Raw genomic sequence first — 72,089 nt, 5'->3', positions numbered from 1 at the left:
AAAAAATTAGAAAAATTAGAAACAACCAGATGTCCATCAATAGGGAATTAGATAAATAATGGTGCCTTTTTTCCATAGAAAGAATACGTAATAGTTACAAATGATGAGATGTATATCTATTACTGACCTGAAAAGCTCTTATGAATACAAAGCAAAATGTTTAAGAGAAAGCTTGCTAAGATAAATATATATGAATGTGTATATGCAGGTCAGGAAGCAACAGTTAGAATTGGACATGGAACAACAGACTGGTTCCAAATAGGAAAAGGAGTACGTCAAGGCTGTATATTGTCACCCTGTTTATTTAACTTATATGCAGAGTACATCATGAGAAATGCTGGACTGGAAGAATCACAAACTGGAATCAAGATTGCTGGGAGAAATATCAATAACCTCAAATATGCAGATGACACCACCCTTATGGCAGAAAGTGAAGAGGAACTAAAAAGCCTCTTGATGAAAGTGAAAGACGAGAGTGAAAAAGTTGGCTTAAAGCTCAACATTCAGAAAACGAAGATCATGGCATCTGGTCCCATCAGTTTATGGGAAATAGATGGGGAAACAGTGGAAAGTGTCAGATTTTATTTTTTTGGGCTCCAAAATCACTGCAGATGGTGATTGCAGCCATGAAATTAAAAGACGCTTACTCCTTGGAAGAAAAGGACCAACCTAGATAGCATATTGAAAAGCAGAGACATTACTTTGCCAACAAAGGTCCATCTAGTCAAGGCTATGGTTTTCCCAGTGGTCAGGTATGGATGTGAGAGTTGGACTGTGAAGAAGGCTGAGCGCCGAAGAATTGGTGCTTTTGAACTGTGGTGTTGGAGAAGACTCTTGAGAGTCCCTTGGACTGCAAAGAGATCCAACCAGTCCATTCTGAAGGAGATCAGCCCTGGGATTTCTTTGGAAGGAATGATGCTGAAGCTGAAACTCCAGTACTTTGGCCACCTCATACAAAGAGTTGACTCATTGGAAAAGACTCTGATGCTGGGAGGGATTGGGGGCAGGAGGAGAAGGGGACGACAGAGGATGAGATGGCTGGATGGCATCACTGACTCAATGGACGTGAGTCTGAGTGAACTCCAGGAGTTGGTGATGGATAGGGAGGCCTGGCGTGCTGCGATTCATGGGCTCGCAAAGAGTCGGATACGACTGAGCAACTGAACTGAACTGGATACTGGTGAAGGGCTAGACAACAAGACAGCTAGCATATGATCGAGAATCCAGAAATACAGCCACACATGGGTATACACTTGACTTATGAAGGAGGCACTGAAGAGTATCTTTTCATGAATGGAGCTATTCACATGGAAAAATAAAACTGGATTTCTACCACACACCATATGCAAAACTTAACTCCTGATGAATTACAAACTTACATGTGAAAACCAAAAGCTATTAGTTTTGAGAAAATAATATAGACTATCTTTGTCTTCTTAAGATAGAAAAATATTTCTTCAATAACAAACAGAAAGAAAGCACTAACCATAAAAGAAAATAGTAAACTGTGTTAAAATAAAAGGACATCATAGAAAAAAAAGACAAATAACAAAATGGTAAATTATATTTGAAATTCACAAAATGAACAAAACACTCAGATTAAGAGTACATAAATATCCCAAGAAATCAGCAAGAAAAGCAGGCAGAGCCAGGAGTTGAGGGGAATGGGCATCCATGAAAAAGAATTGAATAAACATTTCACAAAAGAGAAGGAAATCTAAATGACCAATAAACATGAAAAAAATACTGGATTTCATTAATAATCAGAAAAATTCAAATTGAATCACAATGGGAAACCATTGCACACCAATAGATTACAAAAATTAGAATTCTGAGGATACTATTAAGGGTTTAAAAAATATTTAGAAATATAAAATTGTGCTCTAGTATGAATATGTGTGTGTGTTAATCACTCAGTCGTGTCCAACTCTTCACGATCCCATGGACTGTAACCCATCAGTCTACTTTTGCCCATGAAATTTTCCAGGCAAGAATATTGGAGTGGGTTGCCATTTCCTTCTCCAGGGGATCCCCCTGACTCAGGGATTGAACTTTGGTCTTGTGCACTGCAGGCAGATTCTTTACCATATGATCCACCAGGCAAGTAGAAATATAAATTGGTGCAGTCAATTTGGGAAACAATTTGTTATCATCTTTGATGTATAGGTAAAGATACAGCAGGGTAACTCGGGTTAACAAGACTGTGTTATATATTTGAAGTTGTTATGACGATAGATTTTAAAAGTTGTCACTACAGAAATCATAACTATGTATGTTAACTATCATTATTGTGGTAATCATTTTGTAATAAAAACATCTATCAAATCATTGTGTTGGACACCTTAAACAGTGTTATGTGTCCATTATATCTCAATAAAGCTGGAAAAAATAAATAATACTTGTCAAGAGGATGAAAGAATAGAAAGAAAGACAGACACATGAATAGTAAGTGGAGGAGACAAAACCCAAAGCCAAGACTTTCTGTCTCTACATTATTTACTCTTAATATGTAAACTCAAATTTTAAAAATAAACTCACCACTAAGGAAAAGGACACATGGGTATTGCATGAGGCAGTGGTTTATTTTGAGGGCAGTAGCCAAATGTACTTTGTTTCCTGTAACTTTGCTATGGATGATGTTCACCAAAATACACAATTTTTTCTGTATAAAATTCAAAAGGAAATTTTCTCTCCTATTTTCATGCCAAGAAGCTGTGATATCTTCATTTAGGAAAGGAAGAACCTGAGGTTTCTATAGGCTAAGTAACTTCTCAAATGTAACTACTAACAGAAAAGGGCAGTATTCTAATAAATATCTCTTTTCCTCAACACTAAACATCAAACACTCCTCTAAGACTAAATTCTGAAAACACATGCCTTTTTATCCAATACCCATTTGTTACATATGACAATATCTTTGTCATGGCTCTGGGCTTTAAACATATATAAACGTTAACTGCATACCACATGGAAAAATGTCTAGTCCACATGCCAACCCAGATACTGGGAAGCACAGACACTGAAAGCACATAGATCTACCACTGCGTTCCCTGAAAGTTTTAACCTTCCACTATATTAACCTATGACCTGCCAGGATCTAGAATACACCTTGGTCCACATTTGAATCTCCTGAAATAAAAATATTCATCCCCATGAGTATTTGTCCATATAAAACATAGTTGGGGAAACTGAAGCATGTCCATGAGATAGTGCACTAAGATTCAGAAGATCTGAGACTAGTCCCAACATCTGAACAGGAAATCTCAAGGGTCCCATGTCCCCTTGGAGTAAGCAGTGCTAACGGTGATTACCATTCTGCTTTCTCTGCCTACAGAGATCCCAGGACAACCTCTCCAGAGACGTCATCACACCTCAACTCCCTCAACCTAACAAACCCCTCAGAGGCCAGCAGAGTAGATCTGAAATTCATGAGAAGCTGGCTGGGCTTCCACAGTCAGAAGAGTCCTCCCACTTGAGTCAGAGCATCTCTACCTTCTGAGATCTGGAGCTGGCAGAAGCAGCAGTGAGCTAGGGACCAGGTGTTAGGAAAAAAATGGAATTGAGGTCAGGGAAGGGAAACATGTTATCCCTTTGGAGAGTATATCATCTCCTCCTCCAACCCTGCTTCTCTCCTTTTCAATCAGTCCAGAAGTACATGGGAGACACATGCAGGAGCTGAACTTTGGCTGAGAAGCAGACTTAACCTGATTAACAGAAGTGGTGCATGTCATCTTCTGGAGCGGCTGGGAAGGAAAGAAAGGCATCTGGACTTGGAGGTGAGCTTCAGAAGCTGGCCACTCACTTGGCTACTCCAACCTATTTTGGTACCTTACTCTTTTCTCCCGGATACTTTCAAATATTTCATGGTTTGAGAAGTCATAAGTCCAGGGAGGTAAAACTACCTTTTGGAATTTGGTTTTAAGTCCATGCAGTTGGACTTCTAGGCCATATATACCATTTGCTTTTATGGAAACAAAAACACATCAGTAGAAAAAAAAATAAAAAAGAGGAAAAAAAAAAAAAAAAAAAGACTGTAGTCTTGGCCTGATCCACTCACCCTCTGCTTTTAGAATGTTCTTCCTGATTCTCCAATCAGAAATCTTCCTCCTTGTTTCTAGTCATCAGCCTGGGTGTTCCTCACTTCTCTGACCTAGGGCAATCAATTCTATTAATTCACCAAATCTCCACTAATTTTTGTATTGCACATTCCCCAGGCAGCCCTTTCACAATGACTCACTTTTGAATATTGATCTGTGTGTGATGTACTGCTTTACAGACATAGTGTCTCCCTTGTTATTCATAAAACATCAGGAACCAGCTTGTAAGCAGGTGATGCAGGGTGAATCAAACCCCTCACTTTTTGTCTTCACCAGAGGGCACTGTCCACTGCACGACACCAGCTCCACACACCAGACACACCAAAGTCATACATGGCCAATTTTTTCCACCCAATTTGGCCAGTTAATCATGGATATTCATATTTTCAAATTCCACTATCTCTACAACACAGAAAGATAGGCCACCTCTATATCAAATACAAGAGTAAATTCTGAATATGGGAGAAGAAAGTGTGTCAGAGGGTACAAGGGCAATTCGAGAAGGAAATTTTTAGAACAATAAAAACAGTGCCTATGTTGATGGTGTTAGACAATTAACATAGCGTAACTAGAGGAGGGGAAGCTTAACACTGGAGAGCATAAACTTAGAGTGAGCCAGCTTGGAGTTCAAATCCTGATTACTTCTCATGTCCTTAGTGAACTTCAGCAAACCACTTCACCTCTGTAAGCCTTAGTCTCCTGAAATGCTTCATAATTCCTTGGGATTTAGTGGCATGTTTAACATAAGCTTGGTACATAATCAGATTAGATCAGATCAGTCACTCAGCCATGTCCGACACTTTGCGACCCCGTGAATCGCAGCACGCCAGGCCTCCCTGTCCATCACTAACTCCCAGAGTTCACTGAGACTCACGTCCATCGAGTCAGTGATGCCATCCAGCCGTCTCATCCTCTGTCGTCCCCTTCACCTCCTGCCCCCAATCCCTCCCAGCATCAGAGTCTTTTCCAATGAGTCAACTCTTCACATGAGGTGGCCAAAGTCTGGAGCATCAGCTTTAGCATCATTCCTTCCAAAGAAATCCCAGGACTGATCTCCTTCAGAATGGACTGGTTGGATCTCCTTGCAGTCCAAGGGACTCTCAAGAGTCTTCTCAAACACCATGGTTCAAAAGCATCAACTCTTCAGCGCTCAGCCCTCTTCACAGTCCAACTCTCACATCCATACATGACCACTGGAAAAACCATAACCTTGACTAGACGAACCTTTGTTGGCAAGGTAATGTCTCTGCTTTTGAATATGCTATCTAGGTTGGTCAAAACTTTCCTTCCAAGGAGCAAGAGTCTTTTAATTTCATGGCTACAGTCACCATCTGTAGTGATTTTGGAGCCCAGAAAAATAAAGTCTGACACTGTTTCCACTGTTTCCCCATCTATTTCCCATGAAGTGGTGGGACCGGATGCCATGATCTTCGTTTTCTGAATGTTGAGCTTTAAGCCAACTTTTTCACTCTCCACTTTCACTTTCATCAAGAGGCTTTTGAGTTCCTCTTCACTTTCTGCCATAAGGGTGGTGTCATCTGCATATCTGAGGTTATTGATATTTCTCCCAGCAATCTTGATTCCAGCTTGTGCTTCTTCCAGCCCAGTGTTTCTCATGATGTACTCTGCATAGAAGTTAAATAAACAGGGTGATAATATACAGCCTTGATGAACTCCTTTTCCTATTTGGAACCAGTCTGTTGTTCCATTTCCAGTTCTAACTGTTGCTTCCTGACCTGCATACAAATTTCTCAAGAGGCAGATCAGGTGGTCTGGTATTCCCATCTCTTTCAGAATTTTCCACAGTTGATTGTGATCCACACAGTCAAAGGCTTTGGCATAGTCAATAAAGAAGAAACAGATGTTTTTCTGGCACTCTCTTGCTTTTTCTATGATCCAGTGGATGCTGGCAATTTGATCTCTGGTTCCTCTGCCTTTTCTAAAACCAGCTTGAACATCAGGGAGTTCACAGTTCACATATTGCTGAAGCCTGGCTTGGAGAATTTTGAGAATTACTTTACTAGCATGTGAGATGAGTGCAATTGTGCGGTAGTTTGAGCATTCTTTGGCATTGCCTTTCTTTGGGATTGGAATGCAAACTGCCCTTTTCCAGTCCTGTGGCCACTGCTGAGTTTTCCAAATTTGCTGGCATATTGAGTGCAGCACTTTCACAGCATCATCTTTCAGGATTTGAAATAGCTCAACTGGAATCCATCACCTCCACTAGCTTTGTTCGTAGTGATGCTTTCTAAGGCCCATTTGACTTCACATTCCAGGATGTCTGGCTCTAGGTCAGTGATCATACCATCGTGATTATCTGGGTCATGAAGATCTTTTTTGTACAGTTCTTCTGTGTATTCTTGCCACCTCTTCTTAATATCTTCTGCTTCTGTTAGGTCCATACCATTTCTGTCCTTTATCGAGCTCATCTTTGCATGAAATGTTCCTTTGGTATCTCTGATTTTCTTGAAGAGATCTCTAGTCTTTCCCATTCTGTTGTTCTCCTCTATTTCTTTGCATTGATTGCTGAAGAAGACTTTCTTATCTCTTCTTGCTATTCTTTGGAACTCTGAATTCAGATGTTTATATCTTTCCTTTTCTCCTTTGCTTTTCGCTTCTCTTTTCACAGCTACTTTTAAGGCCTCCCCAGACAGCCATTTTGCTTTTTTGCATTTCTTTTCCATGGGGATGGTCTTGATCCCTGTCTCCTGTACAATGTCATGAACCTCGTTCCATAGCTCATCAGGCACTCTATCTATCAGATCTAGGCCCTTAAATCTATTTCTCACTTCCACTGTATAATCATAAGGGATTTGATTTAAGTCATACCTGAATGGTCTAGTGGTTTTCCCTACTTTCTTCAATTTAAGTCTGAATTTGGCAATAAGGAGTTCATGGTCTGAGCCACAGTCAGCTCCTGGTCTTGTTTTTGCTGACTGTATAGAGCTTCTCCATCTTTGGCTGCAAAGAATATAATCAATATGATTTCGGTGTTGACCATCTGGTGATGTCCATGTATAAAGTCTTCTCTTGTGTTGTTGGAAGAGGTGTTTGCTATGACCAGTGCGTTTTCTTGGCAAAACTCTATTAGTCTTTGCCCTGCTTCATTCTGTATTCCAAGGCCAAATTTGCCTGTTACTCCAGGTGTTTCTTGACTTCCTACTTTTGCATTCCAGTCCCCTATAATGAAAAGGACATCTTTTTTGGGTGTTAGTTCTAAAAGGTCTTGTAGGTCTTCATAGAACCGTTCAACTTCAGCTTCTTTAGCATTACTGGTTGGGGCATAGACTTGGATTACTGTGATATTGAATGGTTTGCCTTGGAAATGAACAGAGATCATTCTGTCATTTTTGAGATTGCATCCAAGTACTGCATTTTGGACTCTTTTGTTGTCCATGATGGTCACTCCATTTCTTCTGAGGGATTCCTGCCCGCAGTAGTAGATATAATGGTCATCTGAGTTAAATTCACCCATTCCAGTCCATTTCAGTTCTCTGATTCCTAGAATGTCGACATTCACTCTTGCCATCTCTTGTTTGGTCAAACAAGATATGGTACATAATACTCATAAATATTGGTCATTATTATTAGCTTTAATTACTGATTCATCCAATTCTTCAATGCATAAGCAAATATTTTTTCCATAAAAACCTGCCAAATCCTGAGATTAGGCAGACAATTTTGCAGTGAGGGATGTGATACTTTATGTACATAAATTAATTGATTTTCAGAACATCAAGAAATAGAAGATAAAGGAAGGTGACACAGGGACTGATGAGGATCAACAGCTTCTCCTTCATGCTGACAATATGCTTATCTCTTTTCTAAGTGTTTTCATGCGTTATCTCACTAAATCTTCATGAGAATGTGAGTATTTGTGTCCTATATGACACATGAAATACTTGAGGGTTAGAGATGTTTGATAACTTATATAAAAATGTAAGCAATTAATTATAAATGAAGTAATATATTAATTTAACAATGTTAAATAAATTAATATGTAATATATGACTTTAAGGCCTTCCCAGGTTGCACTAGTGGTAAAGGATCTGCCTGCCAGTGCAGGAGTTGTAAGAGACGTGGATCCAATCCCTGGGATGATCTCCCTGAGAAGGGAATGGCACCTCACTCCAGTATTCTTGCCTGGAAAATTCCATGGGCAAAGGAGCCTGGCAGGTTGTAGTCCTTGGGGCCTCAATGAGTTGGACATGACTGAACGACTGAGCACGCACACACACACACACACACACACAAGACTTGATGTCCTGAGTATGACTGGAAGACACATATTTACATGTTTCTCATATGTATCTTTGAATAAAATATGAGCGAAGAAATTTTATTTTATTTTATTTTTTAACTTTACAATATTGTATTGGTTTTTCCATATATCAACATGAATCCACCACAGGTATACACGTGTTCCCCATCCTGAACCCTCCTCCCTCCTCCCTCCCCGTACCATCCCTCTGGGTCATCCCAGTGCACCAGCCCCAAGCATCCAGTATCATGCATCAAACCTGGACTGGCAACTCGTTTCATATATGATATTATGTATGTTTTAATGCCATTCTCCCGAATCATCCCACCCTCTCCCTCTTCCACAGAGTCCAAAAGACTGTTCTTGTACCCCAGTGTTCATCACAGCACTGTTTATAATAGCCAGGACATGGAAGCAACCTAAATGTCCATTAGCAGATGAATGGATAAGACAGCTGTGGTACATATACACAATGGAGTATTACTCAGCCATTAAAAAGAATACATTTTAATCAGTTCTAGTGAGGTGGATGAAACTGGAGCCTATTATACAGAGTGAAGTAAGCCAGAAAGAAAAACACCAATACAGTATACTAACGCATATATATGTAATTTAGAAAGATGGTAACAATAACCCTGTATACGAGACAGAAAAAGAGACACTGATGTATAGAGAGAAGAAATTTTAAAACATGAATTGTATAGTTAACAATGGATGCCTTTCTGTACAAAAGTGGTTTAGGACAGGGGATTAATGAAGGGAAAAACGATTTACGAAAGAAAGGAGACTTGCACAAACTGATATTAGCATGCCGTGAGTTCAGGAGGGGTTAACCTTTGAAAGGTTAAGAACCTTTCATTCTGTGTCCAAACAAGGAAAAACCACTGTTGAATTGGATTCAATATTCCTCTCAGATATTCACTGTTGATTATTTTGGCAAATACTTATTTCTATCAAAGACACACAAAGTCTAGTTTTATAACAACTGAATTTGCTTTGGTAAAGAATGGGGGTCCTTCATGTTGATATATGGCAAAACCAATACAATATTATAAAGTAATTAGCCTCCAATTAAAATAAATAAATTTATATTAAAAAAAGAAAATGGAAAAAAATAAAATAAAATACTCCCCACCTCCAATGATATCTATCTGCTTATACTAATAATACCCTATTTTTTAACAAATGTATCACTCAGTTCAGTTCAGTTCAATCACTCAGTCATTACCAACACCCAGAGCTTGCTCAAACTCATGTTCATACACTTGGTGATGCTATCCAACCATCTAATCCTCTGTTGTCCCCTTCTCCTCCTGCCTTCAATCTTTCCCAGCATCAGGGTCTTTTCCAATGGGTCAGTTTGTTACATCAGGAGGCCAAAGTATTGGAGTTTCAGCTTCACCATCAGTCCTTCCAGTGACTATTCAGGACTGATTTCCTTTAGGATTAACTGGTTTGATCTCCTTGCAGTCCACGGGACTCTCAAGAGTCTTCTCCAACACCACAGTTCAAAAACATCAATTCTTTGGTGCTCAACTTTCTTTATAGTCCAACTCTCACAACCATACATGATTACTGGAAAAACAATACCTTTGACTAGATGCACCTAGTAAAGTAATGTCTCTGCTTTTTAATATGCTGTCTAGATTGGTCATAGCTTTTCTTCCAAGGAGCGAGATCTTTTGACTTCATGGCTGCAATCACCATCTGTAGTGATTTTGGAACCCAAGAAAATTAAGTCTGTCACTGTTTCCATTGTTTTCCCATCTATTTTCCATGAAGTGATGGGACTGGATACCATGATCTTAATTCTTTGAATGTTGAGTTTTAAGTCAGCTTTTTCACTCTCTTGTTTCAATTTCATCAAACGGCCCTTCAGTTTCTCTTCACTTTCTGCCATAAAGGTTGTATCATATGTGTATCTGAGGTTATTGATATTTCTCCCAGCAATCCTGATTCCAGCTTATGCTTCATCCAACCCAGCATTTTGCACGATGTACTCTGCATATGAGTTAAACAAGCTGGGTGACAATATACAGCCTTGATGTATTCTGTACTGCTACGTGTATGTATCACTACCTGATACTGTATTACATATACTGTTTGTGATCATCTGACTTATCACCCAAGCTACATGAATTACACAAAGGCAAGAATTTCTGTTCTATTGCTGTATTCCCAGCAGGGACACAGATTTCGTAGACTAGGAACTAAGGAACTTGAATCAAGGGGTCCAGCTGTGACGGTTTCTAAAGGAAAACCCTTCTTCTGTTCCTTCAGGTTTCATCATAAGGCCCTTATGATCACAAGGATTGGGGAAAGAAGGACCACATTAAGGCACCAGGAGGGTAACAAGCTTTCCCAGTGCAGCTGCTCCTGCTGCTGCTGCTAAGTCACATCAGTCGTGTCCGACTCTGTGCGACCCCTTAGACGGCAGCCCACCAGGCTTCCCCGTCCCTGGGATTCTCCAAGCAAGAACACTGGAGTCAGTTGCCATTTCCTTCTCCAATGCATGAAAGTGAAAAGTGAAAGTGAAGTCGCTCAGTCGTGTCTGACTCTAGCGACTCCATGGACTACAGCCTACCAAGCTCCTCCGTCCATGGGATTTTCCAGGCAAAAGTATTGGAGTGGGGTGCCATTGCCTTCTCCGCTCAGCTGCTAATAGTGCCTAAATAGAGGACAACAAAGACTTGCTGCGTTCTTGTAATTTGGGCTGTGGAATTGGAGCATGATAAATAACAAACCTTCTTGTACATAGTGAGACCAAAGTCAATGGAAAGACTCAATCAAACCAGCAGTGTCTCTGAGTTCATACTCCTGGGACTTTCCTCGCAGCCAGAGGACCAGAAACCACTCTTTACCCTCTTCCTCATCATGTACCTGGTCACCATAACAGGGAACCTGCTCATCATCCTGGCCGTCCGTTCTGACCCCCAACTGCACACCCCCATGTATTTCTTCCTGAGTTTCCTGTCTTTCATTGACATTTGCTTCTCAACAACCATTGTCCCCAGGATGCTGGTGAATTTCCTGTCAGAGAACAAGACCATCTCCTATGCTGGATGTCTGGCCCAGATGTATTTCATATATGCCTTGGGCAACACTGATAGTTATCTTCTGGCAGCCATGGCCTATGACCGCTATGTGGCCATCTGTGACCCCTTCCACTATATCACCATCATGAGCCGCCGCCCCTGTGTCCTGCTGGTGGCCTTCTCTTGCTCACTGCCTCACTTTCACTCACTCCTACACATACTTTTGCTGAATCAGCTCACCTTCTGTAACTCCAATGTTGTCCACCACTTTTTCTGTGACATCAACCCTCTGCTGAAATTGTCCTGCTCCTCCATATTTGTCAATGATCTCACAATAAAGACAGAAGGGCTGGTGTTTGGGGTGACCCCCTTTCTATGCATTGTTTTCTCATATGTGCAAATACTCATAGCAGTTCTCAGGATCCCCTCAGCTGCAGGGAAACGCAAAGCCTTCTCCACCTGTGGCTCCCACTTTGCTGTGGTGATCCTGTTTTATGGAAGCATCTTTTATGTCTATTTACAGCCCTTGTCCAGCTACACTGTTCAGGACCGAGTGGCAACACTTGTCTACACAGTCCTGACCTCCATGCTCAACCCTTTCATTTACAGTCTGAGAAACAAAGACATGAAGAGGGGCCTGGGGAAGCTGCTGGGCAGGAGGAAATCCTAGCTAGAAGGAGGAAATCCTAGCCTTTTGGGGATATGTTTATGGGTTTCTCTGAGGCTCTAAATCCTGTTTCTGCTGGTTCTTGACAAACATAATAAACTCTTGTAGGTCAGTAGATATGACTCACATGTGTCATGGATGTTAGGTTGCACCCAATTCTTTACACATGCAACTACTAACCATGGAGTTTTTATGATGATTCAGGAATAGGCTCCAGGTCTACCAATATCTTGGCTTCCATTTTTCATATATCTGCAACTCTCTTTCTGCCCTCCTCTTCTTCAGGAAACCACATCTTTTTCATTCCTCCAAATGTTGAAACCTTTGTTTTCCACAAAATTTCCTAGAACATACATCTGTTCAATAACTTTTGATTCTCTTAATATAATTTGGGTTTCAATGTAATTTCTATAATGAACTAGCTTTTTGAAAATCGTTGCAGTAATTTAGAAAAAAGAAGCAACTAGACAGAGATGGTGACAAAACAGAGACTTAAAAAACTGAAACTTCCACCAAGCGAGGAGTGTGTCTAGTGCAACAGTTATACAGAGATTGTGCCTCTTCCTTCTTCCATATTTTTGACAGCAGAATGTTCTGGCTCTGTAGTGAACAAAAACCCAACTCTTATGCATGTTAACTATCGTTATTGTGGTAATCATTCTGTAATAAAAACATCTATCAAATCACTGTGTTGGACACCTTTAACAGTGTCATGTGTCCATTATATCTCAATAAAGCTGGAATAAATAAATAACACTTGTCAAGAGAATGAATGAATAGAAAGGCAGACACATGGATAGTAAGTGGAGGAGACAAAACCCAAAGCCAAGACTGTCTGTCTCTACATTATTTATTCTTGATATGTAGATGAAAGTTTAAAATAAATTCACCACAAAGGAAAAGGACCCATGGGTATTGCATGAGGCAGTGGTTTATTTTGAGGGTGGTAGCCGAATGTACCTTCTTATCTATAACTTTACTATGGATAATGTTTACCGAAATACACAATATTTTCTGTATAAAATTCAAAAGTTAATTTCCCTTTAATTTTCATGCCAAGAAGCAGTTTTACCCTCATTTAAAGGGTAAAGGAAGAACCTGAGGCTTCTAAAGGCTAAGTAACTTCTTCAATGTAACTACTAACAGAAAAGGGCAGTATTCTAATACATATCTCTTTTCCTCAACACTAAACTTCAAACACTGCTCTGAGACTAAACGCTAAAAACACATGCTTTTTTTATCCAACATCCATTTGCTACATATGACAATATTCTTTGCATGGCTCTGGGCTTTAAACATACATAAACATTAACTGCATACCACATGGAAAAATGTCTAGTCCACATGCCAACCCAGATACTGGAAAGCACAGACACTGAAAGCACATAGATCTACCACTGTGTTCCCTGAAAGCGTTAACCTTCCACTACATTAACCGATGACCTGCCAGGATCTAGAATACACCTTGGTCCACATTTGAATGTCCGAAAATAACAAGATTCACCCCAGTGAGTATTTGTCCATTCTTGATAAAGCATATCACTTGGGGAAACTGAAACAGGCCCATGACATAGTGCACTGAGGTTCAGAAGCTCTGAGATTAGTCCCAACATCTATTCAGAAAGTCTCAAGGGTCCTCTGTCCCTTTGGAGTCAACAGTGCTAGTTGTGATTCCTCTTCTGCTTTCTCTGCCTACAGAGATTCCAGGACAAACTCTATGAAGAGATTATTACATCTCAACTCCTTCAGCCTAACAAACACCCCAGAGGCCAGCAGTGCAGACCTCAGACTCATGAGAAGCTGGCTGGGCTTCCTCAATCAGGAGAGTCCTCCCACTTGAGTCAGAGCATCTCTGCCTTCTGAGATCTGGAGCTGGCAGAAGCAATAGGCAGCTAGGGACCAAGTGTTAGGAAAGAAGTGGGAGTTGAGGTCAGTGAAGGAAAACATGTTACCCCTTTGGAGTAGCCTATCAGCTCCTCCTCCATCTCTGTCTCCTTGTCAATCTGTCCAGAAGTTCATGGGAGACATACAAGGAAGCTGAACTTTGGCTGAGAAGCAGACTTGACCTGATAAACAGACGTGGTGCACATCATCTTCTGGAGTGGCTGGGAAGGAAAGAAAAGCATCGGGATGTGGAGGTGAGCTTCAGAAGCTGGCCACTCACTTGGCTACTCCAATCCAGTTTGGTACCTTACTCTTTTCTCCCTGATACTTTCAAATATTTCATGGATTGAGAAGTCATAAGTCCAGGGAGGTAAAACTCACTTTTGAAATTCAGTTTTAAGTCCATGCAGTTGATCTTCTAGGCCATATATACCATTTGTTTTTATGGAAACAAAACCCCAGCAGTAGAAAGAAAACAGAAAAAAAAAAAAAAAAGATTGTAGTCTTGGCCTGATCCACTCACCCTCTGCTTTTAGAATATTCGAGTCAAAAACCTTCCTCCACTCCTTGTCTTCAACCTGGGTGCTTCTCACTTCTCTGACCTAGAGCAACCAATCCCATTAATTCACCAAATCTCCACTAATTTTTGTATTCCACATTCCCCAGGCAGCCCTTTCACAAATGACTCACTTTTGAATATTGATCTGTGTGTGATGTACTGCTTTACAGACATGGTGTCTCCCTTGTTATTCATAAAACATCAGGAACCAGCTTGTGAGCGGGTGATGAAGGATGAACCAATGTCATCAGCCCAGGGTACTGTCCTCTGTACGACTCCAACACCAACACCAGACATGCCCTAGTCATGCATGGCCAATTTTTCCACCCAATTTGGCCAGTTAATCATGGATATTCACATTTTCAAATTCCACTATCTCTACAACACAGAAAGATAGGCCACCTCTCTAGCAAATACAAGGATAAATTCTGAATATGGGAGAAGAAAGTGTGTCAGATAAGGAGGATAGAAGGGCAAACTGTGTAGGAAATTGTCAAAACAATTAAAATAAAGCCTATGTTGATTGTTATAGACAATTAACATGCCAAACCTAGAGGAGGAGTAGCATGATACTGGAGAGCATAAACTTAGAGTGAGCCAGCTTGGATTCAAATTCTGATTGCTCTTCACATCCTTGAAAGTGAAAATGAAAGTAGCTCAGTCGTGTCTGACTCTTTGCAAGCCCATGGACTATACAGTCTATGGAATACTCCAGGCCAGAATACTGGGGTGGGTAGACTTTCCCTTCTCCAGGGGATCTTCCCAACCCAGAGATTGAACCCAGGTATCCCACATTGCAGGTGGATTCTTCACCAACTGAGCTATCAGGGGAGCCTTAATGTCCTTAGTGAACTTCAGCAAACCACTTCAATGCTGTAAGCCTTAATCTCTTAAAATGCTTCATAATTCCTTAGGATTTAGTAGGATGCTTAATATAAACTTGATACATATACTTACTCACAAATATTGGTCATTATTTTTAACATTAATTACCAGTTCATCCTATTGTTGATGCATAAACAAATATTCCTTCCATTAAAAACTTACAAAATCCTGAAATTAGCCAGACAATTTGGCAGTGAGAGATGTGATACTTTATGTACATAAATTAATTGATTTTAAGAACATCAAGAAATAGAAGATAAAGGACAGTGACACAGGGACTGATAAGAATCAACAGCTTCTCCTGCATGCTGACAATATGATTTTGTCTCTTCTAAGTGTTTTAATGCATTATTTTATGAACCTTCGTGAGAATGTGAATATTTTAGTCCAATATTACACATGAAGTATTTGAAATTTAAAGATATTTGATAACTTAGACTATGAGCAGTTAATTGTAAATGAAATAAAATATTAATTTAACAATGTTAAATAAATTAATAGAGCAATCAATAAATTAATATATAATATAAAACCTTAAGGGCTTCCCAGGTTTCGTTAGTGATAAAGGATCTGCCTGCCAGTGCAGGAGATGTAAGAGACATGGATTCAATCCCTGGAAAGTTCTCCCAGATAAGGGAATGGCACCTCACTCCAGTATTCTTGCCTGGAAAATTCCATGGGCAGAGAAGCCTGGCAGGCTATAGTCCATGGGGCCTCAATGAGTTGGACACGACTGAGTGACTGACCACACACACACACACACATAAGACTTTATATTTTTTTCTTTTTTTAATTTTATTTTATTTTTAAACTTTACAATATTGTATTAGTTTTGCCAAACATCAAAATGAATCTGCCACACGTATACCCGTGCTCCCCATCCTGAACCCTCCTCCCTCCTCCCTCCCCATACGCTCCCTCTGGGTCGTCCCAGTGCACCAGCCCCAAGCATCCAGTATCGTGCATCGAACCTGGACTGGCAACTCATTTCATACATGATATTATACATGTTTCAATGCCATTCTCCCAAATCTCCCCACCCTCTCCCTCTCCCACAGAGTCCATAAGACTGATCTATACATCAGTGTCTCTTTTGCTGTCTCGTACACAGGGTTATCTTTACCATCTTTCTAAATTCCATATATATGTGTTAGTATACTGTATTGGCGTTTTTCTTTCTGGCTTACTTCACTCTGTATAATAGGCTCCAGTTTCATCCACCTCATTAGAACTGATTCAAATGTATTCTTTTTAATGGCTGAGTAATACTCCATTGTGTATATGTACCACAGCTTTCTTATCCATTCATCTCCTGATGGACATCTAGGTTGCTTCCATGTCCTGGCTATTATAAACAGTGCTGCGATGAACATTGGGGTACACGTGTCTCTTTCCCTTCTGGTTTCCTCAGTGTGTATGCCCAGCAATGGGATTGCTGGATCATAAGGCAATTCTATTTCCAGTTTTTTAAGGAATCTCCACACTGTTCTCCATAGTGGCTGTACTAGTTTGCATTCCCACCAACAGTGTAAGAGGGTTCCCTTTTCTCCACACCCTCTCCAGCATTTATTGCTTGTAGACTTTTGGATCGCAGCCATTCTGACTGGCGTGAAATGGTACCTCATAGTGGTTTTGATTTGAAAGCATTTCCTCTAAAGTCAGGAACAAGACAAGGGTGCCCGCTTTCACCTTTACTATTCAACATAGTTTTGGAAGTTTTGGCCACAGCAATCAGAGCAGAAAAAGAAATAAAAGGAATCCAAATTGGAAAAGAAGAAGTAAAACTCTCACTATTTGCAGATGACATGATCCTCTACATAGAAAACCCTAAAGACTCCACCAGAAAATTACTAGAACTAATCAATGATTATAGTAAAGTTGCAGGATATAAAATCAACACACAGAAATCCCTTGCATTCCTATACACTAACAATGAGAAAACAGAAAGAGAAATTAAGGAAACAATTCCATTTACCATTGCAACGGAAAGAATAAAATACTTAGGAACACATAAGGCTTTAAAATGCTTTAAGTACCACTGCAATATGTCCTTTTAAAATGTATTAAAGAATACACTGCCTCTGAAAATTAGTTTAAACACTTTAATGATATAAGTATATTCATTGTAGGGATTCTAATGGTAACCAAGAATATATAAATAACCAATATCTCAAAATGCCTGAAACTTCTGATGTAATATGTAATTCACAAAGTATGGATGAATATGCTGGCTCTAAAAAATTTCTTTAAAGAACAACTGCTGATGTAAGATCTATCATTATAGAGAATTTTGTAGTAGCAAGGAAGAGAGGCAATTTTCATGTCCATTATGAGGTAACTGGGTATGACTGGAAAACGCATACTTACATGTTTCTCATAGTTATCTTTGAATAAATATGTGAGAGAAGAAATTTTAAAACATGAATTGAATAGTTAACAATGGATGCCCTTCTGTACAAATGTGGTTTAGGACAGGGGATTAATGAAAGGAAAAACAATTTACAAAAGAGGGGAGACTTGCACAGACTGATGATAGCACGCCGTGAGCTAAGGAGGGTGACAGACAAGTGTGTCCAGACAAGGACAGAAACACTGTTGAACTGGGTTCAACATTCCTCTCAGATATTCCCTGTTGATTATTTTGGCAAATGTTTATGTCTACTGAAGACATGCAAAGATAAAGTTTAATTTTATAACAACTGAATTTGCTTTGATAAAGAATGGGGGTCGTATGACTTCAGTATCTAAAATACTCCCCACCCCCAATGATCTCTTACACTATTAATACCCTCTTTTTTAACAAATGTATTGCTATTTGGTATTATATTACATATACTGTTTGTAATCATCTGACCTATCAACCAAGCTACATGAATTACATAAAGGCAAAGATTTCTGCTTTGTTGCTGTGTTCCCAGCACTAGGAACTTCCTAGATTTCCCAGACTAGGAACTAAGGAAATTGAATTGGAGGTTTCTAAAGGAAAACTCTTCTTCTGTTCCTCCTGGTTTCAGCACAAGGTGCTTATGATAATGTGGATTTGGGAACAGAGGAGCACATCAAAGACCACGAAGGTAACGAGCTTTCCCAGCACAGCTGCCAACAGTAACCAAACAGAGGAAACAAAGTTTGCTGGGTTCTTGTGATCTGGGCTATGGAATTGCAGCATGATGAATAACAAACCTTCCTGTATCTAACTAGACCCAAATCAATGGAAGGACTCAACCAAACCAGCAGTGTTTCTGAGTTCATCCTCCTGGGACTCTCCTCCCGGCCTGAGGACCAGAAGCCACTCTTCATCCTCTTCCTCATCATGTATCTGGTCACCATAACAGGGAATGTGCTCATCATCCTGGCCATCAGCTCTGACCCCCAACTGCACACCCCCATGTATGTCTTCTTGAGTGTCCTGTCTTTCACTGACATTTGGTATACAACAACCATTGTCCCCAGGATGCTAGTTGACTTCCTGTCAGAGAAGAAGACCATCTCCTATGCTGGATGTCTGACCCAGATGTATTTCATATATGCCTTGAGCACAACTGATAATTGTCTTCTGGCAGCCATGGCCTATGACCGCTATGTGGCCATCTGTGACCCCTTCCACTATGTCACCATCATAGGCCACCGCCGCTGTGTCCTGCTAGTGGCCTTCTCCTGCTCATTGCCTCACCTCCACTCACTCCTACACATACTTCTGCTGAATCAGCTCACCTTCTGTGACTCCAGTGTTCTCCAACACTTCCTCTGTGACATCAACCCTCTGCTGAAATTGTCCTGCTCCTCCATATTTGTCAATGATCTCACAATAAAGACAGAAGGGCTGGTGTTTTGGGTGACCCCCTTCCTATGCATTGTTTTCTCATATGTGCGAATCCTCATAGCAGTTCTCAGGATCCCCTCAGCTGCAGGGAAACGCAAAGCCTTCTCCACCTGTGGCTCCCACTTCGCTGTGGTCATCCTGTTTTATGGAAGCATCTTTTATGTCTATTTACAGCCCTTGTCCAGCTACACTGTTCAGGACCGAGTGGCTACACTTGTCTACACAGTCCTGACCTCCATGCTCAACCCTTTCATTTACAGTCTGAGAAACAAAGACATGAAGAGGGGCCTGGGGAAGCTGCTGGGCAGGAGGAAATCCTAGCTAGAAGGAGGAAATCCTAGCCTTCTGGGGATATGTTCATGGGTTTCTCTGAGGCTCTAGATCCTGTTTCTCTTGGTTCTTGACAAACATAATAAACTCTTGTAGGTCAGTAGATATGACTCACATGTGTCATGGATGTTGGGTTGTGTCCACTTCTTTACACATGCAACTACTAACAGTGGAGACTTTATGATGATTCAGGAATAGGCTCCAGGTCTACCAAATTCTTGGCTTCCAGTTTTCATGTATCAGCATCTCTCTTCCTGTCTTCCTCTTCTCCACAAAACCACATCCTTTTCATTGCTCCAAATGCTGTTGAAACCTTTGTTTCCCACATAATTTCCTAGAACTTAACATATATCTGTTCAACAACTTTTGATTCCCTTAATATAATTTGGCTCTCAATGTAATTTCTGGAATAATCTATCTGTTTGAAAGTCGTTGCAGTGATTCAGAAAAGGAGAAGCAGAGAGAGAGTGACAGGATTGAGGCTCTTAAGAAACTGAAGCTTCCACCAAGCGAGGGTTTGTCTAGTACAACAGTTATCCAGGGATTGTGCCTCTTCCTTCTTCCGTATTTTTGACAGCACAATGTTCTAGGCTCCATAGTGAACAAAAGCCCAACTCTTAGCCCTGCTTAGCCAGGTGACCTAGTAGTTCAGCACACAACTGCCCTGATTATCAGGCCAGGGTACATGAGGCTGAGTTGCCTCTGGGTCTCTACCCTGGTCATCTGGTGCCTCAAATATGCCTCGAGGCACTGGTCTTGTTCTCTCTCTTAGCTTTAGTTCCCTTAGAGAGTCCCCTCTTGCCACCATCATAATCATCCAGATCTGCCTGCTTCCCAGAGAAAGTGCATACATTAATTCTATGTACTTAGAATTAATGATTCTAAGGAGAGTATAAAAACCCACATGTGAACATTAAAGGCAGATATAACTAGGAACTTCGGGAACCATTCAGAAACATACTGAGTGCTCTGGGAAATAGAGTCATCTAGGCAAGGACTTTATACTGTTCACTTCTGTTTCTTCCTTTATTCTCTATTGTTACTCAGTGATTTTATACTTTATTTTATATCTGAATATTTCATCATTTATTCTTCTTCTATGTTCTTCTTGGAGCTATTATTCAATAGGTCTCATGTGGGCCTGTGAACCGGCATTTTAAGGAGCACCCCATACAAAAGACTAACCTAATCTTTATGTAGGAAGCTGCATGATTGAAAATTCCGGACCACTCCCTCTGTCCCATTATTTGTATTCTGTACTCATGCCTTCACTTATGCTATATCAAACGTATAATCTACATGTATACAGATACTCACTGATTGCAGCATTTTTCATAATAGAAAAAGTTAGAAAAATTAAAAATAATCTAAATGCCCATCAATAGAGAAATAGATAAATAGTGGTTCAATTTTTCCATAGAGAGAAATAATCTGTAATAGGTATACATAAGGAGGTATATCTCTAGGACTGACCTGAAAAGCCATTACGAATATAACTGAAAATGTCTATGAGAAAACCTGTTAGGGCAAAAAAAGAAAAAAAAGTATATCAAAAAAAAAAAAAAGTATATATATCTGTGTGTGTTTGTGTGTGTGTGTGTGAGGGTATATTTTTCTGTATCTGGTGAGATTATATACCCAGTAAGAAAACATATACCCTTACACACACACACACACACACACACATTAACTCACACACCATTATACAAAAGACTGGAGGAAATAATGTGTGCTTTAAAGTCTGCACATATTTTTAACATCAGATTTTTTAAACGGGGACTTTTTGTTTTTATAAACAAACACCAATTGTTAAGGGTAGTGTAAAATCTATTGCTCTGTTGTTCCTCATCATTGAGTTTTGTTTTGTTTAAAAAGCAATAATATCGCATCATGATAGGAAAGAGCTGGTAGAAAAGAGGTTGGATCACCAATGGGACCCTCCATTGAATGTCCTAATGCTCATTTTGATGAACTAGATAAGGAGGAAACACTTCATGCATGAAACAATCACACATCTACATAACATAGGGTTTTTGCTATCAACACTTGGGTTTGGAAGAGAAAATCCTGTTCTTTACACTTTTCTCCAAGACTGGGCATGGCCATGGAACTATGGCTATGTCCCTTGAGTCAGTCTGAGTGAGGTCCAAGAATTTTCATTTCTAACAAGCCCTCAGGTGATGCCACATACTGATTAATAAAAAATACTTTGAGAATCACTAGTCTAGTAGATATCAAGACCCACGATAGACCTATTGCAATGAAGGCTATGTGGATATTGGTGAAAGACTAGACAAACAAGACAGCTGCTATAAAATAGAGAGCACAAGGGGCGGTCCTAAGATGGTGGAGGAATAGGACAGGGAGACCACTTTCTCCCCCAAAAATTCATCAAAAGAACATCTAAACGCTGAGTAAATTCCACAAAACAACTTCTGAATGCTGGCAGAGGACATCAGGCACCCAGAAAAGCAGTCCATTGTCTTCGAAAGGAGATAGGAAAAAATATAAAAGACAAAAAAAAGAGAGACAAAAGAGGTAGGGACGGAGCTCCCTCCCGGAAAGGGAGTCTTACAAAGAGAGAAGTTTCCAAACACCAGGAAACACTCTCACTGCTGAGTCTGTGGTGAGCCTTGGAAGCACAGAGGGCAACATAACAGGGAGGAAAAATAAATAAATAATTAAACCCCACAGATTATGAGCCCAACTGTAACTCCCCCAGCGGAGAAGCAGCGCAGACGCCTGCACCCGCCACTAGCAAGTGGGGGCTGGGCAGGGAGGCATGGGCTGCGTTGCTTAGAGTAAGGATCTGGCCTGAATGCCCCGAGGGCAATCTGAGTGAACTAACTTGGGCTAGCAAAGCAGGCTCTGGGATAGTACCACAAGAAAAGCTCTAAGACACCTCCAGGCCCGTGCACAGAAAAACGACTGAACAGAACTAGCCAATTGCAGGACATCCCTCTCTGGTGACAGGCAGCCAGAGCCGGAAGGGGCCAATCGCGCCCCAGAGAGACATTATCTACTGAACTGCAAGCAGGCTTCTTTGCTAACTAAGACTTCCTGGGTTCTGGACAGTGAACATCCGCATGAGAAGGTGCACCAGTTGTACACCCAGAAAACCGAGCAGCAGGGATGGGGGAGGCGATAAGTCGCAGTGACCGTGCTTACCAAACACCTCATCACCTGAGATGCTCGGACCTGGAAAGGGCACAAAACGCAGGCCCAACCGAGTCTGCACCTCTGAGGAATACCTGAGTGCCTGAACCTGAGCGGCTTAGAGCTGGGAGGTGCATGCAGCCCAGGGCCAGCCTGGGACAGTTCCCGGCGGAGCAAACTGGACCCTGAGCAGTGTGGGCATGGAGGGTGCACGCACCATGAGCGGGGGCAGGCCCAGTGTGGCCAAGACACTGCGAGTACACGACAGTGTTATTTGTTTGCAGCGTCCCACCCTCCCCACACTGTGACTGAACAAGTGAGCCTAAAATAAGTGTCCACCACCGCCCCCTTTTTGTCAGGGCAGAAATCAGACACTGAAGAGACCAGCAAACAGAAGAAGCTAAAACAGAGGGAACTGCCTTGGAAGTGAAAGGTGCAATAGATTAAAACCCTGTCGTTAGTACAGACTGAGGCCTTTAGATCTTGAGAAATATAAGCCGGGCAAGGAACTATCCAAAAATGAACTGACCCCACAATACCCACAACACCAGAGAAAGTCCTAGATATATTTTTACTATTTTTATGATCATTCTTTTTTTTTTTTTAATTTTTAAGTCCTCTATTACTCCTTTAATTTTCACTTTTATAACCTACTATTATTTGGCAAAAAAAAAAAAAGACCCTCTTTTTTAAAGCAAACTTCATATATATATATATTATTATTATTGTTGTTGTTGTTGTGACTTTGTTTTTTTTTTCTTTCTTTCTTTTTTTTTCTTCTTTTCTTTAATATTGTATTTTTGAAATTCCAAACTCTACTCTAGATTTTTAATCTTTGCTTTTTGGTATTTGTTATCAATTTTGTACCTTTAAACCCTATCTTCAGTACCCATTTTTACTTGGGAGTGAGATTACTGGGTTGACTGCTCTCTCCTGCTTTGGACTCTCCTTTTTCTCCACAAGCTCGCCTCTGTCTCCTCCCTTCCCCCTCTCTTTTCTACCCAACTCTCTGAATCTCTGTGTGTTCCAGACAGTGGAGAATACTTAGGGAACTGATTACTGGCTGGATCTGTCTCTCTCCTTTTGCATCCCCGCTTTTATCCTCCTAAGCACCTCTGTCTCCTTCCTCCCTCTTCTCTTCTCTTCTCTGTACAACTCCGTGAACATCTCTGAGTGGCCCAGTTGTGGAATGCACATAAGGAAGTGATTACTGGCTAGCTTGCTCTCTCCTCTATTGATTACCTCATATCATTCGGGTTGTCTCCAACACCCTCATCCCTCTTTGCTTCTCCATGTAACTCTGTGAACCCCTCTGGGAGTCCCTCACTGTGGAGAAACTTTTCATCTTTAACCTAGAAGTTTTATCAATGGTTCTGTATAGAAGGAGAAGTCTTGAGGCTACTGTAAAAATAAGACTGAAAGCCAGAAGCAGGAGGCTTAAGTCCAAATCCTGAGAACACCAGAGAACTCCTGACTCCAGGGAACATTAATTGACAGGAGCTCATCAAACACCTCCATACCTACACTGAAACCAAGCACCACCCAAGGGCCAACAAGTTCCAGAGCAAGACATACTACACAAATTCTCCAGCAACACAGGAACACAGCCCTGAGCTCCAATATACAGGCTGCCCAAAGTTGCTCCAAAACCATTGACATCTCATAACTCATTACTGGACACTTCATTGCACTCCAGAGAGAAGAAATCCAGCTCCACCCACCAGAACACCGATACATGCTTCCCTAACCAAGAAACCTTGACTAGCCACCTGTACAACTCCACCCACAGCGAGGAAACTCCACAATAAAGAGAACTCCACAAACTTCCAAAATACAGAAAGGCCACCTCAAACTCAGCAATATAAACAAGAGGAAGAGACAGAGGAATAACCAGCAGGTAAAGGAACAGGATAAATGCCCACCAAACCAAACAAAAGAGGAAGAGATAGGGAATCTACCTGATAAAGAATTCTGAATAATGATAGTGAAAATGATCTAAAATCTTGAAATCAAAATGGAATCACAGATAAATAGCCTGGAGACAAGGAATGAGAGGATGCAAGAAAGGTTAACAAGGACCTAGAAGAAATAAAAAAGAGTCAGTATATAATGAATAATGCAATAAATAAGATCAAAAACACTCTGGAGGCAACAAATAGTAGAATAACAGAGGCAGAAGATAGGATTAGTGAAGTAGAAGATAGAATGGTAGAAATGAATGAATCAGAGAGGAAAAAAGAAAAACGAATTAAAAGAAATGAGGACAATCTCAGAGACCACCAGGACAGTGTTAAATGCTCCAACATTCGAGTCATAGGAGTCCCAGAAGAAGACAAAAAGAAAGACCATGAGAAAATAGAAAATACTTGAGAAGATAATAGTTGAAAACTTCCCTAAAATGGGCAAGGAAATAATCACCCAAGTCTGAGAAACCCAGAGTCCCAAACAGGATAAACCCAAGGCAAAACACCCCAAGACACATATTAATCAAATTAACAAAGATCAAACACAAAGAATAAATATTAAAAGCAGCAAGGGAAAAACAACAAATAACACACAAGGGGATTCCCATAAAGATAACAGCTGATCTTTCAATAGAAACTCTTCAGGCCAGGAGGGAATGGCAAGACATACTTAAAGTGATTAAAGAAAATAACCTACAGCCCAATTACTGTACCCAGCAAGGATCTCATTCAATATGAAGGAGAAATCAAAAGCTTTCAGTCAGTCCATTCAGTTCAGTCGCTCAGTCGTGTCCGACTCTTTGCGACCCCATGAATCGCAGCACGCAAGGCCTCCCTTTCCATCACCAACTCCTGGAGTTCACTGAGACTCATGTCCATCGAGTCAGTGATGCCATCCAGCCATCTCAGCCTCTGTCGTCCCCTTCTCCTCCTGCCCCCAATCCCTCCCAGCATCAGAGTCTTTTCCAATGAGTCAACTCTTCGCATGAGGTGGTCAAAGTACTGGAGCCCCAGCTACAGACAAGCAAAAGCTGAGAGAATTCAGCACCACCAAACCAGCTCTCCAACAAATGCTAAAGGATATTATGTAGACAGGAAACACAAAAAGGGTGTATAAACATGAACCCAAAACAATAAAGTAAATGGCAACGGGATCATATGTATCAATAATTACCTTAAACGTAAATGAGTTGAATGCCACAGCCAAAAGACAAAGACTGGCTGAATGGATATAAAAACAAGACCCCTATATATGTTGTCTACAAGAGACCCACCTCAAAAGAGGGGACACATACAGACTGAAAGTGAAGGGCTGAAAAAGATATTCCACACAAATAGACACCAAAAGAAAGCAGGAGTAGCAATACTCATATTAGATAAAATAGACTTTAAAACAAAGGCTGTGAAAAGAGACAAAGAAGGACACTACATAATGATCAAAGGATAAATCCAAGAAGATATAACAATTATAAATATATATGCATCCAACATAGGAGCACCACAATATGTAAGACAAATGCTAACAAGTATGAAAGGGGAAATTAACAATAACACAATGATAGTGGGAGACTTGAATACCCCACTCACATCTATGGATAGACCAACTAAACAGAAAATTAACAAGGAAACACAAACTTTAAATGATACAATAGACCAGTTAGACCTAATTCATATCTATAGGACATTTCACCCCAAAACAATGAATTTCACCTATTTCTCAAGCACACACGGAACCTTCTCCAGGATAGATCACATCCTGAGCCATAAACCTAGCCTTGGTAAATTCAAAAAAAATTAAATCTTTCCAAGAATCTTTTCTATGGAGAAATATACCATGTTCATGGATTGGAAGAATCAATACACTGACAATGAGTATAATACCCAAAGCAATTTATAGATTCAATGCAATCCCTATCAAGCTACCAACGGTATTCTTCACAGAGCTAGAAAAATAATTTCACAATTTGTATGGAAATACAAAAAACCTCGAATAGCCAAAGCAATCTTGAGAAAGAAGAATGGGACTGGAGAAATCAACCGGCCTGACTTCAGGCTCTACTACAAAACCACAGACATCAAGAAAGTATGGTACTGGCACAAAGACAGAAATATAGATCAATGGAACAAAATAGAAAGCACAGAGATAAATCCACACACCTATGGACACCTTATCTTTGACAAAGGAGGCAAGAATATACAATGGATTAAAGACAATCTCTTTAACACATGCTGCTTGGAAAACTGATCAACCACTTGTAAAAGAATGAAACTAGAACACTTTCTAACCATACACAAAAATAAACTCAAAATGGATTAAAGATCTAGATGTAAGACCAGAAACTATAAAACTCCTGCTGCTACTGCTCCTGCTAAGTCACTCCAGTAGTGTCCGACTCTGTGCTAACCCATAGACGGCAGCCCACCAGGCTCCCCTGTCCCTGGGATTGTCCAGGCAAGAACACTGGAGTGGGTTGTCATTTCCTTCTCCAATGCATGAAAGTGAAAAGTGAAAGTGAAGTCACTCAGTTGAGTCCAACTCCTAGCGACCCCATGGACTGCAGCCCACCAGGCTCCTCCATCCATGGGATTTTCCAGGCAAGAGTTGTGGAGTGGGGTGCCATTGCCTTCTCCAGTATAAAACTCCTAGAGGAGAACATAGGCAAAAGACTCTGCGACACACATCACAGCAGGATCCTCTAGGACCCACCTCCCAGAATATTGGAAATAAAAGCAAAAATAAACAAATGGGACCTAATTAAACTTAAAAGCTTCTGCACAACAAAGGAAACTATAAGCAAGGTGAAAAGACAGCCTTCAGAATGGGAGAAAATAATAGCAAATGAAGCAACTGACAAACAACTAATCTCAAAAATATACAAGCAACTCCTACAGCTCAATTCCAGAAAAATAAATGACCCAATCACAAAATGGGCCAAAGAACTAAATAGACATTTCTCCAAAGAAGACATACAGATGGCTAACAAACACATGAAAAGATGCTCAACATCACTCATTATCAGAGAAATGCAAATCAAAACCACAATGAGGTACCATTTCACACCATTCAGAATGACTTCGATCCAAAAGTCTACAAGCAATAAATGCTGGAGAGGGTGTGGAGAAAAGGGAACCCTCTTACACTGTTGGTGGGAATGCAAACTAGTATAGCCACTATGGAGAACAGTGTGGAGATTTCCTTAAAAAACTGGAAATAGAACTGCCTTATGACCCAGCAATCCCACTGCTGGGCATACACACTGAGGAAACCAGAATTGAAAGAAACACATGTACCCCAATGTTCATCGCAGCACTGTTTATAATAGCCAGGACATGGAAGAAACCTAGATGTCCATCAGCAGATGAATGGATAAGAAAGCTGTGGTACATATACACAATGGAGTATTACTCAGCCATTAAAAAGAATACATTTGAATCAGTTCTAATGAGGTGGATGAAACTGGAGCCTATTATACAGAGTGAAGTAAGCCAGAAAGAAAAACACCAATACAGTATACTAAGACATATATATGGAATTTAGAATGATGGTAACGATAACCCTGTATACGAGACAGCAAAAGAGACACTGATGTATAGAACAGTCTTTGGACTCTGGGAGAGGGAGAGGGTGGGATGATTTGGGAGAATGGCATTGAAATATGTATAATAACATATATGAAACGAATCGCCAGTCCAGATTCGATGCACGATACTGGATGCTTGGGGCTGGTACACTAGGACAACCCAGAGGGATGGTATGGGGAGGGAGGAGGGAGGAGGGTTCAGGATGGGGAACACATGTATGCCTGTGGCGGATTCACTTCGATATATTGCAGAACCAATACAATATTGTAAAGTTTAAAAATAAAATAAAATTTAAAAAAATAATAATAAATAAATAAATTCACGGCAGCAGTCACCATCTGCAGTGATTTTGGAGCCCCCAAAATTAAAATCTCTCACTGTTTCCATTGTTTCCCTTTTATTTGCATGAAGTCATGGGACTGGATGCCATGATCTTAGTTTTAGGACAGCTAGTAATTGGAAAAAGTGGGAAAACTAAGGCAATTGAAGTGAGATCCCCTAGTGAAAAATAAAGGCAGGAAAGAGATTCAATATTTCTTTCTTGCAAATCACCTCAAAGCAAGAGTGTAGTCTTTTTAACCCTCTCTCACATGTAGTCCTGAGTCAGGGCCAATACAGGATGTTTCCAGGGTTCGTTTTTCCAGGAGATGAAGTATTGGGCCAAAGCCAAACTATAATAATTTTCTGAGACATTTTGTATACAATTTAGAGAGCAGATATCAATGAGTTTCTTAAAGACCTGCCTAGACAATAGTAAGTTAGGATTATCACTGTAGACACATATTGCTGTTACATTTGCTGTAGCACTAAGACAGGGCGCCTGTCTTTGAACATCAGTGACATACTGAGACTGTCAGCGAGCAGCTGCTGCTTTATGTTTCTGTAACCAGGATGACACCTTGGTTAAACAGGCACCTGAGTACAAGAGAGACATGCTGCGGTCCTCCACCCTGTATGGTGGAATCTAATTGGTCTTTTAACTACGACAGACTTAAACTGGGTGGAAAATTATACTGGAAGGAACTCAAAGAGTTAAAAATAGAACTGCCACATGATCCAGCAGTTTCACTTCTGAGCATTTTCTTGAGGAAAACAAACACACTAATTGAAAAAAAAAAAAAAAAAGAAAGTGCACCCTAACGTTCACTGGAGCATTGTTTACCACAGAGAAAGTATGAAACTAATTAAGTATCCATCAGTAGATAAATAGATTTTAACAATGTGGTATGCATACAAAACAGAATATTACTCAGCCAGAAAAAAATGAGATCTTGCCATTTGCAACAACATGGATGAACTTAGAGGGTATGATGCTAAGTGAAGTAATCACACAGAAAGAAAAATATCATATGACCTCACTTCAATGTGTAATCTAAAAACCAAAACAAGCAAAACAAAGTGAAAAGTCTCACATGTGCAGAGAAGAGACGGGTGGTAGCCAGCGGAGATGGACTTTGGAGGGGAGAAGTATAGTTGAACGGAACAAAAAGATACAAACTTCCAGTTGTAAATAAACAAGTTGTGGAGATGTAATGTACATCTTGGAGAAGGAAATGGCAACCCACTCCAGTATTCTTGCCTGGAGAATCCCAGGGACGGGGGAGCCTGGTGAGCTGCCACCTATGGGGTCACACAGAGTCAGACACAACTGAAGCGAATTAGCTGCAGCAATGTACATCTTAAGAAAAAAGGTCAATAGTATTATAATAACTTTGCATGTAACAAATTATTACAGACACACTGCTCTACAGAAAGAACTAGTAGTTACCAGTGGGGAGAAGGAGAAGTGGAGGGGAAACACAAGGGTAGGGAACTTGTTAAAAAGGGTTACTGTGGGATTATATGAAATTTTGTAACTGAAACTTTTAAAACTTGTAAAGCACATAGAATTTAAAGAATCTTTCATTGAATAAAAACAAAACACTAAATGAAACATTTCCCCTAAAAAAAACCAACAGAGACAAATACTATATGACATCACTTATATATAGACTATTAAAAGACAAACTAATGAAAATTTTAAAAAGACAGAATCATAGATACATACACCAAACTATATATTAGCAGTAGGCAAAGAGAGAGGGAAGAGACAAGATAGGGGTAAAGAATTAAGAGGTACAAACCACTATGTAGAAAATAAATAATCTACAAGCATATATTGTTCAGCACAGAAAATATACCCAATATTTTATAATAACTATAAATGGAGTATAACCTTTAAAAATTGCGATTCACTGTGTTGGATACCCGAACTTACATAATATTGTATATCAACTATACCTCAATTTAAAAAAAAAAATTAAAGAAAGAATTTTACCTCAAAACACTGCTCTAGGTCAATCCATGTTGTTGCCAGAGCCAAGATTTCCTTTTTTCTGGCTGAATAATAATCTATTTTGTATGCATACCACCTGAACTCTGAAATACATACATTTTTTTCCAAAAGCTCCTTTGTTAAATATGACAGTATATTTTGCCTGACCCTGTGCACTTTTAATTAATATTAACCTAATCCCACACAGAAAAAATCTAATCCACATGCACCCCAGACACTGGCAAGCACATATACACCATTGATCTCCCTCAACTGAATCCCCTGAAAAGTACAATGTTCCCACATTGACTTATGATCTGCCAGATCTAGACTACACCTTGGTCCATACCTGAATCCCCTGAAATAAAAGTACTCACCCACATAAATATTTGTCCACTCATGATAGCCCATATTGGGGAAACTGAAGCATAGTCTTGAGATGATGTACTGAGGTTCAGAAACTCTGAGATTAGTGCTAACATCTTAACAGGAAGCCTCAGGGGTCCCCTGTCCTCTTGGAGTCAGCAGTGCTGGCTGTGATTCCCATTTGCTTTCTCTGCCTACAGAGATTCAAGGACAAACTCCTCTGAGAGGTGCTCACATCACGACTCCCTCAGCCTAATAAATGCCCCAGAGACCAGAAGAGCAGATCTCAGACTCATGAGAAGCTGGCTGGGCTTCCACAATCAGGAGAGTCCTCCCACTTGAGTCAGACCATCTCTGCCTTCTGAGATCTGGAGCTGGGAGGAGCAGCATCATGCTAGGGACCAGGCGTTAGGGAAGAAATGGGGGTTAAGGTCAGGAAAGGGAAATGTGTTATCCCTTTGGAGTAGTGTGTCGGCTCCTCCTCCATCCCTACTTCTCTCCTTCTCAATCAGCCCAGAAGTACGTGGAAGACACATGCAGAAGCTGAACTTTGGTGAGAAGCAGATTAGACCTGATGAACAGACATGGTGCACATCATCTTCTGGAGCAGCTGGGAAGGAAAGAAAAGCATCTGGACGTGGAGGTGAGCTTCAGAAGCTGGCCACTCACTTGGCTACTCCAACCCAGTTTGGTACTTACTCTTTTCTCCCTGATACTTTCAAATATTTCATGGATTGGGAAGTCATAAGATCCAAGTAACATTTCCATGTCACTTGGTTTTAAATCCATCCAGTTGGACTTCTAGGCACCTATACCATATGTTTTGGTGGAAGCAAAATCCTTCAATAGAAATAAGAGGAAAGAAAGAGTTGTATTCCCAGCATCATTCATACACCCTGTCCTTTTAGAGCTAATCTTCCTGATTCTCAAATCCAAAACCTTCCTCTCTTTCTAGTCATCAGCCTGGGTGTTCCTCACTTCTCTGACCTAGAGCAATCATTTCCATTAATTCACCAAATCTTCACTAATTTTTGTATTGCACATTCCCCAGGCAGCCCTTTCACAATGACTCACTTTTGAATATTGATCTGTGTGTGATGTACGGCTTTACAGACATAGTGTCTCCCTTGTTATTCATAAAACATCAGGAACCAGCTTGTGAGCAGGTGATGCAGAGTGAACCAAACCCCTCACTGTTTGTCTTCACCAGAGGGCACTGTCCACTGCAGGACACCAGCTCCACACACCAGACACGCCCAAGTCATTCATGGCCAACTTTTTCCACCCGATTTGGCCAGTTAATCATGGATATTCATATTTTCAAATTCCACTACAACACAGAAAGGCCACCTCTCTAGCAAATACAAGGATAAATGCTGAATATGGGAGAAGAAAGTGTGTCAGAGGGTACAAGGGCAATTCGAGTAGGAAATTTTTAGAACAATAAAAACAGTGCCTATGCTGATGGTGATCGACAATTAACATAGCGTAATTAGAGGAGGGGAAGCTTAACACTGGAGAGCATAAACTTAGAGTGAGCCAACTTGGAGTTAAACCTGATTGCTTCTCACGTCCTTAGTGAACTTCAGCAAACCACTTCACCTCTGTAAGCCTAAGTCTCCTGAAATGCTTCATAATTCCTTGGGATTCAGTGGCATGTTTAGCATAAACTTGGTACATAATACTTACCCATAAATATTGGTCATTATTATTAGCTTTAATTACTGATTCATCCAATTCTTCAGTGCATAAACAAATATTCTTTCCATAAAAAGCTGACAAATCCTGAAATTAGCTGGACAGTTTGGCAGTGAGGGATGTGATACTTTACATACATAAATTAATTGATTTTCAAAACATCAAGAAATAGAAGATAAAGGAAGGTGACAAAGGGACTGATGAGGATCAACAGCTTCTCCTGCATGCTGACAATATGCTCTTCTCTCTTCTAAGTGTTTTCATGCATTATTTCACTATCTTCATGAGAATGTGAATATTTGTGTCCTATATGACACATGAAGTACCTGAGGTTTAAAGATGTTTAATAACTTATATAAAAATATGAGCAGTTAATTGTAAATGATGTAATGTATTAATCCAACAATGTTAAATAAATTAATATGTAATATATGACTTTAAGGCCTTCCCAGGTTGCACTAGTGGTAAAGGATCTGCCTGCCAGTGCAGGAGTTGTAAGAGACACAGATCCAATCCCTGGGATGATCTCCCTGAGAAGGGAATGGCACCTCACTCCAGTATTCTTGCCTGGAAAATTCCATGGGCAAAGGAGCCTGGCAGATTATAGTCTTTGAGGCCTCAGTGAGTTGGACACAACTGAACGACCGAGAACACGCATGCACACAAGACTTAAAGTCCTGAGTATGACTAGAAGACACATATTTACATGTTTCTCATATGTATCTTTGAATAAATATATGAGAGAAGAAATTTTAAAACATGAATTGTATAGTTAACAATGGATGCCTTTCTGTACAAAAGTGGTTTAGGACAGGGGATTAATGAAGGAAAGAATGATTTACAAAAGAGGGGAGACTTGTACAGACTGATGATAGCATGCCGTGAGTTCAGGAGGGGTTAACCTTTGAAAGGTTAAGAACCTTTCATTCTGTGTCCAAACAAGGAAAAACCACTGTTGAATTGGATTCAATATTCCTCTCAGATATTCACTGTTGATTATTTTGGCAAATGCTTATTTCTATCGAAGACACACAAAGTCTAGTTTTATAGTAACTGAATTTGCTTTGGTAAAGAATAGGGGTCCTTCATGTTGATGTATGGCAGAACCAATACAATATTATAAAGTAATTAGCCTCCAGTTAAAATAAATAAATTTATATTTAAAAAAAGAAAGTGGAGAAAAAATAAAATACTCCCCACCTCCAATGATCTCTATATGCTTATACTAATAATATTCTATTTTTTAACAAATGTATCACTCAGTTCAGTTCAGTCACTCAGTCATGTCCAACTCTTTGTGACCCTATGGACTGCAGCATGCCAGGCTTCCCTGTCCATCACCAACACCCAGAGCTTGCTCATACTCATGTCCATACACTCGGTGATGCTATCCAACCATCTAATCCTCTGTTTTCCCCTTTTCCTCCTGTCTTCAATCTTTCCCAGCATCAGGCCTTTTCCAATGAGTCAGTTCTTCACATCAGGTGGCCAAAGTATTGGAGTTTCATCTTCAGTATCAGTCCTTACAATGAATATTCAGGAGTGATCTCCTTTAGAATGGACTGGTTTTATCTCCTTGCAGTCCAAGGGACTCTCAAAAGTCTTCTCCAACACCACAGTTCAAAAACGTCAATTCTTTGGTGCTCAACTTTCTTTATAATCCAACTCCCACATCCATTCATGATCACTGGAAAAACAATACCTTTGACTAGATGCACCTAGTAAAGTAATGTCTCTGCTTTTTAATACGCTGTCTAGATTGGTCATAATTTTCTTCCAAGGAGCAAGCATCTTTTCATTTCATGGCTGCAATCACCATCTGCAGTGATTTTGGAACCCAAGAAAATTAAGTCTGTCACTGTTTCCACTGTTTTCCCATCTATTTTCCATGAAGTGATGGGACTGGATACCATGATCTTAATTCTTTGAATGTTGAGTTTTAAGTCAGCTTTTTCACTCTCTTGTTTCAATTTCATCAAACGGCCCTTTAGTTTCTCTTCACTTTCTGCCATAAAGGTTGTATCATCTGTGTATCTGAGGTTATTGATATTTCTCCCAGCAATCCTGATTCCAGCTTATGCTTCATCCAACCCAGCATTTTGCACGATGTACTCTGCATATGAGTTAAACAAGCTGGTGACAATATACATCCTTGATGTATTCTGTACTGCTATATGTATGTATCACTACCTGATACTGTATTACATATACTGTTTGTGATCATCTGACTTATCACGCAAGCTACATGAATTATACAAAGGCAAGAATTTTGTTCTATTGCTGTATTCCCAGCAGGGACACAGATTTCGTAGACTAGGAACTAAGGAACTTGAATCAAGGGGTCCAGGTGTGATGGTTTCTAAAGGAAAACCCTTCTTCTGTTCCTTCAGGTTTCACAATAAGGCCCTTATGATGGATTGGGAAAGGGAGGATCACATCAAGCGACCAAGAAGGTAACAAGCTTTCCCAGCACAGCTGCTAATAGTGCCCAAATAGAGGACAACAAAGACTTGCTGGGTTCTTGTAATTTGGGCTGTGGAATTGGAGCATGATAAATAACAAACCTTCTTGTACATAGCTAGACCAAAGTCAATGGAAAGACTCAATCAAACCAGCGGTGTCTCTGAGTTCATACTCCTGGGACTTTCCTCGAGGCCAGAGGACCAGAAACCACTCTTTACCCTCTTCCTCATCATGTACCTGGTCACCGTAACAGGGAACCTGCTCATCATCCTGGCCATCAATTCTGACCCTCAACTGCACACCCCCATGTATTTCTTCCTGAGTTTCCTGTCTTTCATTGACATTTGCTTCTCAACAACCATTGTCCCCAGGATGCTGGTGAATTTCCTGTCAGAGAAGAAGACCATCTCCTATGCTGGATGTCTGACCCAGATGTATTTTACATATGCCTTGGGCAACACTGATAGTTATCTTCTGGCAGCCATGGCCTATGACCGTTATGTGGCCATCTGTGACCCCTTCCACTATATCACCATCATGAGCCGCCGCCCCTGTGTCCTGCTGGTGGCCTTCTCCTGCTCACTGCCTCACCTCCACTCACTCCTACACATACTTTTGCTGAATCAGCTCACCTTCTGTAACTCCAATGTTGTCCACCACTTGTTCTGCGACATCAACCCTCTGCTGAAATTGTCCTGCTCCTCCATATTTGTCAATGATCTCACAATAAAGACAGAAGGGCTGGTGTTTTGGGTGACCCCCTTCCTATGCATTGTTTTCTCATATGTGCGAATCCTCATAACAGTTCTCAGGATCCCCTCAGCTGCAGGGAAACGCAAAGCCTTCTCCACCTGTGGCTCCCACTTTACTGTGGTGATCCTGTTTTATGGAAGCATCTTTTATGTGTATTTACAGCCCTTGTCCAGCTACAACGTTCGGGACCGAGTGGCAACAATTGTCTACACGGTCCTGTCCTCCATGCTCAACCCTTTCATTTACAGTCTGAGAAATAAAGACATGAAGAGGGGCCTGGGGAAGCTGCTGGGCAGGAGGAAATCCTAGCTAGAAGGAAGAAATCCTAGCCTTCTGGGGATATGTTCATGTGTTTCTCTGAGGCTCTAGATCCTGTTTCTGCTGGTTCTTGACAAACATAATAAACTCTTGTAGGTCAGTAGATATGACTCACATGTGTCATGGATGTTGGGTTGCACTCACTTCTTTACACATGCAACTACTAACCATGGAGACTTTATGATGATTCAGGAATAGGCTCCAGGTCTACCAAAATCTTGGCTTCCGGTTTTCATATATCTGCAACTCTCTTTCTGCCTTACTTTTCTCCAGGAAACCACATCTTTTTCATTGCTCCAAATGCTGTTGTTTTTCACAAAATTTCCTAGAACATACATCTGTCTGATAACTTTTGATTCTCTTAATATAATTTCGGTTTCAATGTAATTTCTATAATGAACTAGCTTTTTGAAAATCCTTGCAGTAATTTAGAAAAACGATGCAATTAGACAGAGACGGTGACAAGACAGAGACTTAGAAAACTGAAACTTCCACCAAGCGAGGAGTGTGTCTAGTGCAACAGTTATCCAGAGATTGTGCCCTTCCTTCATCCATGTTTTTGACAGCAGAATGTTCTGGGCTCTGTAGTGAACAAAAACCTAACTCTTATGCATGTTAACTATCATTATTGTGATAATCATTCTGTAATAAAAACACATAACAATTCACTGTGTTGGATACTTTAAACAGTGTCATGTGTCCATTATATCTCAATAAAGCTGGAATAAATAAATAACACTTGTCAAGAGGATGAATGAATAGAAAGGCAGACACATGAATAGTAAGTGAAGGAGACAAAACGCAAAGCCAAGACTTTCTGTCTACATTATTTATTCTTGATATGTAGATGAAAGTTTAAAAATAAATTCACGACAAAGGAAAAGGACCCATGGGTATTGCATGAAGCACTGGTTTATTTTGAGAGCAGTAGCCGAATGTACCTTCTTTCCTATAATTTTACTATGGATAATGTTTACCGAAATACACAATATTTTCTGTATAAAATTCAAAAGTTAATTTTCTCTTCAATTTTCATGCCAGGAAGAAGTTTTACCCTCATTTAGTAAAAGAAGAACCTGAGGCTTCTAAAGGCTAAGTAACTTCTTAAATGTAACTACTAACAGAAAAGGGCAGTATTCTAATACATATCTCTTTTCTCAACACTAAACGTCAAACACTGCTCTGAGACTAAACTCTAAAACACATGTTTTTTTATCCAACATCCTTTTGCTACGTATGACAATATCCTTTGCATGGCTCTGGGCTTTAAACATACATAAACGTTAACTGCATACCACATGGAAAAAATGTCTAGTCCACATGCCAACCCAGATACTGGAAAGCACAGACACTGAAAGCACATAGATCTACCACTGCATTCCCTGAAAGCGTTAACCTTCCACTACATTAACCGATGACCTGCCAGGATCTAGAATACACCATGGTCCACATTTGAATGTCCTGAAATAACAAGATTCACCCCAGTGAGTATTTGTCCATCCTTGATAAAGCATATCACTTGGGGAAACTGAAACAGGCCCATGACATAGTACACTGAGGTTCAGAAGCTCTGAGATTAGTCCCAACATCTATTCAGAAAGTCTCAAGGGTCCTCTGTCCCTTTGGAGTCAGCAGTGCTACTTGTGATTCCTCTTCTGCTTTCTCTGCCTACAGAGATCCCAGGACAAACTCTATGGAGAGATCATCACACCTCAACTCCCTCAGCCTAACAAACACCCCAGAGGCCAGCAGAGCAGACCTCAGACTCATGAGAAGCTGGCTGGGCTTCCTCAATCAGGAGAGTCCTCCCACTTGAGTCAGAGCATCTCTGCCTTCTGAGATCTGGAGCTGGCAGAAGCAATAGAGAGCTAGGGACCAAGTGTTAGGAAAGAAGTGGGAGTTGAGGTCAGTGAAGGAAAGCATGTTACCCCTTTGGAGTAGCCTATCAGCTCCTCCTCCATCTCTGTTTGTCTCCTTGTCAATCAGTCCAGACATTCATGGGAGACATAACGAGGAAGCTGAACTTTGGTTGAGAAACAGACTTGATTTGATAAACAGACGTGGTGCACATCATCTTCTGGAGTGGCTGGGAAGGAAAGAAAAGCATCAGGATGTGGAGGTGAGCTTCAGAAGCTGGCCACTCACTTGGCTACTCCAACCCAGTGTGGTACCTTACTCTTTTCTCCCTGATACTTTCAAATATTTCATGGATTGAGAAGTCATAAGTTCAGGGAGGTAAAACTCACTTTTGGAATTTGGTTTTAAGTCCATGCATTTGGACTTCTAGGCCATATATATCATTTGTTTTTATGGAAACAAAACCCCAGCAGTAGAAAGAAAAGAGAAGGAAAAAAAAAAGATTGTAGTCTCAGCCTGATCCACTCACCTTCTGCTTTTAGAATATTCGAGTCAAAAACCTTCCTCCACTCCTTGTCTTCAACCTGGGTGCTCCTCACTTCTCTGACCTAGAGCAACCAATCCCATTAATTCACCAAATCTCCACTAATTTTTGTATTCCACATTCCCCAGGCAGCCCTTTCACAAATGACTCACTTTTGAATATTATCTGTGTGTGATGTACTGCTTTACAGACATGGTGTCTCCCTTGTTATTCATAAAACATCAGGAACCAGCTTGTGAGCGGGTGATGCAGGATGAACCAATGTCGTCAGCCCAGGGTACTGTCCTCTGTACGACTCCAACACCAACACCAGACACGCCCTAGTCATACATGGCCAATTTTTCCACCCAATTTGGCCAGTTAATCATGGATATTCAATTTTCAAATTCCACTATCTCTACAACACAGAAAGATAGGCCACCTCTCTAGCAAATACAAGGATAAATTCTGAATATGGGAGAAGAAAGTGTGTCAGATAAGGAGGATAGATGGGGAAACTGTGTAGGAAATTGTCAAAACAATTAAAATAGTGCCTATGTTGATTGTTATAGACAATTAACATGCCGAACTTAGAGGAGGAGTAGCATAATACTGGAGAGCATAAACTTACAGTGAGCCAGCTTGGAGTTCAAATTCTGATTGCTCTTCACATCCTTGAAAGTGAAAATGAAAGTAGCTCAGTCGTTTCCGACTCTTTGCCACCCCATGGATATACAGTCCATGGAATTCTCCAGGCCAGAATACTGGAGTGGATAGACTTTCCCTTCTCCAGGGGATCTTCCCAACCCAGAGATTGAACCCAGGTATCCCACACTGCAGGTGGATTCTTCACCAACTGAGCTATCAGGGGAGCCTTAATGTCCTTAGTGAACTTCAGCAAACCACTTCAATGCTGTAAGCCTTAATCTCTTAAAATGCTTCACAATTCCTTAGGATTTAGTAGGATGCTTAATATAAACTTGATACATAATACTTACTCACAAATATTGGTCATTATTATTAACTTTAATTACCAATTCATCCAATTATTCGGTGCATAAACAAATATTCCTTCCATTAAAAACTTGCAAAATCCTGAAATTAGCCAGACAATTTGGCAGTGAGGAATGTGATACTTTATGTACATAAATTAATTGATTTTGAGAACATCAAGAAATAGAAGATAAAGGACGGTGACACAGGGACTGATAAGAATCAACAGCTTCTCCTGCATGCTGACAATATGCTCGTCACTCTTCTAAGTGTTTTCATGCGTTATTTCACTAAATCTTCATGAGAATGTGAATAGATTTCGATTTTTGGCAAAACTAATACAATATTGTAAAGTTTAAAAATAAAATATAATTAAAAAAATAAAATAAAGATGTTTAATAACTTAGAATATGAGCAGTTGATTGTAAATGAAGCAACATTAATTTAACAATGTTAAATAAATTAATATAGCAAGCAATAAATTAATATATAATATAAGACTTTAAGGGCTTCCCAGGTTTTATTAGTGGTAAAGGATCTGCCTGCCAGTGCAGGAGATGTAAGAGACATGGATTCAATCCCTGGGAATTTCTCCCAGAGAAGGGAATGGCACCTCACTCCAGTATTCTTGCCTCAAAAATTACATGGGCAGAGGATCCTGGCAGGCTATAGTCCATGGGGCCTCAATGAGTTGGACATGACTGAGTGACTGAGCACACACACACACACACACATAAGGCTTTTAAATGCCTTAAAGTTCCAGTGCAATATGTCCATTTAAAATGTATTAAAGAATACACTGCCTCTGAAAATTAGTTTAAACACTTTAATGATATAAGTATATTCATTGTAGGGATTTTTGTGGTAACCAAGAATTTATAAATAACCAATGTCTCAAAATGTTTGAAACTTCCGATGTAATATGTAATTCACAAAGTATGGAAGAATATGATGGCTCTAAAAAATTTCTTTAAAGAACATTTGCTGATGTAAGATCTATCATTATAGAGTATTTTGCAGTAGCAAGAAACAGAGACAATTTTCATGTCCATTATTAGGTAATGGGTATGACTGGATATGACTGGAAAACGCATACTTACATGTTTCTCATAGATATCTTTGAATAAATATGTGAGAGAAGAAATTTTAAAACATGAATTGAATAGTTAACAATGGATGCCCTTCTGTACAAATGTGGTTTAGGACAGGGGATTAATGAAAGGAAAAACAATTTATGAAAGAGGGGAGACTTGCACAGACTGATGACAGCATGCCGTGAGCTAAGGAGGGTGACAGACAAGTGTGTCCAGACAAGGACAGAAACACTGTTGAACTGGGTTCAACAGTCCTCTCAGATATTCCCTGTTGATTATTATGGCAAATGCTTATTTCTATTGAAGACATGCAAAGATAAAGTTTAATTTTACAACAACTGAATTTGCTTTGATAAAGAATGGGGGTCCTATGACTTCAGTATCTAAAATACTCCCTACCCCCAATGATCTCTTACACTATTAATACCCTCTTTTTTAACAAATGTATTGCTATTTGGTATTATATTACATATACTGTTTGTAATCATCTGACCTATCAGCCAAGCTACATGAATTACATAAAGGCAAAGATTTCTGCTTTGTTGCTGTATTCCCAGCACTAGGAACTTCCTAGATTTCCCAGACTAGGAACTAAGGAACTTGAATTAGGGATTTCTAAAGGAAAACTCTTCTTCTGTTCCTCCTGGTTACAACTCAAGGCACTTATTATAACGTGGATTTGGGAACAGAGGACCACATCAAAGACCACGAGGGTAACGAGCTTTCCCAGCACAGCTGCCAATAGTGACCAAACAGAGGAAACAAAGTTTGCTGGGTTCTTGTGATTTGGGCTATGGAATTGGAGCATGATGAATAACAAACCTTCCTGTATCTAACTAGACCCAAGTCAATGGAAGGACTCAACCAAACCAGCAGTGTTTCTGAGTTCATCCTCCTGGGACTCTCCTCCCAGCCTGAGGACCAGAAGCCACTCTTCATCCTCTTCCTCATCATGTACCTGGTCACCATAACAGGGAATGTGCTCATCATCCTGGCCATCAGCTCTGACCCCCAACTGCACACCCCCATGTATGTCTTCTTGAGTGTCCTGTCTTTCACTGACATTTGGTATACAACAACCATTGTCCCCAGGATGCTAGTTGACTTCCTGTCAGAGAAGACCATCTCCTATGCTGGATGTCTGACCCAGATGTATTTCATATATGCTCTGGGCAACACTGATAATTGTCTTCTGGCAGCCATGGCCTATGACCGCTATGTGGCCATCTGTGACCCCTTCCACTATGTCACCATCATGAGCCACTGCCGCTGTGTCCTGCTGGTGGCCTTCTCCTGCTCATTGCCTCACCTCCACTCACTCCTACACATACTTCTGCTGAATCAGCTCACCTTCTGTGACTCCAATGTTCTCCAACACTTCCTCTGAGACATCAACCCTCTGCTGAAATTGTCCTGCTCCTCCATATTTGTCAATGATCTCACAATAAAGACAGAAGGGCTGGTGTTTTGGGTGACCCCCTTCCTATGCATTGTTTTCTCATATGTGCGAATCCTCATAGCAGTTCTCAGGATCCCCTCAGCTGCAGGGAAACGCAAAGCCTTCTCCACCTGTGGCTCCCACTTCACTGTGGTGATCCTGTTTTATGGAAGCATCTTTTATGTCTATTTACAGCCCTTGTCCAGCTACACTGTTCAGGACCGAGTGGCTACACTTGTCTACACAGTCCTGACCTCCATGCTCAACCCTTTCATTTACAGTCTGAGAAACAAAGACATGAAGAGGGGCCTGGGGAAGCTGCTGGGCAGGAGGAAATCCTAGCTAGAAGGAGGAAATCCTAGTCTTTTGGGGATACGTTCATGGGTTTCTCTGAAGCTGTAGATGCTGTTTCTGCTAGTTCCTGATACACATAATAAACTCTTTAGGTCAGCAGAAATGACTCACATGTGTCACGGATGTTGGGTTGTATCCACTTCTTTACACGTACAACTATTAACCATGGAGATTTTATGATGATTCAGGAATAGGCTCCAGGTCTACCAAAGTCTTGGCTTCCAGTTTTCATGTATCAGCAGCTCTCTTCCTGTCTTCCTCTTCTCCAGGAAACCACATCCTTTTCATCACTCCAAATGCTGTTGAAACCTTTGTTTCCCACAAAATTTCCTAGAACTTAACATATATCTGTTCAATAACTTTTGATTCCCTTAATATAATTTGGCTTTCAATGTAATTTCTGGAATAAACTAGCTTTTTGAAAGTCGTTGCAGTGATTCAGAAAAGGAGAAGCAGAGAGAGAGGGACAGGATTGAGGCTCTTAAGAAACGGAAACCTCCACCAAGTGAGGAGTGTGTCTAGTGCAACAGTTATCCAGGGATTGTGCCTCTTCCTTCTTCCATATGTTTGACAGCACAATGTTCTAGGCTCTGTAGTGAACAAAAGCCCAACTCTTAGCCCCGCTCAGCCAGGTGACCTAGTAGTTCAGCACACAACTGCCCTGATTATCAGGCCAGGGTACATGAGGCTGAGTTGCCTCTGGGTCTCTACCCTGGTCATCTGGTGCCTCAAATATGCCTCGAGGCACTGGTCTTGTTCTCTCTCTTAGCTTTAGTTCCCTTAGAGAGTCCCCTCTTGCCACCATCATAGTCATCCAGATCTGTCTGCTTCCCAGAGAAAGTGCATACATTAATTCTATGTACTTAGAATTAATGATTCTAAGGAGAGTATAAAACCCACATGTGAACATTAAAGGCAGATATAACTAGGAACTTTGGGAACCATTCAGAGACATACGGAGTTCTCTGGGAAGTAGAGTCATCTAGACAAGGACATTATACAATTCACTTCTGCTTCTTCCTATATTCTCTATTATTACTCAGTGATTTTATACTTTATTTTATATCTGAATATTTCATCATTTATTCTTCTTCTATGTTCTTCCTGGACCTATTATTCAATAGGTCTCATGTGGGCCTGTGAATCTGCATTTTAAGGAGCACCCCATAGAAAAGACTAACCTAGTCTTTATGTGGGAAGCTGCATGATTGAAAATTCCCGACCACTCCCTATGTCCCATTATTTGTATTTCTGGACTCATGCCTTCAGTAATGCTATATCAAGTGTATGGCAAGAATACACAGAAGAACTGCACAAAAAAGATCTTCATGACCCAGATAATCACGATGGTGTGATCACTGACCTAGAGCCAGACATCCTGGAATGTGAAGTCCAGTGGGCCTTAGAAAGCATCACTACAAACAAAGCTAGTGGAGGTGATGGAATTCCAGTTGAGCTATTCCAAATCCTGAAAGATGATGCTGTGAAAGTGCTGCACTCAATATGCCAGCAAATTTGGAAAATTCATCGGTGGCCACAGGACTGGAAAAGGTCAGTTTTCATTCCAATCCCAAAGAAAAGCAATGCCAAAGAATGCTCAAACTACCACACAATTGCACTCATCTCACATGCTAGTAAAGTAATGCTCAAAATTCTCCAAGCCAGGCTTCAGCAATACGTGAACCATGAACTTCCTGATGTTCAAGCTGGTTTTAGAAAAGGCAGAGGAACCAGAGATCAAATTGCCAACATCCGCTGGATCATGGAAAAAGCAAGAGAGTTCCAGCAAAACATATATTTCTGCTTTATTGACTATGCCAAAGTGCCAGGAGCCGGCAAGAGACATTCCACTCGTGACAAAGGTCATGAGGAAGAAGGCTCGGCATACGCAAAGGTGGGATCGAGCCTCAGGAGTCCCCCCAGATATTCTCGAGCATCTACCCCAAAAAAACCAGAGTCTGCCTACTTTATTGCTTTGTGCTCTCACCTCTGACTTTACTGGGGGCTGTCCCCCTCCACCATCTCGCTCTCTCTGTCAAAAAGTTAACTTACAGCTCCAATTAATAAAGTTCCTGGGCAATTAGGAGTGTTTAAATCCAAACCCCTCAGATGGCTCTCTAACTCGCCTGACAAGTTTACTTGACTCCTACAGCTATGCATACGATTGTTTACAGTCTCCCGGGAAGCTTAAGATATTCAAATAGCTTAGAACCTCTCAGAGAGTTAGAAACTGTCAGAATAAACTAGTAAAGGATTTCATTGATGAGCCAATGTTTGTTGCCAAGTTTTCACATCCCCTGAATTGTATCCTTGAATGTGTATTAATTAATATAGTTGGTATGTAGAAAAAATAAGTAGTGGCCTTGGTGTTAGTAACTTTAGACCCTTAAGGTAATAAATTCTTTCCTTTGTTGTAAACCCATTACACATCCACCCTATAGGAATGCAATTTTATCTTTGGAAGATGGCGCCAAACCTTAAAATAATTACTCTTAGAGAAAATAAGTCTTTGTTGATAAGTCCTTGTCAAGAGTCATAAAATGTTAATAGGCCTTCTGGCCAGAAGATGATGTAAATCACCTAAACCATTTGTATACGATAAATTTGCAGGAAAGAAACCCTGGTTTTTGATAAGGATCAAAGACTGCTGACTTTGCATCCCCTATTATCCTCTATGTGTAACTTAGGGTATATAAACCCCTGTTAAAAATAAAGCTATGGGCCTTGCTCACCAACGCTTGGTCTCCCCATGTCATTCTTTTCACATTCTGGCTGAAGTCTCCATCTGGAGCACGGATATCTTCTGTGATCATTTATTTGCCTGGGCTTCTAAGAGCCACACGAGAAGGTGTCTAAGGTGGGGCACCTTCTGCTATTCGAGAGGGCACCTGCGGCCTCCGTGGTCAGAGCTAACCTGGTGTCACGGGTTATATTGATTTTCCGCGTAAACCCGAGCTACTCAGCCTCTTTTCTCCACTGAATTTTCCTACTGAGCTATCCTCATTCTATTACTCTTTATATCTCTAATTACCATTTGAATATGTCGCCGATGCCGTCTCCCCTTCGAATACCCTGGATCAGCCAGGGCTGGACCTCGGCACCAAAGCCTTTGACTGTGTGGATCACAAGAAACTGTGGAAAATTCTGAAAGACATGGGAATACCAGACCACCTGATCTGCCTCTTGAGAAATCTGTATGCAGGTCAGGAAACAACAGTTAGAACTGGACATGGAACAACAGACTGGTTCCAAATAGGAAAAAGAGTACATCAAGGCTGTATATTGTCACCCTGCTTATTTAACTTCTATGCAGACTACATCATGAGAAACGCTGGGCTGGAAGAAGCACAAGCTGGAATCAAGATTGCTGGGAGAAATATCAATAACCTCAGATATGCAGATGACACCATCCTTATGGCAGAAAGTGAAGAGGAGCTAAAAAGCCTCTTGATGAAAGTGAAAGTGGAGAGTGAAAAAGTTGGCTTAAAGCTCAACATTCAGAAAATGAAGATCATGGCATCCGATCCCATCACTTCATGGGAAATAGATGGGGAAACAGTGGAAACAGTGTCAGACTTTATTTTGGGGGGCTCCAAAATCACTGCAGATTGTGATTACAGCCATGAAATTAAAAGACACTTGCTCCTTGGAAGGAAAGTTATGACCAACCTAGATAGCATATTCAAAAGCAGAGACATTACTTTGCCAGCAAAGGTCCGTCTAGTCAAGGCTATGATTTTTCCAGTGGTCATGTGTGGATGTGTGGTCATGTGTGGACTGTGAAGAAAGCTGAGCGCCGAAAAGTTGATGCTTTTGAACTGTGGTGTTGGAGAAGACTCTTGAGAGTCCCTTGGACTGCAAGGTGATCCAACCAGTCCATTCTGAGGGAGATCAGCCCTGGGATTTCTTTGGAAGGAATGATGCTAAAGCTGAAACTCCAGTACTTTGGCCACCTCATGCAAAGAGTTGACTCATTGGAAAAGACTCTGATGCTGGGAGGGATTGGGGGCAGGAGGAGAAGGGGACGATGGAGGATGAGATGGCTGGATGGCATCACTGACTCGATGGACGTGAGTCTGAGTGAACTCTGGGAGTTGGTGATGGGCAGGGAGGCCTGGTGTGCTGTGATTCATGGGGTCGCAAAGAGTCAGACATGACTGAGTGACTGAACTGACCTGAATCTACATGTATACAGATACTCACTGATTGCAGCATTTTTCATAATAGAAAAAATTAGAAAAATTAAAAATAATCTAAATGCCCATCAATAGAGAAAGAGATAAATAGTGGTTCACTTTTCCATAGAGAGAAATAATCTGTAATATGTATACATACGGAGGTATATCTCTAGGACTGACCTGAAAAGCCATTACAAATATAAATGAAATTGTCTATGAGTAAACATGTTAGGGTAAAAAAAAAAAGTATATATATATATATCTGTGTGTGTTTGTGTGTGTGTGTGAGGGTATATTTTTGTGTATCTGGTGAGATTATATACCCAGTAAGAAACATACATCCTTACACACACACACACACACACACACACACAAAACACATACACCATTATACAAAAGACTAGAAGGAAATAATGTGTGCTTTAAAGTCTGCACATATTTTTAACATCAGGAATTTTAAAGGGGGACATTTTTTTTAAATAAATAAACACCAATTGTTAAGAGTACTGTAAAATCTATTGCTCTGTTGTTCCCCATCATGGAGTTTTGTTGAGTTTTGTTTTGTTTAAAAAGCAATAATATCGCATCATGATAGGAAAGAGCTGGTAGAAAAGAGGTCGGATCACCAATAGGACCCTCCATTGAATGTCCTAATGCTCATTTTGATGAACTAGATAAGGAGGAAACACTTCATGCCTGAAACCATCACACTTCTACACAACATAGTGTTTTTGCTATCAACACTTTGGGTTTGGAAGAGAAAATCCTGATCTGTACACTTTTCTCCAAGACTGGGCATGGCCATGGAGCTATGGCTATGTCCCTCGAGTCAGTCCGAGTGAGGTCCAAGAATTTTCATTTCTAACAAGCCCTCAGGTGATGCCACATACTGATTAAGAAAAATACTTTGAGAATCACTAGTCTAGTAGATATCAAGACCCACGATAGACCTATTGCAATGAAGGCTATGTGGATATTGGTGAAAGACTAGACAAACAAGACAGCTGCTATAAAATAGAGAGCACAAGGGGCGGTCCTAAGATGGCGGAGGAATAGGACAGGGAGACCACTTTCTCCCCCACAAATTCATCAGAAGAATATCTAAACTCTGAGTAAATTCCACAAAACAACTTCTGAATGCCGGCGGAGGACATCAGGCACCCAGAAAAGCAGTCCATTGTCTTCAAAAGGAGATAGGAAAAAATATAAAAGACAAAAAAAAAAAAGAGAGAGAGAAACAAAAAAGGTAGGGATAGGCTCCATCCCAAGAAGGGAGTCTTAAAAAGAGAGAAGTTTCCAAACACCAGGAAACACTCTCACTGCTGAGTCTGTGGTGAGCCTTGGAAGCACAGAGGGCAACATAACAGGGAGGAAAAATAAATAAATAATTAAACCCCACAGATTATGAACCCAACTGTAACTCCCCCAGCAGAGAAGCAGTGCAGACGCCTGCACCCACCACTAGCAAGTGGGGGCTGGGCAGGGAGGAACGGGCTACATTGCTTAGAGTTAAGGATCTGGCCTGAATACCCTGAGGGCAATCTGAGCAAACTAACTTGGGCTAGTAAACCAGACTGTGGGATAGCTACCACACGAAAAGCCCTAAGACACTGCCAGGCCCGCACACAGAACAAAGGGCTGAACAGAAGTAGCCGACTGCAGACCATCCCCCTCCGGTGACAGGCAACCAGAGCTGGAAGGGGGCAATCACAGCCCCAGAGAGACATTATCTACCAAACCACAAGCAGGCTTCTTTGCTAACTAAGACTTCCTGTGGTTCTGGACAGTGAACCTGAGAAGGTGCGCCAGTTGTACATCCAGAAAACCGAGCATCAGGGACGGGGGAGGCAATAAGTCGCAGCGTCCGTGCTCGCCAAACATCTCATCACTTGAGCTGCTGGGACCTGGGAAGGGCACAAAACGCAGGCCCAATGGAGTCTGTGCCTCTGAGGACTACCCGAGTGCCTGAACCTGAGCGGCATAGACCTGGGAGGTGCATGCAGCCCAGGGCCGGCCTCGGACGGTTCCCGGGGGAGCAACCTACCCTGAGCAGTGTGGGCAGGGAGGGTACACCAGCCGTGAGTGGGGGCAGGACCAGTGTGGCCGAGACACTGCGAGCACGTGCCAGTGTTATTTGTTTGCACTGTCCCTCCCTCCCACAGCCCGACTGAACAAGTGAGCCTAAAATAAGTGTCCACCACTGCCCTCTTTGTATCAGGGCAGAAATCAGACACTGAAGAGACGAGCAAACAGAAGAAGCTAAAACAGAGGGAACCACCTTGGAAGTGACAGGTGCAACAGATTAAAACCCTGTCGTTAGTACTGACTCCATTGGAAGGGGCCTTTAGATCTTGAGAAATATAAGCCAGACCAAGGACCTATCCAAAAATGAACTGACCCCACAATACCCACCACAACACCAAAGAAAGTCCTAGATATATTTTTACTATTTTTATGATCATTCTTTTTTTTATTATTTTTTAAAAAAATTTTTAAGTCCTCTGTTACTCCTTTAATTTTCACTTTTATAACCTACCATTATTTTGCACAAAAAAAGACCCTGTTTTTTAAAGCATAATTCATATATACATATATTTTTTATTATTTTTGCGATTTTGTTTCTTTTCTTTCTTTCTCTTTTTTTTCCTTCTTTTCTTTAATATTGTATTTTTGAAATTCCAAACTCTACTCTAGATTTTTAATCTTTGCTTTTTGGTATTTGTTATCACTTGTGTACCTTTAAGAACCCAATCTTCAGTACCCATTTTTACTTGGGAGCGAGATTACTGGCTTGACTGCTCTCTCCCCCTTTGGACACTCCCTTTTCTTCACCAGCTCGACTCTGTCTCCTCCCTTCCCCCTCTCTTCTCTACCCAACTCTCTGAATCTCTGTGTGTTCCAGACAGTGGAGAACATTTAGGGAACTGATTACTGGCTGGATCTGTCTCTCTCCATTTGATTCCCCGCTTTTATCCTCCTGGCAACCTCTGTCTCCTTTCTCCCTCTTCTCTTCTCTGTATAACTCCATGAACATCTCTGAGCGGTCCAGTTGTGGAGTGCCCATAAGGAAGTGATTACTAGCTAGCTTGCTCTCTCCTCTATTGATTTCACCTCATCTCATTCGGGTCACCTCTAACTCCCTCGTCCCTCTTCACTTCTCCATGTAACTCTGTGAACCTCTCTGGGTGTCCCTTACTGTGGAGAAACTTTTCATCTTTAACCTAGAAGTTTTATCAATGGTGTTGCAAAGAAGTCTTGAGACTACTATAAAAATAAGACTGAAAACAAGAAGCGGGAGGCTTAAGTCCAAATTCTGAGAACACCAGAGAACTCCTGATTCCAGGGAACATTAATTGACAGGAGCTCATCAAACGCCTCCATACCTACACTGAAACCAAGCACCACCCAAGGGCCAACAAGTTCCAGAGCAAGACATACTACACAAATTCTCCAGGAACACAGGAACACAGCCCTGAGCTCCAATATACAGGCCGCCCAAAGTTGCTCCAAAACCATTGACATCTCATAACTCATTACTGGACACTTCATTGCATTCCAGAGAGAAGAAATCCAGCTCCACCCACCAGAACACCGACGCAAGCTTCCCTGACCAAGAAACTTTGACAATCCACCTGTACAACCCCACCCACAGTGAGGAAACTCCACAATAAAGAGAACTCCACAAACTGCCAGAATACAGAAAGGCCAACCCAAACTCAGCAATATAAACAAGATGAAGAGACAGAGGAATAACCAGCAGGTAAAGGAACAGGATAAATGCCCACCAAACCAAACAAAATAGCAAGAGATAGGGAATCTACCTGATAAAGAATTCCGAATAATGATAGTGAAAATGATCCAATATCTTGAAATCAAAATGGAATCACAGATAAATAGCCTGGAGACAAGGATTGAGAGGATACAAGAAAGGTTAACAAGGACCTAGAAGAAATACAAAAGAGTCAATATATAATGAATAATGTAATAAATGAGATAAAAAACACTCTGGAGGCAACAAATAGTAGAATAAGAGAAGCAGAAGATAGGATTAGTGAAGTAGAAGATAGAATGGTAGAAATAAATGAATCAGAGAGGAAAAAAGAAAAACGAATGAAAAGAAATGAGGACAATCTCAGGGACCTCCAGGACAGTGTTAAATGCCCCAACATTCAAATCATAGGGGTCCCAGAAGAAGAAGACAGAAAGACAATGAGAAAATACTCGAGGAGATAATAGGTGAAAACTTCCCTAAAATGGGGAAGGAAATAATCACCCAAGTCCAAGAAACCCAGAGAGTCCCAAACAGGATAAACCCAAGGCAAAACACCCCAAGACACATATTAATCAAATTAACAAAGATCAAACACAAAGAACAAATATTAAAAGCAGCAAGGGAAAAACAACAAATAACACACAAGGGGATTCCCATAAGGATAACAGCTGATCTTTCAATAGAAACTCTTCAGGCCAGGAGGGAATGGCAAGACATACTTAAAGTGATGAAAGAAAGTAAACTACAGCCCAGATTACTGTACCCAACAAGGATCTCATTCAAATATGAAGGAGAAATCAAAAGCTTTACAGACAAGCAAAAGCTGACAGAATTCAGCACCACCAAACCGCTCTCCAACAAATGCTAAAGGATATTCTCTAGAAAGGAAACACAAAAAGGATGTATAAACTCAAACCCAAAACAATAAAGTAAATGGTAATGGGATCATATGTATCAATAATTACCTTAAACATAAATGGGTTGAATGCCTCAACCAAAAGACAAAGACTGGCTGAATGGATACAAAAACAATACCCCTATATATGTTGTCTACAAGAGACCCACCTCAAAACAGGGGACACATACAGACTGAAAGTGAAGGGCTGGAAAAGGATATTCCATGCAAATAGAGATCAAAAGAAAGGAGGAGTAGCAACACTCATATCAGATAAAATAGACTTTAAAACAAAGGCTGTGAAAAGAGACAAAGAAGGACACTACATAATGATCAAAGATCAATCCAAGAAGAAGATATAACAATTATAAATACATATGCACCCAACATAGGAGCACCACAATATGTAAGACAAATGCTAACAAGTATGAAAGGGGAAATTAACAATAACACAATGATAGTGGGAGACTTGAATACCCCACTCACACCCGTGGACAGATCAACTAAACAGAGATTTAACAAGGAAACACAAACTTTAAATGGTACAATAGACCATTTAGACCTAATTGATATCTATAGGACGTTTCACCCCAAAACAATGAATTTCACCTTTTTCTCAAACACACATGGAACCTTCTCCAGGATAGATCACATCCTGGGCCATAAATCTAGCCTTGGTAAATTCAAAAAAATTGAAATCATTCCAAGCATCTTTTCTGACCACAATGCAGTAAGATTAGATCTCAATTACAGGAGAAAAACTACTAAAAATTCCAACATATGGAGGCTGAACAACATGCTGCTGAAAAACCAACAAATCACAGAACAAATCACAAAAGAAATCAAAATATGCATAGAAATGAATGCAAATGAAAACACAACAACCCAAAACCTGTGGGACACTGTAAAAGCCGTGCTAAGGGGAAAGTTCATAGCAATACAGGCATACCTCAAGAAACAAGAAAAAAGTCAAATCAATAACCTAACTCTACACCTAAAGCAACTAGAAAAGGAAGAAATGAAGAACCCCAGGGTTGGTAGAAGGAAAGAAATCTTAAAAATTAGGGCAGAAATAAATGCAAAAGAGACCATAGCAAAAATGAACAAAGCCAAAATTTGGTTCTTTGAAAGGATAAACAAAATTGACAAACCATTAGCCAGACTCATCAAGAAACAAAGGGAGAAAAATTAAATCAATAACATTAGATATGAAAATGGAGAGATCATAAGACAACACAGAAATACAAATGATCATAAGAGACTACTATCAGCAATTATATGCCAATAAAATGGACAACGTGGAAGAAATGGACAAATTCTTAGAAAAGTACAACTTTCCAAAACTGAACCAGGAAAAAATACAAAATCTTAACAGACCCATCACAAGCATGGAAATTAAAACTGTAATCAGAAATCTTCCAGTAAACAAAAGCCCAGGTCCAGACGGCTTCACAGTTGAATTCTACCAAAAATTTAGAGAAGAGCTAACACCTCTCCTATTCAAACTCTTCCAGAAAATTGCAGAGGAAGGTAAACTTCCAAACTCATTCTATGAGGCCACCATCACCCTAACACCACAAGCTGACAAGGAGGCCACAAAAAAACAAAACTACAGGCCAATATCACTGATGAACATAGATGCAAAAATCCTTAACAAAATTCTAGCAATCAGAATCCAACAACACATTGAAAAGATCATACACCATGACCAAGTGTGCTTTATCCCAGGGACACGAGGATTCTTCAATATCCACAAACAAAACAATGTAATACACCACATTAACAAATTGAAAAATAAAAGCCATATGATTATCTCAATAGATACAGAGAAAGCCTTTGACAAAATTCAACATCCATTTATGATAAAAACTCTCAGAAAGCAGGAATAGAAGGAACATACCTCAACATAATAAAAGCTATATATGACAAACCCACAGCAAACATTATCCTCAATGGTGAAAAATTGAAAGCATTTTCTCTAAAGTCAGGAACAAGACAAGGGTGCCCACTCACACCACTACTATTCAACATAGTTTTGGAAGTTTTGGCCACAGCAATCAGAGCAGAAAAAGAAATAAAAGGAATCCAAATTGGAAAAGACGTAAAACTCTCACTGTTTGCAGATGACATGATCCTCTACATAGAAAACCCTAAAAACTTCACCAGAAAATTACTAGAGCTAATCATGAATATAGTAAAGTTGCAGGATATAAAATCAACACACAGAAATCCCTTGCATTTCTATACACTAATAATGAGAAAACAGAAAGAGAAATTAAGGAAACAATTCCATTCACCATTGCAATGAAAAGAATAAGATACTTAGGAATATACCTACCTAAAGAAACTAAAGGCCTATATATAGAAAACTATAAAACTCTGATGAAAGAAATCAAATAGGACACTAATAGATGGAGAAATATACCATGTTCATGGATCGGGAGAATCAATATAGTGAAAATGAGTATACTACCCAATGCAATCTATAGATTCAATGCAATCCCTATCAAGCTACCAATGGTATTTTTCACAGAGCTAGAACAAATAATTTCACAATTTGTATAGAAATACAAAAAACCTCGAATAGCCAAAGCTATCTTGAGAAAGAAGAATGGAACTGGAGGAATCAAACTGCCTCACTTCAGGCTCTACTACAAAGCCACAGTCATCAAGACAGTATGATACTGGCACAAAGACAGAAATATAGATCAATGGAACAAAATAGAAAGCCCAGAGATAAATCCATGCACCTATGGACACCTTATCTTTGACAAAGGAGGCAAGAATATACAATGGATCAAAGACAATCTCTTTAACAAGTGGTGCTGGGAAAACTGGTCAACCACTTGTAAAAGAATGAAACTAGAACACTTTCTAACACCATACACAAAAATAAACTCAAAATGGATTAAAGATCTAAACATAAGACCGGAAACTATAAAACTCCTAGAGGAGAATATAGGCAAAACACTCTCCGACATACATCACAGCAGGATCCTCTATGACCCACCTCCCAGAATATTGGAAATAAAAGCAAAAATAAACAAATGGGACCTAATTAAACTTAAAAGCTTCTGCACAACAAAGGAAACTATAAGCAAGGTGAAAAGACAGCCTTCAGAGTGTAAGAAAATAATAGCGAATGAAGCAACGGACAAACAACTAATCTCAAAAATATACAAGCAATTCCTGCAGCTCAATTCCAGACAAATAAACGACTCAATCAAAAATGGGCCAATGAACTAAATAGACTTTTCTCCAAAGAAGACATACAGATGGCTAACAAACACATGAAAAGATGCTCAACATCACTCATTATCAGAGAAATGCAAATCAAAACCACAATGAGGTACCATTTCACACCATTCAGAATGGCTGCGATCCAAAAGTCTACAAGCAATAAATGCTGGAGAGGGTGTGGAGAAAAGGGAACCCTCTTACACTGTTGGTGGGAATGCAAACTAGTACAGCCACTATGGAGAACAGTGTGGAGATTCCTTAAAAAACTGGAAATAGAACTGCCTTATGATCCAGCAATCCCACTGCTGGGCATACACACTGAGGAAACCAGAAGGGAAAGAGACACATGTACCCCAATGTTCATCGCAGCACTGTTTATAATAGCCAGGACATGGAAGCAACCTAGATGTCCATCAGCAGATGAATGGATAAGAAAGCTGTGGTACATATACACAATGGAGTATTACTTAGCCATTAAAAAGAATACATTTGAATCAGTTCTAATGAGGTGGATGAAACTGGAGCCTATTATACAGAGTGAAGTAAGCCTGAATGAAAAACATCAATACAGTATACTAACGCATATATATGGAATTTAGAAAGACGGTAACGAGAACCCTGTAAGCGAGACAGCAAAAGAGACACAGATGTATAGAACAGTCCTCTGGACTCTGTGGGAGAGGTGGGGGGCATGATTTGGGAGAATGGAATTAAAACATATGTAATATCATATATGAAATGAATCGCCAGTCCAGGTTCGATGCAGGATACCAGAAACTTGGGGCTGGTGCACTGGGATGACCCAGAGGGATGGTGTGGGGAGGGAGGTGGAAGGAGGGGTTCAGGATTGGGAACATGTGTACACCTGTGGCAGATCCATGTTGATGTATGGCAAAAAGAATACAATCAAAAAAATTAATCTAAAAAAACAAAGCACAGGTTGAGTGAATGAGGCTGGGGATTCCATAGTTTTTGTCTCTTTTCTACCTATGGGCTCTGCTTCCATTAAAACATGTGGTATAGGGGGACTTATCTGGTGGTCCAGAACTAAGACTCCATGCTGCCAACACAGGGGGGCTTGGGTTTGATCATTGGTCAGGGAATTACATCCCACATGACAAAATTAAGAATTCATATCCTACAACTAGGAGTCCGCATGTTGCAACGAAGATGCGGTGCAGCCAACATTTTTTAAAATGTGATATAGATAGCCTAGAAGTTCAACTGGATGGATTTAAAACCAAATGGCATGTGGAAATTTTACTTGGACCTTATGACTTTTCAATCCATGAGTTATTTGAAAGTATCTTGGAGGAAAGAGTAAGGTACCAAACTGGATTGGAGTAGCCAAGTGGGTGGCCAGTTTCCTGAAACTCACCTCCATGTCCAGATGATTTTCTTCCCTTCCCAGGCACTCCAGAAGCTGATCTGCACCACATCTGTTCATCAGGTCAAGTCTGCTTCTCACACAAAGCTCAGCTTCCTCATATGTCTCCCATGAACTTCTGGGCTGATCGACCAGAGAAGCTGGGATGGAGGAGCAGCTGATCTACTACTCTAAAGGGATAACATGTTTCCCTTCCCTGACCTCAACACTCACTTCTTTCCTAACACCTGGTCCTGGGCTCACTGCTGCTCTCCCAGCTCCAGATCTCAGAAGGCAGAGATGCTCTGACTCAAGTGGGAGGACTCTCCTGATTGAGGAAGCCCAGCCAGCTTCTCATGAGTCTGAGGTCTGCTCTACTGGCATCTGGGGCACTTGTTAGGCTGAGGGAGTTGAGGTGTGATGACCTCTCAGGGGAATTTGTCCCCAGAGAGGGAGTAGAGAGCAGACAGAGAAAGCAGAATGGGAATCACTGTCAGCATTGCTGACTCCCAGGGGACAGGGGACCCCTGAGGCTTCCAGTTTAGAGGTTAGGACTAATCTCAGAGCTTCCAAACCTCACTGTGACATCTCAAGGGCATGCTTCAGTTTCCTTTACTATGGATTATCAAGAGTGGACAAATAATTATGTGGGCGAATACTTTCATTTTTGGAGACTCAGATGTGGACCAAAGTGTATTCTAGGTTTGGGGAGGTCATGAGTCAATGCGAAAAGGCTGCAGTTTTCAGGGGATTCCATGGGGGTAGATCAATGGTGTGTACATGCTTTCCACTGTCTGTCTGCATGTAGAGTAAATAAATGTTTTACTAGGTGAGATTAGGTTAACATTAATGTATATTTAAAGGGCAGGTTCCAGCAAAAGTTACTGTCACATTTAGCAAAAGAGCTTTGGAAAAAAGGTATGTATTTCATAGTTTAGACTAAGAGCAGTGTTTTGAGGTAAAGTGTTGGGGAAAGGAGATATTTACTAGAACGTTGGCCTTGTCACTTAGTAGTTGCTTTTAATAAGCTTCTTAGCCTCTATAAGCTTCAGGTTCTTCATCTGAAAAATTAGTGTAACAATTCTGGCACCAAAACAAGAAACGAAATTTCCTTTTGAGTTCTATACTGAAAATATTGTATATTACGGTGAATAATATCTACAACAATATTATAGGAAATAAAACACATTCTGCTACCACCCTCAGAGTACCACTGCCTCACACAGAACATGTATTTGTTAAAGAATGATCACTACAGTAATGTTAGCTAACATATCCATACGTTTACATGGTTAAAACTTATTGACTTGTTTTGGTGCGAACTGTTATATCTGCTCACTCAGACGTTTAAAAAAATTTTTTTTTCAAATTGAGGTCTAGTTGATATACAATATTATATAAGTTTGGATATCCAACGTAGTGATTCATAAATTTTAAAGTTACATTCCATTTATAGTTACTATAAAATATTGGGTGTATTCCATGTGCTGAACAATATGTCCTTGTAGGTTACTTATTTTCTGCATAGTGGTTGCTTTTGCTACTGGTAAGTCACTTCAGTCATGTCCGACTCTGTGCGACCCCATAGATGGCAGCTCACAAGGTTCCCCCATCCCTGGGATTCTCCAGGCAAGAACACTGGAGTGGGTTGCCATTTCCTTCTCCAATGCATGAAAGTGAGAAGTGAAAGTGAAGTCGCTCAGTCGTGTCCGACTCTTAGTGACCCCATGGACCCCATAGTGGTTGGTAACTCTTAATTCTCTACCCCATCTTGCCTCTTTCCTCCCCTCTTCCCTACTGCTAATCTATAGTTTGCTCCATATATCCATGAATCTGTGTCTTTTTTTCAGTAGTTTGTTTTTTCAGTAGTCTACATATAAGTATTATCAGACAATACTTGTCTTCCTCTGTTTTATTTTTTTAAGGGGAAATTGTTTTATTTAGATCCTTGTTTTTATTCAATGAAAGATTCTTTAATTATATAGTGCCTTTACAATTTTGAAGTTTCACTTACATGATTTCATATAATTCCATGCTGCTACTGCTGCTAAGTCGCTTCAGTCCTGTCCGACTCTGTGCGACCCCCAAAACGGCAGCCCACCAGACTCCCCCATCCCTAGGATTCTCCAGGCAAGAATATTGGAGTGGGTTGCCATTTACTTCTCCAATACATGAAAGTGAAAAGTGAAAGTGAAGTCACTCAGTAGTGTCAGACGCTTAGCAACCCCATGGACTGCAGCCTACCAGGCTGCTCCATCCTTGGGATTTTCCAGGCAAGAGTACTGGAGTAGGGTGCCATTGCCTTCTCCATATAATTCCATCATAATCCTTAAAAAAATTCCTAAGCCTCTATTGCCTCTCCCCTCTTCCCTCTCATCACTGGTGGCCACTAGTTTGTTCTCTGTATCTGTGAATCAGTCATCATCTGTCCTCACACAGAGTTATTACATTATTACTGACCAGACTTCTTATGATGTATGGTGCATCTCTGCAGCTTGTTGATTTATAGCTGGAAGCTTGTATCTCTAATCCCCTTCCACTTTCCCCCTCCCCTCCAAATCCCCTCTGGCTATCACCCGTTTGTTCTCTGTATTTATGAGTCTGTTTTCATTTTGTTTCATTTTTTAGATTACATATTAAAGTGATATCATATGATATTTCTATTTCTCTTGTGTGACTTATTTCACTTAGTATAATAGCCTCAAGTTCATCCATCTTGTTGCAAGTGGCAAGATTTCATTTTTTATGGCTGAGTAATCATCCATTTTCTATGCATGTTACTGAAAGGTATGTGGGGTTTGGCTGCTCACCTCTCGAAAGTCAACAGACAGACCAGGTTGGTGGAAAGGAAAGTTTGCTTTAGTTCAGGTGCCGGCAACTGCGGGGAAGGGTGGCCGACATCGACATCTGTCCAAAGGCCGACTTCTACCCCGCCCCCAACAAGCAGGGGGTGAGAGCTTTTACAGACAGACTGGCGGCGGGGTGGGAGTGGGGGCAAGCAATGTATAGAAACAGCATAGTCATTTTCAAACTGGTCATCGTTGATCTGACCAGCATCATCTTGGTTGTTTTAGGTACAGTTAATAACCTTCAGTTTCAGGGTGCATATGTTCCCATTTCTTTTCAGCCAGTTCTCAGAATTGTGGCCCCTCATGTCCTGGGTACAGTCTGGTCATCAAGCAGTTAACTTCTCCACCTGGTATTCTAGTATCTATAAGACAGCTCCCAGGATATGGCTCAGAATATTATCTACAGCCCTTGAGAAAGCACTAAAGGTCCTTGACTTTAGTTCAAGCTTAATGACCACGTTATTATTATTTGGTCTCCTTTGACTGTTTTCCTTTGTTTCTGCAGTTCTTCTCTGATTAAACTTACTCTTTGACAAAAGGCAGGCAGAGGACATGGTGGTCGTGGAAGTGGGCACCCCCCAAAAGTAGCAGCCTGCTCTGTGTCATGCACACCACATCTTTGTTTAATCTATTCATCTACTGATGAGCACTTAGTGAGCTTTCATACCCTCTTTATTGTAATTAATGCTTCAATGAACATCAGGGTGCATTTTTTTGGATTAGTGTTTTTCTTTAATTCAGGTAAATACCCAGAAGTGAAACTGCTGGATCATTTAGCAGTTCCATTTTAACTTTGTAAATTCCTCCCAGTATACTTTTCCATCCACATTCAAATCTGGTGTAGTTAAAAGACCAAATTAGATTCCAATGTGTCAGGCAGAGGACAGTAATGTGTCTCTCTCATAATCAAGTACTTGCTTTAACCAGGGTGTTATTCTGGCCACAGAAACATAAAGTAGCAGTTACTACCTGACAGTCACAGTATGTCATAGAGGTTCAAAGGCAGGCATCCTCCTAGTGCAACAGCAAACATAATGATATGTGACTCAAGTGATAAGCCCAAATTACTATAGTTTAGGCAGGTCTTTAAGGAACTCATTGACATCGTCTTCCTAAATTGTACATAAATTGTATATAAACGGTCTCAATGGACATGAATTTGAGCAAACTCTAGGAAATAGTGAAGAACAGAGAAGCCTGGCATGCTGCAGGCCATGGGGTCTCAGAGTCGGAAATGATTTAGCGACCGAACAACAACAAAATAAAAGGTCTCAGAAAATTGTTTTAATGTGGGTTTGGTCCAATTCTTCCTCTCATGGAAAAATGAATTCTGGAACATTATTGGCCATGACTCAGCACTACACATGAGATAAACAGTTAAGAACACTAAACTCTTGCTTTGAGGTAGTTTCTTAAGAAAGGAATATTGAATCCCATTCCTGCCTTTATTTTTCATTAGGTGATCTCTCTTCAACTGCCTTAGTTCTTGCACTTTTTCTGATTTCTACCTGTCCTAACCCAAACCGGGCTTCTCTGGATAATCAGCTCTGGTTCAACCCTACCGCCCTCTATAGGCATGCAGCAAGATGAGACTCTCCAGAGCTGCTACTTTCCTCCATTTCTGCTGAAGAATTGATGCTTTTCAACTGTGGTGCTGGAGAAGACTCTTGAGAGTCCCTTGGACAGCAAGGAGATCAAACCAGTCCATCCTAAAGGAAATCAGTCCTGAATATTCATTGGAAGGACTGATACTGAAGCTGAAGCGCCAATACATTGGCCACCTGATGCGAAGACCTGGCTCACTGGAAAAAACTGATGTTGGGAAAGATGGAGGGCAGGAGGAGAGGGGGGAGACAGAGGAAGAGAAGATTGGATGGCATCACCTACTCAATGGACGTGAGTTTGAGCAAACACCAGAAGACAGTGAAGGACAGGGAAGCCTGACATGCTGCAGGTCCTTAGTGACTGAACAGCAGCAATTACCAAATAAGTCACTATATAATCTGTCTGCTACTTGGAGTTTGCACTGTTTTTATTATGATGGGGTGGAAAAGCTTTCTGCTTTGAAGATCAGACTCCTGGCTTTTTATGGATGCACACTATTTTTTGAAACACAAATGTCTCCCATTCTCCGTCTACTACAGCCCTTATGCATTAAAACAGTAATGCAATTAATCATAATTGATTTATTTCCTATTGATAAGATTTAGTGTTTTGGCCTATTTTTATATTAAAAACTAAGATTCACTCAAATAAAATCTCTACACTCAACATACGGTTATGGCAATATTTCTGTGAGATTCTTAAGACTTGAAGTTTCTAGAATAAGTATTAAATTATATATTTTAAAACATACTTTAGTGATAGATGGAGGGAGGAAAGATTTCAGCATGCCCCCTGTGGTATGGATAATTTCTTGATTCTTATTTTTTCTGGTCATTAGCAATTTTTAGTTGTTTGGTTAAAAAATGATGAAATTGAAAAGAAATAAAGTCATAGCAATATAATAAGTGAGGAACAGAAAAACTAAGAGGAGAAAAAGTGAAAACTGAAGTTTTAAACAAGAAAACATTTTTGAATGAGAAAAATGAGGAGTTATAAAAATATTCAAAGTGAAAGTTAGCTAAAATGTACTCTTTCTCCTCCTCCTCTCCTTCCATCCCCCCTTTCAAATGTTTGAACAGGCATCCAACAGCTACAAATTAAGTAATGATTTTTAGCAATATACTGAAATATGAAGGATTTTTGAGGATAAGTCTTGAAATGAGAAATTTGTTCAGGAAATATCTGTGGGAAAAAAGATTGGTTTAAAGCATCTCGTCTGGAAGACGCAAAGTAATGAATCTTCACAGGAAAGAGGAGAAACAGTGGGGAAGAACATCATGATTTAAGCAGAAGCAAAGTCAAATAAAGGGTCTTCATCAATGGATGTAATTGACCACAATGCCTATTCTCACATGGGTTAAAAATGTTAACCTCCAAGAGCTTGCTTGTTCACCAAGACCCAGTAGAAACCAGATTCAAATGGGGAAGATTCCCTTGTATTTTCATCAAGGGGGTGCTGCCTGAGGTTTCCTCCTGCCCACCAGCTTCCTCAGACCCTGTTTCAGGTCTTTGTTTCTTAGGCTGTAGATAAAAGGATTGAGCAAGGAGGACAGAACTGTGTAGACAATTGTTGCCACGTGGTCCCTGACAGTGTAGGTGGACACAGGCTGTAAATAGACATAGAAGATGCTTCCATAAAAGAGTGTTACCACAGTGAGGTGAGACCCACACGTGGAGAAGGCTTTGTGTTTCCCAGCAGCTGAGGGAATTTTGAGAACCGTGATGAGGATTCGTATGTAAGAAAAAGTAATGCATAGAAAAGGAGTCACCAAAAAGGCAGATGCCTCTGTCATTAACACAATTTCATTGACAAATGTGGAGGAGCAGGATAATTTCATCAGAGGGCTGAGATCACAGAGAAAATGATGGATGATATTGGAGTCACAGAAGGTGAGGCGATTCAGTAGAAGTGTGTGTAGGAGAGAGTGGAAGTGAGGCAATGAGCAGGAGAAAGCCACCAGCAGGACACAGCGGTGGTGACTCATGATGGTGACATAGTGGAAGAGGTCACAGATGGCCACATAGCGGTCAAAGGCCATGACTACTAGAAGCCAACTGTCAGTGTTGCCCAAGGCATATATAAAATACATCTGGGTAAGGCACCCAGCATAGGAGATGGTCTTGTGTGACAGAAAGTTCACCAGCATCCTGGGGACAATGGTTGTGGTGAAGCAAATGTCAGTGAAAGACAGGAAACTCAAAAAGAAATACATGGGGGTGTACAGTTGAGGGTCAGAGTGGATGGCCAGGATGATGAGCAGGTTCCCTGTTATGGTGACCAGATATATGATGAGGAAGAGGATGAAGAGTGGCTTCTGGTCCTCAGGCCATGAGGAGAGTCCCAGGAGGATGAATTCAGAGACACTACTGGTTTGGTTGAGTCTTTCCATTGACTTGGGTCCAAGTTATATGCAATTGTTTTGTTATTTCACATGCTCCAATTCCATTGTCCAAAACAGGAGAACCCACCAAGGCTTTTTGGTTACCAGTAGCAACTGTACTCTCCCAAAGAATCTGTCTGCAATGCAGGGGACCTGGGTCAATCACTGGGTTGGGAAGATTCCCTGGAGAAGGGAATGGCTACCCACTCCAGTATTCTTGCCTGATGAATTCTATGGACAGAGAAGCCAGGCAGGCTACAGTCCATAGTGCCACTAACACTTTCACTTTCACGGCAGGTGTGCAGGGAAAGCTTCTCATCCTCATGGTCCATGATGTGGTCTTAGCTTCCCAAATCCATGGGCATCATAAGGACCTTATATAGCAAGCTGTAGGGACAGAAGAAGAGTTTTCCTATAGAATCCATCAGAGTGGTGTTCTTTGATTCAAGTTGCTTACTTCCTATTCTGGGAGAAACTCTGTTTCCCTAATGGGAACATAGCAAAAAATAATATTTGCTTTGTGTAGTTCATGTTGTATTTTGGGAGATAAATCATGGACAAACAGAATATGGAACATTATATCAGGTGAAGAGAAGTTTTGTTAGCAAAATAGGGTATTATAAGACAATGGAGATGGCTGGAGGGTGTGGATGGTGAAACACAGAAGTCGCAGAACCATCATTCCTTCTAAAGCACATTCAGTTGTTATCCTATTGGATTTAACTTTGCATGTCTGGGGAACGGGTAAAGGTTTGCTGAAACAACCAACAGGGCAAGTCTAAGAGGAATGGTGAAGCTAGGTCAACATTGTTTTATTTTCCTTGTTTGGGCACAGAATGGGAAGCTAATCCTCCTTACCTCATGGCATGATATCATTTTGCAAAATTTTATGGAAGGAATATTTGTTCATGCATCTAGTGATTTGAGTGTATCAGTAGTTAAAGCGGAAAATAACAACCAGTGTTTACAAATACATATTCCCTATGAAACCTATGCTAAGCACTTGACTAAATCCCATGATAAGGAATTATGAAGCATGCATTGTTTCAGGAAACTAAGGTTTACAAAGGTGAAGCGGTTTGCTCATGGTTACTAAGGAGTTGAATAGCAATCAGATATCAAACACCAAGCTTATGCTCTTAAGCATTATGTACCTCTCCTCCAGTTTTGGTATATTTATTGTCTATCACAATCAGGCACAGGCACTGTTTTCCTCATTTTGACAGTTTTCTACATGAATTACCCTTTTATGTCCCTTAACTGACAATGTTTCTTCTTCCATGATCAGAATGCATCCTTGGAGTTGCAAAAGAGGTGGCCTATCTTTCTGTGAAGTAGAGATGGAGGAAGTTGAAATTTTGAATCTCCATGATAAACTGTCCAAAATCAGGTGGAAAATTTTGACTATGTGTGGCCGCTGTGTGTCTAGTGAGTGGAGTTGGGGTCCTGGAGTGGACAGTGCCCTGGACTAAAGTTGAATTGTGGGAGTTTGATTTGTCCTCCATCACCTGTTCACAAACTCATTCTTGATGTTTAATGAATAGCAACTGAGATACTATGTCTGTAAAGCAGTGTATCACACACTGATCAATATTCAAAGATGAGGTATTTATGGAAGGCTTGCCTGGGGAATGTGGAATACAAAAGTTAGTGCAGAGTTAGTGAATTAATGGGATTCGGTGCTGCAGGTCACAGATGTGAAGAACACACAGGTTGATGACTAGAAAAAAGGAGGAACATTTTGGATCTGAGAATCAGGAAGAATCGTTCTAAAAGCACAGGGTGAGTGGATCAGGCTGTGAATATGATGGGTTTTCTTTTCTTTCCCTTCTACTGGTGGGGTTTTACTTCCAATAAAACCAATGGTATAAATGGGTTAGAGATCAAACTGGTTGAACTAAAGACCAAATGCCACATGGAAGTTCTACTTGGACCTTAGGATGTCTCAATCTGTGAGATATTGGAAAGTATCTGGGAGAAAAAAAGTAAGGTACCAAAGTGGGTTGGAGTAGCCAAGTGGGTGGCCAGCTTCTGAAGCTCACCTCTATGTCCAGATGCTTTTCCTTCTTTCCCAGCCTCTCCAGAAGCTGATGTGCACCATGTGCGTTCGTCAAGTCACGTCTGCTTCTCAGTCAAAGCTCAGCTTCCTCATGTGTCTCCCATGAAATTCAGGGCTGATTGACAAGGAAACAAGCAGGGATGGAGGAGGAGCTGATATACTACTCCAAGGGGGTAACACGTTTTCCTTCCCTGACCTCAACCCCCGCCCTTCTTTCTTAACGGTCCCTGGTCCCTAGCTCACTGCTGCTCTCCCAGCTCCAGATCTCAGAAGGCAGAGATGCTCTGACTCAAGTGGGAGGGCTCTCTTGATTGTGGCAGTACAGCCAGCTTCTCACAGTCTGAGGTCTCCTCTGTGGCCTCTGAGATTCTTATTAGGCTAAGGATGTTGTGGTGTGATGAACTCTCTAGGGGGTCTGTCTCCAAGGGGACAGAGGACCCCTGAGGCTTCCTGTTTAGATGTTGGGACTGATCTTTGATCTTCTTAATCTCTCTGTGACATCTCAAGGGCATGCTTCTGTTTCCCCAACTATAGTTATGAGGGATGGACAGATATTTATGTAGGTGAAATCTTGAATTTGGGGGGATTCGAATGTCGACCAAAGTGTATTCTAGATCTGGGGAAGACAAGCCAAAATGAGGAGGTTGCAATTTTTAGGATATTCAGTGAGGGGTAGTTCAATGGTGTAAATATGCTTTCCAGTGTCTGGGGAGGCACATGGATTAGACATTTTTGTATGTGGGATTAGACTAATGTAAGTTTATATAGGCTTAAATCATAGGGTCAGGCAATTGTTGTTGTCATATAGCAAACGGACTTTGGATCAAATAATGCGTGTGTTTTCAGAGTTTAGTCTCAGAGCTTTGGGGTTCAGCATGAGGAAAATAGATACTTATTAGAATGCTGGTCTTGCCTCTTAGTAGTTGCTTTTGAGAAGTTACTTAGCTCTATGAACCTCAAGTCCTTCCTCTGCTAAATGAAGATATAACTCTTCTTGGCACTGAAATCAGGGAGCAAATTTCCTTTTGGATTTTATACAGAGAATACTTGTGTATTTTGGTGAATATCATTCACAGCAAGGATATAGGGAAAAAAGTACATTCTGCTACTGCCCTCAGGATAAGCCAGTGCCTCATACAACACATGTGTGTCTTTTCCCTTACCTGTGAATTTAATTTAAAAATTTTATCTACATATTAAGAGTAAATACTATAGAGACAGAAAGTCCTGGATTTGGGTCCTGCATCTTCTAATTACTATTCAGATGGCTGGCTTTCTTTCTGTTAATTTAATCTCTTGACAAATACTATTTATTTACAGTTTATTGAGAAATAATGGACATAGAACATTGTTTAATGTGTACAACACAGTGATTTGACAGATGTATTTATTGCAAAATGATGTCCACAATAATGTTAGTTAACATATCCATAGTTTTGATTTTTGTAGTGACAACTTTTAAAATCTCCTGTCATAAAAATTTTCAAATGTACAGCACCGTCTTGTTAAACCTAGTCACCTTGCTGTATCTTTACTTGAACTATATAGATGATAGCAAATTCTTTCCTTAAGTGACTGTACCAATTTATATTGCTGCTGCTGCTGCTGCTGCTAAGTCACTTCAGTCGTGTCCGACTCTGTATGACCCCATAGACGGCAGCCCACCAGGCTCCTCCGTCCCTAGGATTCTCCAGGCAAGAATTGCCATTTCCTTCTCCAATGCATGAAAGTGAAAAGTGAAAGTGAAGTCGCTCAGTCGTGTCCGACTCTTAGCGACCCCATGGACTGTAGCCTACCAGGCTGCTCCATCCATGGGATTTTCCAGGCAAGAGTACTGCAGTGGGGTGCCATTGCCTTCTTCAAATTTATATTGCTACTAACAGCATAAATATGAAAAGTTTAAAAAATATGAAGCAATATAAAATTATGCTGTTAATTTATATTGCTACTAACAGCATAATTTTATATTGCTTCATATTTTTTAAACTTTTCATATTTATCCTCAGAATTCTAATTTTTATTATCTGTTGGTGTGCAATGGCTCCCCATTGTTATTTAATTTGCATTTCTCTGATTATTAATGTAACACATCATATTTTCATATGATTATTGGTCATTTAGATTTTCTTCTCTTTTGTGACATGTTTATTTAATTTTTTTCCTAGACCCTCATCTCCCTCAGCCCCCAGCTTTGCCTGTTTTTCTTACTGATTTCTAGGGATCTTTATGTACTCTTAATCTGGATGTTTTAATTGGTTTTATGAATTTCAAATACCTTTTACTATTTTGTTATTTGTCTTTTTCTGTTATGATGTCTTTGATAGTAACACAGTCTAATTTACAATTTCCTTTTATGGTTAGTGCTTACTTTCTGTTTCTTATTAAAGAAATATTTTTCTATCTTAAGGAGAAAAAGATATTCTCCTATATTACTTTCTAAACATTTTTAGTTTTTGGTTTTCATATGTAAGTTTGTAACTCATCAGGAGTAAATTTTTGCATATGATATGTGGTAAGAATCCAGTTTCATTTTTGCATGTGATTTTCCAACTGTCTTAAGCTGCACTCAAGAAAAAATGCGCCTCATTCGTGTGAAGTGTATACCAACAGGGGGCGGGGTGTGTGTGTTTCTGGGCTCTCTATTTTATAGCAGATGTCTTGTTTGTCTACTCTTTCACCAATATACACATAGCCTTCATTACAATAGGTCTATAGTGGGTCTTGGTATCTACTAGACTAGTGATTCTCAAAGTATTTTTCTTAATCAGTATGTGGCATCACCTGAGGGCTTGTTAGAAATGAAAATTCTTGGACCTCACTCAGACTGACTCGAGGGACATAGCCATAGCTCCATGGCCATGCCCAGTCTTGGAGAAAAGTGTACAGATCAGAATTTTCTCTTCCAAACCCAAAGTGTTGATAGCAAAAACCCTATGTTGTATAGAAGTGTGATTGTTTCAGGCATGAAGTGTTTTGTCCTTATCTAGTTCATCAAAATGAGAATTAGGACATTCAATGGAGGGTCCCATCGGTGATCCGACCTCTTTTCTACCAGCTCTTTCCTATCATGATGCGATATTATTGCTTTTTAAACAAAACAAAACTCAACAAAATTCAATGATGAGAAACAACAGAGCAATAGATAGATTTTACAGTACTCTTAACAATTGGTGTTTATTTATGAAAAAAAAATGTCCCCGTTTAAAAATTCTGATGTTAAAAATATGTGCAGACTTTAAAGCACACATTATTTCCTTCTAGTCTTTTGTGTAACGGTGTGTGTGTTATATGTGTGTGTGTGTGTGCATGTGTGTGTAAGGCTGCATGTTTTCTTACTGGGTATATAATCTCACCAGATACAAAAAAATATACCCACACACACACACACACACAGATATATACTTTTTTTTTATCCTAACAGGTTTATTCATAGACAATTTCGTTGGTATTCGAATGGCTTTTCACGTCAGTCCTAGAGATATACCTCCTTATGTATATCTATTACAGATTATTTCTCTCTATGGAAAAATTGAAGCACTATTTATCTATTTCTCTATTGATGGGCATTTAGATTATTTTTAATTTTTCTAATTTTTTCTATTATGAAAAATGCTGCAATCAGTGAGTATCTGTATACATGTAGATTATACACTTGGTATAGCATTACTGAAGGCATGAGTCCAGAAATACAAATACTGGGACATAGGCAGTGGTCAGGAATTTTCAATCATGCAGCTTCCCACATAAAGACTAGGTTAGTCTTTTCTATGGGGGGCTCCTTAAAATGCAGGTTCACAGGCCCACATGAGACCTATTGAATAATAGCTCCAAGAAGAACATAGAAGAAGAATAAATGATAAAATATTCAGATATAAAATAAAGTATAAAATCACTGAGTAATAATAGAGAATAAAGGAAGAAACAGAAGTGAACAGTATAAAGTCCTTGCCTAGATGACTCTACTTCCCAGAGCCCTCAGTATGTCTCTGAATGGTTCCCAAAGTTCCTAGTTATATCTGCCTTTAATGTTCACATGTGGGTTTTTATACTCTCCTTAGAATCATTAATTCTAAGTACATAGAATTAATGTATGCACTTTCTCTGGGAAGCAGACAGATCTGGATGATTATGATGGTGGCAAGAGGGGACTCTCTAAGGGAACTAAAGCTAAGAGAGGGAACAAGACCAGTGTCTCGAGGCATATTTGAGGCACCAGATGACCAGGGTAGAGACCCAGAGGCAACTCAGCCTCATGTACCCTGGCTTGATAATTACTAAATTACTGCAACGATTTTCAAAAAGCTAGCTCATTACAGAAATTACATTGAAACCCAAATTATATTAAGAGAATCAAAAGTTATCGGACTGATGTATGTTCTAGGAAATTTTGTGGAAAACAAAGGTTTCAACAGCATTTGAAGCAATGAAAAAGATGTGGTTTCCTGGAGAAGAGGAAGGCAGAAAGAGAGTTGCAGATATATGAAAAATGGAAGCCAAGATATTGGTAGACCTGGAGCCTATTCCTGAATCATCATAAAATCTCCATGGTTAGTAGTTGCATGTGTAAAGAAGTGGGTGCAAACCAACATCCATGACACATGTGAGTCATATTTACTGACCTACAAGAGTTTATTATGTTTGTCAAGAACCAAGAGAAACAGGATCTAGAGCCACAGAGAAACCCATGAACATATCCCCAGAAGGCTAGGATTTCCTCCTTCTAGCTAGGATTTCCTCCTTCTAGCTAGGATTTCCTCCTGCCCAGCAGCTTCCCCAGGCCCCTCTTCATGTCTTTGTTTCTCAGACTGTAAATGAAAGGGTTGAGCATGGAGGTCAGGACCGTGTAGACAATTGTTGCCACTCGGTCCTGAACAGTGTAGCTGGACAAGGGCTGTAAATAGACATAAAAGATGCTTCCATAAAACAGGATGACCACAGTAAAGTGGGAGCCACAGGTGGAGAAGGCTTTGCGTTTCCCTGCAGCTGAGGGGATCCTGAGAACTGCTATGAGGATTCGCACATACGAGAAAACAATGCATAGGAAGGGGGTCACCCAAAACACCAGCCCTTCTGTCTTTATTGTGAGATCATTGACAAATATGGAGGAGCAGGACAATTTCAGCAGAGGGTTGATATCACAGAAAAAGTGGTGGACAACATTGGAGTCACAGAAGGTGAGCTGATTCAGCAAAAGTATGTGTAGGAGTGAGTGAAAGTGAGGCAGTGAGCAGGAGAAGGCCACCAGCAGGACACAGGGGCGGCGGCTCATGATGGTGATATAGTGGAAGGGGTCACAGATGGCCACATAGCGGTCATAGGCCATGGCTGCCAGAAGATAACTATCAGTGTTGCCCAAGGCATATGTAAAATACATCTGGGCCAGACATCCAGCATAGGAGATGGTCTTCTTCTCTGACAGGAAATTCACCAGCATCCTGGGGACAATGGTTGTTGAGAAGCAAATGTCAATGAAAGACAGGAAACTCAAGAAGAAATACATGGGGGTGTGCAGTTGGGGGTCAGAACAGATGGCCAGGATGATGAGCAGGTTCCCTGTTATGGTGACCAGGTATATGATGAGGAAGAGGATAAAGAGTGGTTTCTGGTCCTCTGGCCGCGAGGAAAGTCCCAGGAGTATGAACTCAGAGACACTGTTGTTTTGATTGAGTCTTTCCATTGACTTTGGTCTAGCTATGTACAAGAAGGTTTGTTATTTATCATGCTCCAATTCCACAGCCCAAATTACAAGAACCCAGCAAGTCTTTGTTGTCCTCTATTTGGGCACTATTAGCAGCTGTGCTGGGAAAGCTTATTACCCTCTTGGTCCCTTGATGTGGTCCTCCCTTCCCAAATCCATGTGATCATACGGCCTTATGTTGAAACCTGAAGGAACAGAAGGGTTTTCCTTTAGAAACCATCACAGCTGGACCCCTTGATTCAAGTTCCTTAGTTCCTAGTCTATGAAATCTGTGTCCCTGCTGGGAATACAGCAATAGAACAGAAATTCTTGCCTTTGTGTAATTCATGTAGCTTGGGTGATAAGTCAGATGATCACAAACAGTATATGTAATACAGTATCAGGTAGTGATACATACACGTAGCAGTACAGAATACATCAAGGCTGTATATTGTCACCCAGCTTGTTTAACTCATATGCAGAGTACATCATGCAAAATGCCGGGTTGGATGAAGCATAAGCTGGAATCAGGATTTCTGGGAGAAATACCAATAACCTCAGATACACATATGATACAACCTTTATGGCAGAAAGTGAAGAGAAACTAAAGGGCCTTTTGATGAAATTGAAAAAAGAGAGTGAAAAAGCTGACTTAAAACTTAACATTCAAAAAATTAAGGTCATGGTATCCAGTCCCATCACTTCATGGAACATAGATAGGAAAACAATGGAAACAGTGACAGACTTAATTTTCTTGGGTTCCAAAATCACTACAGATGGTGATTGCACCCATGAAATGAAAAGATGCTTGTTCCTTGGAAGAAAAGCTATGACCAATCTACACAGCGTATTAAAAAGCAGAGACATTACTTTACTAGGTCCATCTAGTCAAACGTACTGTTTTTCCAGTAATCATGAATGGATGTGAGAGTTGGACTATAAAGAAAGCTGAGCACCAAAGAATTGATGTTTTTGAACTGTGGTGTTGGAGAAGACTCTTGAGAGTCCCTTGGACTGCAAGGAGATCAAACCAATCAATCCTAAAGGAAATCAGTCCTGAATATTCATTGGAAGGACTGATGTTGAAGCTGAAACTCCAATACTTTGGCCACCTGACATGAAGAACTGACTCATTGGAAAAGACTCTGATGCTGGAAAGATTGAAGGCAGGAGGAGAAGGGGAAAACAGGATTAGATGGTTGGATAGCATCACCGAGTGTATGGACATGAGTTTGAGCAAGCTCTGGGTGTTGGTGATGGACAGGGAAGCCTGGCGTGCTGCAGTCCATAGGGTCGCAAAGAGTTGGACATGACTGAGTGATTGAACTGAACTGAACTGAGTGATACATTTGTTTTAAAAACAGGGTATTATTAGTATAAGCAGATAGAGATCATTGGAGGTGGAGAGTACTTTTTTTTCCATTTTCTTTTTTTAATATAAATGTATTTATTTTAATTGGAGGCTAATTACTTTACAATATTGTATTGGTTTTGCCATATATCAACATGAAGGACCCCCATTCTTTACCAAAGCAAATTCAGTTGCTGTAAAACTAGACCTTGTGTGTCTTCGATAGAAATAAGCATTTGCCAAAATAATCAATAGGGAATATCTGAGAGGAAATTGAATCCAATTCAACAGTGGTTTTTCCT

At 40.4% G+C, this 72,089-nt stretch overlaps 5 protein-coding genes and 1 pseudogene across 5 annotated transcripts; 4 read left to right on the top strand and 2 right to left on the bottom strand.

The window, feature by feature from the left end:
• The first annotated feature begins 11,130 nt into the window (after window positions 1–11,130).
• Window positions 11,131–12,063, top strand: LOC109565860 (olfactory receptor 1L8-like). The gene has a single exon (XM_019969816.2). It carries the CDS (start codon window positions 11,131–11,133, stop codon window positions 12,061–12,063), a length of 933 nt encoding a protein of 310 aa, XP_019825375.2.
• A 6,536-nt stretch (window positions 12,064–18,599) lies between these two features.
• Window positions 18,600–19,532, top strand: LOC109565863 (olfactory receptor 1L8-like). The gene has a single exon (XM_019969818.2). The coding sequence runs from the start codon at window positions 18,600–18,602 to the stop codon at window positions 19,530–19,532; it is 933 nt and encodes a 310-aa protein (XP_019825377.2).
• Window positions 19,533–35,213: 15,681 nt separating this feature from the next.
• Window positions 35,214–36,146, top strand: LOC109565621 (olfactory receptor 1L8-like). The gene has a single exon (XM_019969525.2). It carries the CDS (start codon window positions 35,214–35,216, stop codon window positions 36,144–36,146), a length of 933 nt encoding a protein of 310 aa, XP_019825084.2.
• A 5,326-nt stretch (window positions 36,147–41,472) lies between these two features.
• Window positions 41,473–42,402, top strand: LOC139185680 (olfactory receptor 1L8-like; annotated as a pseudogene).
• A 19,362-nt stretch (window positions 42,403–61,764) lies between these two features.
• LOC139185959 (olfactory receptor 1L8-like) lies at window positions 61,765–62,709 on the bottom strand. Its single transcript, XM_070799835.1, has one exon. The coding sequence runs from the start codon at window positions 62,707–62,709 to the stop codon at window positions 61,765–61,767; it is 945 nt and encodes a 314-aa protein (XP_070655936.1).
• Window positions 62,710–69,503: 6,794 nt separating this feature from the next.
• Window positions 69,504–70,436, bottom strand: LOC109565862 (olfactory receptor 1L8-like). Its single transcript, XM_019969817.2, has one exon. The coding sequence runs from the start codon at window positions 70,434–70,436 to the stop codon at window positions 69,504–69,506; it is 933 nt and encodes a 310-aa protein (XP_019825376.2).
• Between the last annotated feature and the right edge of the window lie 1,653 nt (window positions 70,437–72,089).

The sequence above is a fragment of the Bos indicus genome, chromosome 11 (assembly GCF_029378745.1).
Source record: "Bos indicus isolate NIAB-ARS_2022 breed Sahiwal x Tharparkar chromosome 11, NIAB-ARS_B.indTharparkar_mat_pri_1.0, whole genome shotgun sequence".
In the NCBI taxonomy this organism is placed as follows: Eukaryota; Metazoa; Chordata; class Mammalia; order Artiodactyla; family Bovidae; genus Bos; species Bos indicus.
Note: the sequence above shows the minus strand (reverse complement) of the source record. Positions and strands in the feature narration are given on the sequence as shown.

Coding starts and splice junctions, on each gene's coding strand:
- LOC109565860 (XM_019969816.2), top strand. CDS start 11,131: ATGGAAAGACTCAATCAAACCAGCAGTGTCTCTGAGTTCATACTCCTG.
- LOC109565863 (XM_019969818.2), top strand. CDS start 18,600: ATGGAAGGACTCAACCAAACCAGCAGTGTTTCTGAGTTCATCCTCCTG.
- LOC109565621 (XM_019969525.2), top strand. CDS start 35,214: ATGGAAAGACTCAATCAAACCAGCGGTGTCTCTGAGTTCATACTCCTG.
- LOC139185959 (XM_070799835.1), bottom strand. CDS start 62,709: ATGGAAAGACTCAACCAAACCAGTAGTGTCTCTGAATTCATCCTCCTG.
- LOC109565862 (XM_019969817.2), bottom strand. CDS start 70,436: ATGGAAAGACTCAATCAAAACAACAGTGTCTCTGAGTTCATACTCCTG.